This window comes from Bidens hawaiensis, unplaced genomic scaffold (genome assembly GCF_021521415.1).
Source record: "Bidens hawaiensis isolate Kalapana, Puna unplaced genomic scaffold, B.hawaiensis_p1.1 tig00003244_1, whole genome shotgun sequence".
Lineage (NCBI taxonomy): Eukaryota > Viridiplantae > Streptophyta > Magnoliopsida > Asterales > Asteraceae > Bidens > Bidens hawaiensis.
Window position 1 is genome coordinate 161,187 of NW_027491178.1, and position 72,089 is coordinate 233,275.

Consider the following 72,089-nt stretch of genomic DNA (forward strand, 5'->3'; position numbering starts at 1 on the left):
TACTCATCAACAAAATAACGAGAATCATAATCTTTAAAAAAAATTAGTCCATTTCATATAATAAACTTCTTTCATAATATTATAAACGGGTTTTAGAATGTTATAATTGTGTAACGTGTGATTTTTCTTTTTTTTTTTTAATAGAATGGGAACGGGGAAGATGTTTGGCCCATCAAGGGGTTTTGAAATGTTGTTGGTGAATGGTGATGTCGGTGTTGCGTTTGGAAATATGGTATGATAAGCTTGTACGGACTAAACTACATAGACGGCTATACGAAAATACCAATTTTCTTTTAAATGCAACGTCAGCTATGTTCGTTTGAGAGGGGTCTACAACCACAACGATGGAGTATGAATTTCTAGACACATCAACAAACTAACAAGACGGAATGGGCCAATATGAGAGGCATTTGTTCCCTCGACATCCAATCCGAAATCACAATATAGACATTTAAATGTATCATTAGAGTAGCTCTAAATAAAACGAGAAAAATCAAAGAGGACAAACAATTATTGCCAAATTATTGTCACTAACAACCACTAAATATTTCTTTTCTCATTAAATAACTAAAAGTCTTGCTTTACACATCTCAAATAAGTGTACATATTATTTTATATTCAATCTTTTTATTAAATAACAATACACCAACTTTGATTAGACATCATTCAATGAAAATAAATTAACGAACCTTCTTGTACACCGACACATCAACATACTCTTGCTAGTATATATGGTTTTATATGTTTTAAAAAGGATTTTCGAGAGTAAAAAAATCAAATAATAATAGTAGTAATAATAATATGTTACATAAAATTGCCCGTACGATAGCTTATATACTTCTTTTAATATTAACATAACAATAAACTTTAAAAGTTAAATTTTATATAGTAGAGCTTTTTATATAAAAAACGTATACAACAAACTAATTGTTGAAGACGGTATTAGTTTCGCAATACAAAATACAAGTGTTTTTTTTATGTTTCTTGCTTCTAGTCTTATATCATGTTTGAGGGTCGTTTTTCAGCATCATTAGTATGTAATTGTGTCTCGTTCCGACTAATTTCTTACTATATTAGCTTTTTAGTATAATTTTACAGGTTTTATTAAAAATGTTAGAAGTTTCTTACCATTTTTTGCATTCTCCATAAAAGACATTTTTGATATTCACAAACATGTACCCAATTTTGAGCATAAGAGGAAAATGGTTCAATCAATTATATTGACGGCGTGGTGGTATTGGTGGAGTTTTTATAAAAATATAAAAATGTTGAGCTCCTTGTGGATTGGACTAAGTGGAATATGTTAATTGTGTAACATTTGTTTGTTGTATTTAGCCTTTCCTGCTAGCTACTTGTTTGCAAGGAAATGACTTTTGTTTAATGGAAATTAAACGTTTATAAAAAAACAATTATTTACTTCATGATAAAATCTGGTATTAATACAGGACACATGTAGCATGAGTGCATAAAGTCATTACCTTATCTTACATGTGACGGTGTGTTGATTTCCATGTACAAAAAGCCAACTTTCAATTGCCATCACCATCAACAACCACTACCATCTCCACTTTGGTGGGATGGTAAAGGCTTAGGCCTTTGGGTGAGAGGTCCAGGGTTCAATCCCTGGCAATGACGGTTTATTGTAAATAGTAGGAGTTATTGTAAATAGTAGGAGGCAAGCTTAAATATTCAAAAAAAAACAAAAAAAGCTACCATCACTATTACTTTTATTAATCTTTTGCCAAGTAAATTGAAAGCAATCACACTAAAGAAAAGATGGTATATATATTTACTGAAAAACAATAAAAAAATACATAAAAAAATCATTCATATACATAATTACAGTATTTTTTAAAAATATAACAAAAAAGAGCAAACTTTGTTCATCTTTACGGGAAATGTAATCTGCACCGTCCACTTCCCTTCCTAATAAAAACTGCAAAGATAAATAATATTTATTCATTAATCCTTGATTCCAAAATAAATAAACAATAAAAAAACATTTTAACTAGCACGTATTTAAATTTAAATTTAAAAATAAATAAATAAGCACAAACCTCTATGCATATCTGTATTTCCTTTTTTTGAAATAAAAATAAATCAACAACTATGTCCAAATGCTCCAGCGATTGTACACCCCACTTCCATTAATTTCCCTGCAATTATTTAAAAAAATAAATTAATTAGAATTTAGCTCAATAAAGTTGTACAAGTCCTGATGCATAAGATACAATTGAGTGGAGTGTGGGCTAAGTTGAAAAAACAAGTGGTTCCACTCGGTCACAGCTGGGGTTTAGCTGTTTTTGTGGGGTCTAGTTTTATGCTAAATGTATGTACAACTAATTTAGAACAAAGTACAACTCATTATTGCATAAAAGTAAGGTCCAGTTTTGACTTTTGCTAGTCAATTCCAAAAAAGTGTACCTCTTCTTTGCTTTGCCAAAACTTTTGCTGTTGGCGTCGTTGCTGGTGACACTTCTGTTTCCGTCTTAGCTATTATCGGAAACAGAACCCCGTCAATACCCTGCACCGATATCCTCCCGTCGGTATAAATATCCGGGTCAATCAAATAAGCCGATTCCTCCCGTTGACCAAACTTAACCGACCCGTCCGCCTCCTCCGCAACTACCTTATGCGGAAGCCGAAGCGTATCGTACTGAACCTTCCCGAACCGCCTAACCGAATTATACATACTTTCTTCCGTTTGATACTCGGGTATAATATGATAATACATTATCTGCTCGGGCGCGCCCGGGTCACTTAACTGATCGGTGGTCAATTTCGCCATCGCCTCATCGTTCGGGGCCAACACCGTTAAAACATAACCCTCGGATACCAATTTCCCCATCTCGGTCGCTAACGACGTTAAATTAACCAAAATGTCCGCTAATTCATTATACCCGCCATAATGAAGAAGCGTATGGATAAAATCCTTCACCTGGCTCTCACCGTCAAAATGACGGTGAGCGCCACCCGGTCCCGGCGCGGGCGCCGGTGCCAGAGACGGACCCGGCGCCAATGCGTCGTATACCGGGAGTGCCGGAGGAGCTCCAGCAGGTGCGGGACCCACCGGTTTCTTTAACCGGTGGGTCCTCGGGTCCACTACTGGAGCTCCTTCGGGTAAAACCGCGGAAATGGAACCTAAATTCCTTCTACGGTTGAAATCCTCTTGCACCGATTGAGGCACTAACAGCCTCTCAATCCCATGGATCAACCCGTCGGGTCGGATGACGTCATCAGGCCGTACAACCGTAGCAACACCACCGACAATTTTCTGACCCGAATTTTTCGTCAACTGTAAGTAATTATCCGAAAGTGTTTTATAATGATAAACCGGTTCATCATCTTGTACCCGAGGCCAGTCCTTTGACCCGACCCGACCCGGAACAATATGATGGAGCACCAAATTCTGTAACGACTTCAGATTCCGTGGCTCGAGTAAGAACCGTTTGAACTCGGGATCCAGTTGTTGTTGCAGTACTTGGTTATTTGGCGCGAAGATGGTGATATTGTGACGTGTGACTGCTTGCTCTAGTGTTTGTAATAGAAGTGCTTTTTCGACGAGTTCGGATAGCTCGGTGTAGTGTGAGTCGAGTAGAGCTACGAGAACTGAATTGGAGCTGATTTGATTTGAGTTTGATTTAGGGTTTCGTTGCTGCTGCAATGCGTTGGCGTTTATGGATATGAAGAAGATGATGAAGGTTAACAACACACCATAGATTTTGGAATCCATGGCGATTGACTGAGTCAGAATTAAGAGAGAATAAGATGATGTGTGAATGTGTGTTGGGATTTTATACGATTTGCAGTTTGTGTGAGTAGAATTTGGTTTGTGTGTGGGTTTGAGTGGAAAGAAAAGGAGGAGGAGGAGGTGGTATGAGAGAGAAACGGCAAGCGGTGGTGTCGTTTTATGAGTTAGGAACAGGAATAGGAAATAATAATATAAGCACAGGCTGGCATGGTGGGGACCACACGGTTAACTAAAGTCTAAAGGCTAGCTAGCTGGCTTCTTGCGGTTCTTATACGGTTTCCTGGCTTCGGCTCATAAACGGCTTCGATTCTCTTAACTTTTTCCATGTCTCTAAATCACTGATTCAATGCTACTTAATTCATTACTTATTACTTTCTTTTAAAAAAAAATTTCGTTTGGATCACTTACGAGCCATGGGTAACCCAATATATTCTTTTAGTATGAAACTCTGGGGTTTTTTGTAGGGATGTAAGCGAGAGAAGATACACAGAGCTCGAGCTCGGCTCGTTTCAAACTTTATTTTTAAAGCTCGAGATAGTCTCGCAAGTAGAATTTCAAGCTCGAGGCTTGGCTCATTTACTATTTATCAATTATTTTTTATATAATTATTTTTATTTATTTTTTCTATTATAATTTTATGTACAGAAAATATATATTATTTAGTTAATTTTTTTATGTTGTCATACCATCATATATATTAACTAATAATTATTAAATCTATATTTTTAAAAATTATATAAATGACAGGCTTGTTTAGACTCGTGAGCCGGCTTGAGCTTGATAAGTGGAGCTCGAGCTCGATTATTAATGAGCTTACTTTTAGGCTCGAGCTCGGCTCGATCGAGCTTTTTTAATGAGCTAATCTTGAGTAGCTCGCAAACATCTAAGCTAGTTTGCACCCTTAGTTGTTAGGCTAACACGTCCCAGAAAGGAAACTCATAAATCATTGGCCAAAGGTCATCTTTAGGAGGAAGTCCATCACTGATAAGAAAACCCGCTAGCAAAACCTGAAAACCTTGTTTTTTATATTTTTGTGGTTTTTTGGATTTTTTAGCAACAACTATGATTGTGTATATAAGTTTTTTCTTACAACTTTGTCACTCACCACTTTTGTTGTTTACCTAAAGTTAATTTTTTATTTATTATTTTTGTTGTTTTCTATAAATAATATTCTATTTTCAAGTCTTTTCGTGCGTATATAAAAAAACCAAGAAATGTTACCAAATGCGTAGTGGAGGGGCTACAAATTGTGGCGTTTTGCGCCGTGTGACACCCAGTCAGCAAGGGGTGAGAATTTGTTTTTAGGGTGTAATGGTGTTGTAGGCTAATATATATATATACATGTATATATATATATGTCACACACAACTTATTATAATAATAATAAATTCCAAAACAAAACCCTGGACAAGTATTTGTCGCCCACCCCAAACATTTCGCCCCTTTTGTAGCCCAGGGGGCAGTGTTCGCGCCCCTTGTCGCCTAGAATTGTATTTTGGTGATGACTCGTGATGGATTTTATGATGATTCATGTGATACCGTTTGTATTCTTCTAATTCTTTTTTCTTTCATGTTTGTTTATGATTTGATGATGCAATTTATGATTAACTAAAAAATAAGAAAATGTTGCTTAAATAAGACATAACATGTCTAAAGTTTTATTTTATAACATGTCCAAAGTTTTATTTTATAGAACGACACATTATTACATCAGTTTATGTTCACTATAAAAACTATAACCATCATATGAAAGAATATTCACCTTATCAAACACATTGATATTATTACAATACAAACCATTTGATAACACATTAACACGTCTAAATCTTCTACCAGGAAGGCAAGAACAAATATAAAGGAAATCAAATATACACATTTTAAATAATGTTACAAGTAATTATCAATCCTATTTAACACCTAATAATTTATTACCTTAAAAACCCCAATTCGTATGTAAAAATATTGAACAGTTCAAATGATGCCATTCTTCACATCAACTTGATGTATAACAAAAAGTCCCTATCTAAAAAATAATTTTTAATTTATCTAAAAAATAATTATTAATTTATTAGTTTATATTATTTTCTAATTCCTTATTTTAGATTGTCTATAAAAAGCAATAAATACAAGACAAGAAAATACGCATATTTAATGTATACGAAATTTGGCCGATATTGTGGGTATCTTAAATACAAAGTGTACGTCATGTCTTCGCATTAAATTGTTTAGTAGACTTATTTTTATCTTAGGTTGTTATCGAATAAAGTTGCAATTTATCTTTAATTAATGCATGCTGTTTTATTTATCACAAGACCTTCAATAAAAAGCAGTACCTGTCTCGCTTGATATATCGTCCACGAATATATAAGACACATTTTCTTTAAAAAAAATACTATGAAAATATTAGAGCACTTGTTTAGGGTGTACATGATTTAATTTAAATTGTAAAATTTTACAAACCGATCAATACTTTAGTTTTGTTGTCGGCATATTATTTTTCTTATGGGGAAAGTGAATATAAGGCTGTTATACATGTAAGTTAGATACAAAACCACTCAAAACTACGTCGTTTTGATTAAAACTAACTAAAAGTTAATTTTTACAACTATTTTCCTTGATTATCTTATCTTTTTTCCAGCAACCCTAACCACAAAATTGAACGCAACTGAAGTTCTGATATGCCATTTATGTTGTATTTAAGAATTCATTTTAATTTTTGTAGTATTATTTTAAAACAAAATATTGAAATGCCAACTAAAATTCGTCGGCTGTAAATTGAAATGCCAATTGAACTAGTCTGCAATGGTGTACACTTCGTCACTTAATCTAGATTTAAAAAGGCAACAACATAAATATTTTCTCGTTAATCAATAAAATTAATAATTTTAGGATTGTATTTGAAATGGAATTTGAAAGAATTATATTCTTAACCTGGTTTGAAAAAAAAAACGATGAAGATGGATGAAATTGCAGGGCAATGATTTTTGTGTATCAACACATATATGGAAATGATTTTAATTGAATTATGGATTTTTAATCAAAACAACATAGTTTTAAGTGGTTTTGCATCTAACTTACATGTATAGCAGCCTCATATTCACTTTCCTCTTTTTTTATTTGGTCGATGGGTTTAGGAATTTAAAACGTACCAATGGCTTGCTTTACAGTTTATACTTTAAACCAACAAATAAATGAGACCGTTCAATGACGTTTTTGCTATGTACTTTTTTACTTAAGTTTAAGTGCAAACCGGCCAATTTCTTAGTTTTAAACTTGTGTTAACTAGAACCGAAGCTGTTACACATCACTAGGTGACACCCTTACCGCTAACACCTACGAAAGATAAAAAGAAAACTCGCTCACGGCCATCATATACGGGAATATGCCACCAACACCGTTACCACTAGGGGTGGCAACCTTGACCCAAACCATTCCAAATGGGTCAATTTGGGTTGTTTTAAAATTCAAATGGGTTGATTTGGGTCATAGGTTTTAATTAAATTGGTCACTTGAAATTTCACATTCTTATTTTTGGGTCAAAATGGGTTGACAAATTTAACTACATGGTTCGATGTGGGTTAGTGTCTTAAGGAAAAGTGACATGTTCGGGTTGAAACGGGTTTTAGATTGGAACGATACCGGTTTTGGTTTCGGCTCGGATCAGCTTTCGTGCCGACACGAGTTTTAGCACTGGACGGGTTGGGTTTCGGTTTCTTTCGAGTTTTCGCACTAGACGGGTCGATTTTGGTTTTTGATTCGTTTTCGTCAACATTTTGGTTTCGGTTAATTTGTCGGGGTTTTTTTTGATGAACGAGGATAACGGCGAAAATATTTTAGTTTTTTTACTTTTTTCGTTATTCGTTTATATTTTGAGTTATGATTTTTTTATTGTTTTTTTTTGAACTTTTTTTTGAGGAACTTTGATCTTAATAGAAACCATAAAAAAAATTCAAAAAATTTAATAAAAAATCATAACTCAAAAAATAAAACAAAAACAAAAAATGTAAAAAAACTAAAACGTTTCGTCCGTTGTCCTCGTTCAAAAAAAATCAACAAATTAACCGAAACTGAGAATTCGACAAAAACGAAACAAAAACATTTTGAAACAAGCTGTTAAGTGATGAAACGAACTGAAAAATAGCTTAAGCAAGCTGTTAAGTGCTGAAACGAACTGAAAAATCGCTTAAACGAGCTATTAATTGCTAAAACGAACTGAAAAATCGCTTAAACGAGCTATTACGTGCTGAAACGAACTGAAAAAGCGCTTAAACGAGCTGTTACGTGCTGAAACGAACTGAAAAAGCGCTTAAACGAGCTGTTACGTGCTGAAACGAACTGAAAAATCGCTTAAACGAGCTGTTACGTGCTAAAACGAACTGAAAAATCGCTTAAACGAGCTGTTACACGATGAAACGAACTGAAAAATCGCTTAAACGAGCTGTTACGCGCTGAAACGAACTGAAAAATCGCTTAAACGAGCTGTTACGCGATGAAACGAACTGAAAAATCGCCTAAACGAGCTGTTACGCGCTGAAACGAACTGAAAAATCGCCTAAACGAGCTGTTACGCGCTGAAACGAAATGAAAAATCGCCTAAACGAGCTGTTACGTGCTGAAACGAACTGAAAAATCGCTTAAATGAGCTGTTACGTGCTGAAACGAACAGAAAAATCGCTTTAACGAGCTGTTACGCGCTGAAACGAACTCAAAAATCGCTTAAACGAGCTGTTACGTGCTGAAACGAAATGAAAAATCACTCAAACAAGTTTTGACCCAAACCCGTTTTGACACGTTCCAACCCGAACCCGTTGACCCTAACCCGTTCCGACCCGAACCAAAACAACCCTTTTCATAAGTGACCCGTTTCGACCTAACCCGTTTCGACACATGACCCGTTTCGACCCAACCCAACCCAACCCATTTGCCACCTCTAGTTACCACACACGCCTACATGTTTTTAAATACTACATAATATTATCTTTTTTAATTGATATTCTTTGTAAACCAAGGCATGATAGGTGTGAAGAACTCCTTGTGTTGCATTGCTTTTAATGTACGAAATGAATACTTGTTAAAGCTACGGCTCGGCTTGCATTGAGCCACTGAGCCGTACATTATCATGCTGTCGGTTGATGTATTTATATCTTTGAACTTTGAAATGTTTATGTGTTTTTTTTTTTGTTCTACGCCACTTAAAACACAAGTGGTTTCATTTTGGTTTAGAGTTCAAAGTATCCTTTAATATATTAAACATTTATTTAAATCGATGTATCATGTATGGTTGGTTGGTAATTGAAGCAAGCATATTCCAAACATGTTTTATGGTACAGAAGCATATATAGTATTATATACTAAACCATATACTGCATGTTTGTTATATAGAAGTGTCCAGATTTTGTTCGGTGTCTTACACGCAAGCATTTTTTAAAAAAGTTAAACAAAATATTTAAATCATGTAATTAGATTTTGAAAAATAAAACTTGTGTTCTTGGCCGGTTGGTTCCAATGAAGGTAAGTTTCGTGGCGTGGCGTGCCGTGCTAGCTTGGTCAGCTTCCATCTTTTGTTGCTTTGGAATATCCCGGTACACTCAAATCTTTGCCCGATTTGTGGCGATTTAGAGGAGTTGGTGAAGCACATATTTATTCATGTGATTTAGCAAAATTTTCGTGGAGCGTGATTTCATAATGGTGTAAAATGCCCGCGTTCTTCTAGTTTAGTTTTCCGGATTTATTAGAGGTTCACAAGTTCTCGAGGTTCTCTAGAGACAAAATGTTCTTCAAGTAGATTGCTTAATTGCGACGTGGTGCTTGTGAAAGAAGAGGAAGTTGTTGTTCATAATATGGTGTCGATTCAACTATCGGATTTGGTTAAAGAAATTAAAGTCTAGGGCTTTCTTTGGGTAAAAAATATGAAAAAGAAGAGTCTTACTTGGAATGATTTGTTTCGTTTTAAAGTGTAGTCGTGTTTGTGGTTGGCTCTTTTGTTGTTGTTTTGGTGTTTGTAAGTTTTCCTAATGCCTTGTTAGTTTTAATATAATTTATTTATTGGTCGTTCCAAAAAAATAAATAAATAAATAAACAAAACTCACGTAATTTCTTTTATGCTTAAAATATGACGTTTATTTTACCTTTTATTTTGTTAGAATGTAATGTTTTGTTCGAACAAACCTTAATCGAGTTGCAAATTACCAACAATTTTTTCTCAAAATTCGGTCTCTTTGGATCTGACATGAATTCGATTCAAATTCAAGAATAAGAGTCATGTGGCAATCTTGGTTCTCATTACAGCCTACAAAAAGCTTCTGGTTGATCTCTTCTCTCAGAGTTGACCAGTAAGTTTTAAGATCAAAGTTAGCAGCAGAAACCGATGATGCAGTCGAAGAGCATCTGATCGCTTGTCGAGTAACTGAAAGCCTCTTCGGGATATGTAAAGAAGGACATGAAGTTATGGCTGTTGCAAACAATACCATTTTGTTTTCTCTCTGCACTAATTAGATTAACTTTACAAGTTTCATTTTATATTCAAGGATTAAAAAATATGATAAATACCATCTAGAGATAAGTTGCGGACATTATATAATAACATGGTATTATTGTTTGTGATGGTATTCTAGCAGATTAAATGGTTAAGAAAAAGAAAAAGAAGAGTGTTTAATACTTTATAAATATTCTTAAAGATGAATGTAATTCTGACATTTTTTATGGATGCTTAACTGTAGTTTCCCCTGGGTATGCAATTCAGGATACTCGGTGTTGTAGAACTCGCTAGGCGCTAGTCGGGCGGTGGTGTAGAAACTAGCGATTAATCATAATTAATAGACATTAATCGGATTGCAATTTACATGCAAATTTTCAAATATACATATATACACCAAATTTTATACACAAAATTTTCAACATTTGACCAAATTTGACCAAATAGAGATTATTCGTCGACTAGTCAGTCAGGTACCGACTAGCAATATGTAGAATGAATGAGAACAGAGATTAGACCAAGAATGAATGTGAGATTGACACTTCATCCTCATCATTTTCTTTTATTAATATAATTAGATTTTGTTGTCACTTTTGTTCTTGTTTACCATATAAAAAAATATGACATAATTTTAAACACGTAATTCATAACATTGACTATACTTGCAGTCTCACAATAATCTCTTGAAAACTTAAAAAACAATTTTTGGAAAAACAAATCAGTCTCCTGCGATCGTTTGTTCATATGTAAAACTTTTGATTTGTGACCTTAATGTTCTGAGATGAAGAATGCATTCCAATCATGGCTTGTGAACAAGTTCTGCTTCTTTAATGACCAAATTGCCCTTGTTGATAATCGCCTCGAGCTCCCTAATCTTCTTAGACACCTCAACAACATGTGAGTTGCTCGACTGAATCAATCTGTTAGCGGTCTCTAGAGCCGAACACAGCTGTCACCAAAACAAACCTACTTAAATATATGATTACAAATATTATATATTAATTCAACAATAACAATAGAAATTAAATTTGGGCTTACCCATCTTGGCCCGTTTCGTTAACCCATGTGACCAGTGAGAGATAAAACACAACCCATATCAGCATATTCTTTATTAAAATGGGTCAAAACTTGAATTTAGCTAACCTTGTTAAAAAATGCTATTGAACTAATTTTTATAACAGGAGGCATTACATAGCAGATGTAAAGAAAATAAACAATTATTATTATGATAAATTTGAATACAAAAACTCCATTACAACAATAACTTCTTTTTAAACAATTTGAGGTTTATAATACTTTCTAGACAACTTTATGCCTACTTGACTCATTTCTTCTTTATCCATGTGGATAGAGGTACGGTATGCCTACATCCCACCCTCCCCAGACCCTACTTATAGCTATGCTATTGGTGGGACTTTACTGGGTATGATTGATGATTGATGATGATGATTCTCAAAGCGCTTTTAATTATACCCATTTGACCTGTTGAAGATACAATAATACCCGTTTATAATGAAACAGGACGAAAATGGCACCACCTCTAAATCATGGCAAGCAAGATAAAAAAGAGAAATAAAGAAACCAAAGTTGCATGGGCTATGTGTAATGGGCGAAATGGGGCGCGAACACCACCCCCTGGGCGATTTTTGGGGCGAAATGTGGGGGGGCTACAACTATTTGGCGCTTGTTATGTGTTTATGTTTAATATTATTATATATAGGTGTGTGTGAGAGATATATATGTATATATATATGGGGCTACAACAACATTACACCCCAAAAACAAAAACCCACTCTTTGCTGACTGGGCGCCACATGGCGCAAAACGCACCATTTTGTAGCCCCTCCACTACACATGGCCTTATGAAAGTAAATATAAAGTTATCAAGAAATACAATGTTGGTAAACTTGGTAGAATTAGAATATATTGGGTTACCTCAAGTGTATGAGCTGCCCAAGAATGAGATGTACCGGCAAGTGCATCATTCAAGCATTTGTATTTTTCCTAAAATCAATAATACACAATAAGTTTTCATGTAAGTAAACAGTAAGAACGTGCTAGGCAAATTTTTCCCAAATTTGTTGAAAGTCATTACAAGTGTTCAAATCCACAAAACCTCCAAATTGATTATTTTTACAGTAATACAATTTGCGGTTTACAGATTGAGCCAAACAACCATGAAAGACTGACTATAAGGAACTCGGACATGTGACATTACAATTTGTATAAAAAGGCATAATATATTTTCTTTTTGAGTATTGAATATAAGTAATAAGCCTGTAAACGAACACAAACACTTAATCATCAGGCAATTTGAATTGGAAACCCTAGATAGAAGCCAGCCGGGTGTGTGTTGTAATATCTTCAATGAATTGAATTGAATTAGGATGTATAAATAGTTGCAATGGATAGGAAAGGATACCTGGTATAGTTTAGTGAGATCGGATGGATGAACTTGGTGATTGGTTACGTCGTCAGCAGTAGAATCGACGGTGGTGGTGTCTTCTTGTTCTCCTCCGATGTCATGAAGCAGATCTCCGATGCAAAGCAGCGGGCCTCCTAAACCTCCTCCTCCACCTCTCATCCCTTCTTTCAGGTATTATTATTTGCAATCTCTGAATCAGGTCACTTAAATTTTAATTCGTTTTCTAAAATGATTGAGACAACTAATGTACTATTGTAAGAAGTAAAAATGAATGTTGGTTTTAATGACGTTTTAGTTATTTATGAACAAATAACATTAAGTTAAAAATTATAGTATTAGAACATTTATTGAAAGTTGAGTGACCTAATTGTGATAAAATTGAAAGTCGAGTGATCTAATTGTGACACATTGAGAGTTGAGTGACCTAATTGAGACAAAAAGTGAAAGTTAAATGATCTAATTGAGACAAAATAAAGTATAAGTGACTTAACTTGAACAAACTTGAAACTTGATTACTATTCTACAGAGTTGTCTCGCGAAATTATCATGTTGCCCTCAATGATCAAACTTAACAAGAAAAGTTAGTTAAGTTAGCTAAAATGATTAAAGAGTAAAACATACACGTCGGCGCCTTTAAATACATTACTTAAAGGATGAAGCCTGAAATTTAATTAAAACGTAAAGGACGAAAAAATATAATTCACTACTTTTATTTTCACTCCACCTTATGGTTTTATTTTATGTAAAGGGCCATATTACAATTTTTGTTCTTTTGAATATCACAACTTATGGTCTAGGTCCTTTATGAAAATGAAATTACTTTGTATACTTTATTTGAAGATTTTCCAAGGTTATAGCCATTTACCCTAACGACTGTTTAGTTTTTCAGCTATGTCTTGTCACGTGCCAATCACATGATGCCATAAAGTTATTGAGTATAACTTAACAAACTTTTAAACCTTTGTATTACGCGTGATTAGTCAAATAATCAAAACAATTAAGGTTCGTTATTTGAAAGAAATGAACAAAATTAAAGGTAAAAAGAAAATAAAATATATTATACAAACAATAAGAAGTCTAAAATCTCAAATTTATAAATTCGAAAATCTCTCTTTATATATAGCGTTTGTCAAAATTGTTTTGATTATAAATTATGAGATGATAGATTAGAGAATTAGAAAGGGAAATAATAACCCATTTGTCAAAATTATTTGAACCATGACCCATGGATATGTATGATAAATAATATGAGAAATTAAAGAATTAGAAAGAAAATTATAACTCATTTGCCAATATTATTTTGACCGATGACCCATGGATAACTATGATAAATGAAATGTGAGATTAGAGAATTAAAAAGGAAATTATAACCCATTTATTAAAACGGTTTTGCCCCATAATCCATGGATATGTAGGATGAATGAGAATAGAGATTAGACCAAGAATTAGAATGAATGTGACATCATTCTCATAATTTTCTTTTATTAATACAATTAGATAGTTAGAAGTTAGATATGAGCATGATGGACGGGCTTAATTTCTTTCTATTTTTCTAAAGACCAAGACCCAAAGTCCATTAAGCATGATCGGCGAGCTTAGTATATTCGTTTCCGATGCAGATAAGTCAACTCGACTAACCAAACAAGAATCACCCAATACCATAAGCGTCCTAAACTCATAAAACTTATTTAAATCTAATCCATACCCGAATACCAGTGTATTTTGAAGTTCAAGTTTTCGGTTCGGATTATTTTACCATCATCATATACAAACATGCAAACATTAAACCTATACTCTAGTCTCCCCATTATAGCACAAATCTTGACTTAACAAAATTTAACATCAAACTGGTTTGCCTAAATTGTTAACTGAAACCTCTAAAGATACAAAGCAAATTACCAAATTATCCTTCGATTTCAACCGAAGGAAATCGACATAAATATATGATGATGCGAACCACTTATATATGGATCGAATTATGATTATTGTTCAAAGTTACAACATTTAAATAATAAGAATCAAACCTGATCACCAAAGCTAAAACCTCTATCAGCAGCATAATCCACAAAACTATATAACGGCAAAACCTTACCACCATACTTCTTGAACCCTTCTAACGCTTCTTTAGCCTCGGCTCGAAGACCCTCGGCCACTTTAATCGCCTTCTCGATCCCATAAGCACCCACATAACTCTTCCCATTCTTTTCTTCTAAAACCTTCTCACCATCAACTGAAGACGACTTCGCTTTCAAAACATCATCAACCACCTGATACAAAATCCCAACCGCCCTACCGTATCTTCTGAGCTGCTGGATCTCATCATCATTAGCACCTGCTAAAAGCCCCCCGCACACAGCGGAACACTCACCCATCTCACCATACTTCTTTTCGTGTATGAAGTCGATGGCGTTTGAGGGGCCCTCAAGGTCAACGAATTGACCGGCAGCCATGCCTGTGGAGCCCACTGCTCGGGCAATTTCGTTTATCACTAGAAGGAGTTGGGTTTCTGGGACGAGGTTCGTTGGGGTGTGGGAGACGATGTGACGGAATCCTAGCGGGAATAGGGCGTCGCCAGCTAGGATGGCCATGTCCATACCGAAGACTGTGTGGTTGGAGGGTTTACCACGTCGGGATGGGTCATCATCCATGCATGGTAAGTCGTCGTGGATTAACGAGGCCGCGTGCACCTACAAAACATATATTACAGCTTACCATATCATCTATAAAAACAATTTATAATAGCTGGTTGAAAAAAAGGAAATGTTTTTATAACCAGACCGGTCATCTCACCAGCCACCATACTGGAATACCGAGCCACTAGGAATGTGCATAGGTCGGTTTCTGTCGGTTTCTGTTGGTTTTGGGCTAAAACCGAATCAAATACTAGAATTCAGTTTCGATTTTTTGGTTTTTGTTTTTTAAAATATGTTTTGTTTGGATTCAGTTTCTAGGTTTTCATCTAGGCTTGAAAATTCTGGACTGAAAAAAATGAATAAAAATAATGAATCTGGGTGTGGCCAAGGGTGTGCACCAAACCGAAATAACTGAACTGGAATAACCAACATAACCGAACCCAATAAAAAACAAAGGGTTTGGTTTTAATTTTTTAAAAAACTGATTTTTCGGTTCAGTTTCGGTTTTGCTATCAAGTATAAACCCGAAACCGAACAGAACCGTTCAACCGAGTTTTAGTAATTTGTATGAAACTAACAAATGGACTAGCCAGATCAACTTAAAAACCAGATGATGTTATATAAAGCCAAAAAACTAGAACTATAATCACATATAAGTATATAACTAATTACTAAACTCATTTTATCTTTTGGTTTGATTTTGCAATATATGGAGACTAATGTATTAAATGAATCAGTAAACGAAACTTCGAAGAAAAAGCTAAAAATAAATTTTGAAATACAGTCTGACCATCACCCGGTCTGTAATCGGCCAATTCTAATGAGGACAGTTCATATACACTTAACCGGTGCGGTTCTAAAGACAATGAATAAAGGTGAAAGCATTATACCATCTCAAGTGCACAAGCGGTGGGGAAGGCGGCAAGGCGGTTACCGCCAAGGAGCTCACAGGCAGCGACACACATAACCGGAGGTGCTCTTTTGGCTCCTTTTGCAAGAACGGAATAGCGCATGGATTCATAGATCTGAGCAGGGTACTTAACAGGTATAGCTTCATCAAGCTTCTGGTTGATCTCTTCTCTCAGAGTTGACCAGTAGTTTTTAAGATCAAAGTTAGCAGCAGAAACCGATGATGCAGTCGAAGAGCATCTGATCACTTGTCGAGTAACTGAAAGCCTCTTTGGGATGTGTAAAGAAGGACATGAAGTTATGGCTGTTGCAAACACCACCATTTTGTTTTCTCTCTGCACTGATTAACTTTACAAGTTTCATTTGGTATTCAAGGATTAAAAAATATGATAAATACTATCTAGAGACAATTTGCAGACATTATATAATAACAGGTATTCTTGTTGTGATGGTATTTTAACAGATGTAAATGGTTAAGAAAAAGAAGATGAGTCTTTTAATACTTAATAATATTCTTATTGATGAATGTAACTCTGATTAAGAACTAGGAACATCCATTTTTTATGGATGCTTAACCGTAGTTTCCCCTAGGTATGCAGTTTAGAATACTCAGTGTTGTAGAACTCACTAGGCGTTAGTTGGGCGGTAGGGTAGAGACTAACGGTTACTCGGTATTAATAGGCATTAATCGGATTGCAATCAACATGTAATTTTTCAAATACATAGACCAAATTTTATATATAACATTTTCAAACAGGTACCGACTAGCGATTAACTGGTGTCTAATAGGGGTGAGCAATAACCGAATCGTTAACCGAAACCGAACCGAAAACCGACGAAACTGAACCTAAAAATCCGAAAACTGAACCTAGAAATCCGAAAACCTAATTAACCTAAATTAACTGAACCGCACCGAACTCTTAATTTCTTTTCTTCATATTTTCAAGCCTTTTTTCCTCTATTTCATGTATTATATGTATTAACTGTTTAATATTACCATTTTCATGTATTTATATCTCCATTTCATGCACTAATAGCTCAATTTCATATTTTTATACCTTCATTTCATGTATTTAAGCATTCATTTATGTATTTTTAAGCAAAATTTTAGCACAAGTTTGATATTGGTTATTAACCGAAATTAACCGAACCGAACCGATAACCGATAGGTTCGGTTAATGCTAATAACCAGACTAAACCGAACCAAACCGTGCACACCCTAGTGTCTAGGCCGGATCCTACAGGGGTGTGCAAAAGTATTCGAATCTGAAACCGAAAACGAACTATTCGAAATTCCGAACCAGAGATATCCGAAATCCGAATTTTTGTATTTGGACAGGCATTTTAGAAAATTCTGGATATCGAAATATTTTTTCTATTTTAAACTCTTAAATATTTTTTATAAAAATAATTTAATAATAAATATTATAATTCCAGAATCCGGATATTATCTGTTTGAATATCCGAATCCGAAATTGAACACCCTAGACTTTCACCTAAGAAACAGAAATCAATCAGTGAGTGAGTGCAGGATTAATTCAATCAACAGTGAAATTATAATAATAATAATAATAATAATTATTATTAAGCATTAGCTAATTAAGTGATATCGAAGATGAAATCAACCAACAGTTGTGAGTTTACAACACTTTAAGCTTTCAGTCGACTGATTGCACACCCCTAATTTATGGGATTACCATTAAATTAAACACTTGTTACGCCTTTGATATGAACACAATTACAAGATATTGAGAGAGTATTGTTGCATCGTACCTGATGATGATGAGATAATGCTAGTGAGTGTGACGATGCCTGCCGGCGATAAGAGTAATTGTAATTGGATGAATCGAAATAAATAAATCAGTTTGTTGTGTTTGTTTTGTTTGTGTTTTGGTTTGTACTTTTGTATCAAGGATTGGGTGGGTTTTATATTATAAATGGAAAGAAATAATGTAAATGTAAGTTTGTTGGGCTCTTGTTTCTTTCTTTCTTTCTTTCTTTCTTGCTACGGGCCTACCTAGTACCTACCGTTAGTCACTCAGTCTATTGGATCGTCAAACTCGTTAAACACGACTCAAAATATATGTGAAACCAACCCTATAAGTCTATAACCGAAATTTCAAATTCGAATTCTGACTTTTCGGATACCCTAATTCTTGGATGCGGATTAGGATATTGAAAGTCATGAAAATTTCGGATTATCTGAATTTAAACATCACAAGACTTTTACCTGTGTGAATACGACAAGTAATGACCGCAGGATTTCAATCAAAAGTTAATTGTTGAGCAAACGGCGTGTCGGAGTGTTCTGAGCAGAGTTGGATGAATCGAAATGAGGTTGTTGTATTACAAGCATATTTATCTATTTAATTAAAAGTAAATTATTGAATAATTATATTATTTTTCATAAAAATTTTTACTTTTCTCCTTTAAGATCATCAGCTACATATTTCCTCAAGTTTGAGCCTTGTATATAAACAAAAACAACAAAATTAAATCCCCAAATACAAAAGTTTAGAATATCATTTCAAAACAACAATCTATATCAAGTCACATTTTTAGCTTCTTTTGGGCTCCTCTGTTCGTTTTGTACGATTTATTCTTTCTTGGTCTTCAAGGTAGACGTTTGTTATACTTGATTGCTAGGGTCAACATCTCCTGCAAACATTAACGACTATTCTTTCACAAACATGACATTTATCTAAAATTTATTATTGTCACGTGACTTATGTTAAGAAAATTCTAACCTAGACAGCCTGCTCAATTGCTCATTGGTTTTTGAATGTATATCAAATCTTTCAAATTTGAATCCATAAATCCTTTTCAATATTGGATCAACCACTATTGCAACAACTCTTTGATTCAGAGATTCAAAACTCAGCAATTTGGTTCAACAATAAAGTCACATTTTCAACTTCCAACAAGAGTTTAATATATAATAGAAAGTTTATGGTGTATTTGAAGGTGTCAATATACAAAAAAAGATCACTCATCACATTTAGTTAATATAAACATACATCTTTTGCAAATTCATCTGAATCTTTTATAAATCAATTCAAATTTCATAGTTGTAAACACCCATATTCAGAAGCCATAGGGACAATGACATTAAAGAACAATGTGAATAAACCTAAACCAAAACGAAAAACAATGGTTAATGGTTTTGTAGATACAAGAAACATCCAATTGAAGATCCAGACATTATTTCTATCAGTTGACATGTCACATGTCAATAACTAAGTGAAACCAATTATGAATTGTTTACACGAGAACCTTTTAATGGTCCGGTTCGGGTTTGGTTTCGGTTATGTCTGCTTTAGTTCGGTTATGAACCGTTGCGCAACCCTACCAGTTAACACCATCAAGATAGAAACCCATCACTGTGAGAAAACCCTTATCGAGTCAGGTTTCAAACCCGAGACCTCAAAGATCCCAAGTCTTAACCATTACTCAATGACATTGGACCAGAATGTTAATTATGTAATAATCCACCATTGTGGCATGCAACATATCGTAATAACTTTAAAAAATAAATGATATTATTATCAAAAAGGAGCATAGGTTCATAAAAATGATTGTTAAACTTTCAAAACTTTTCACATGCAAGACATTTGAATTCTTTGAGATATCATCAACAATCATGATAGCAATCACAACCATAAACACCGCGGTCACGAAAATATCCACAGTTTGCTCTGCCGTTAGCGTGCCTTTCAAAACATTGTTTTCTACAAGTAAGGATATCACACCCTTCAGTGCTAATATGATCCACACATGTATTGCAATCCACCGTTGAGACTCCAACTGAAAACAAATAAAAACAAACACTTGTATAAGTATTAATTAGTAAAACCACCTTTTTAATCTACATGGAAATTTAATTATGAAAGTAGCAAGAGAACTAATTAACAGACCCCCAAAAACAATTACGAGTAGCACCAAGCAAGCGTATGTAGGCTTAGACATATTGTTTATACTCAAACACAAAAAAAATCGATTAACCGTGGAGTTTTGAAATGATTTTTGCTTTAAGGATTGATCATGTTAGTTTCATTTAAATAGGCAAATTTTGTATTTTATTTTCTTTATTTTTTTATATTTTGTGTATAAGAAGCATAATGATTTAGTGTTATGCGTTATTATTTAATGCGGAGATAACATATAATTCTTATAATAATTAGTAGTTTTCTATAAGTAAATCAATATTAAAAAATGAGTGGTGTATTTAATAAAAGAGATGAGACATAAATATTGGTGATAAATAATATGAAGACAACACATATAATTAACTATTATTTATTACATACTACATTATTTACATAATATTATATTATCTAATTAAGGGGTGAGTCATTATACAATAATCAGTTACCGTACACTAGGTACGCGAGTTTTATAAACGTCAATTTAATTTTTACGCGATGGCATAATTGTAAATAACCTAAAAATAAATTATAAGATTTAATTTATTAATTGATTCATCGAGCGTCCATCCATATCAATATAATTCAACCATCGATCAATATCAAACTAATCTACAGATTGACAGCAAACTAAATTAAATTATCTAAACCTAAAAATGCCCGTTAACTGCAATAAACTTCAAACACAATCGGCCAATATTTTTTACAATTAAACAAACAATTGCTGTTGGTTATTCAATTTTATGCCTAATCATACAAATTTGAGCCTTCAATTTTACAGTTACAACTTATTTTGGATATTAAACAAAACTGAAGACACTGTACATTTAAACGTTCTTACCAAAAAGGAACACCTTTAAACGTTCAAGTTTAGAAGTTCAGTACAAAAACTTTAGAAGTTCTAACAAAAAACTTTAAAAGTTCAGTATCAAAACTTTAGAAGTTCTAATAAAAAGTTTAGAATTTCAAGTTAAATTCTTACCCTTAAACGTTCAAGGTAAAACCTTTAAACGTTCAGGCAAAATAACTTAAAAGTTCAGGCAAAAAACTTTAAACGTTCAAGCCAAATTCTCATCCTTAAACGTTCAGCCTTAAACATTTAAATGTTCGGGCTTAAAACTTTAAACTTCGGTTAAAACCCATCACTAAAAACTAAAAATTGATCAATTAAAACTTCAAATTGATGATTAATGAAATATTTTTCAAAATAGGAAAATCTTTAAGTGTTAAATATTTTATTTTTTAAATAATGTAATTTCGAAAAATAATTAAAAGTAACTTTATATTCTAATATAAAAAAATATTTCTTAATATTAAATATTTTATTTTTTAAATAATGTTATTTCGAAAAATAATAAATAATAAACTATAAATGCATATTCTAATATATAAAAAATATTTTTTAATATTAAACTTTTTATTTTTTATTCAAGAAAATAATATATAATAAAAAGAAAAGGTAGCGGTGTTGTCAAATCAGTCAGTCAAGTACACTATTCACATATGTCATTTGAAATGAAAGATGTTAAGATGGCATCTTCAATTTCAAATGACGAATGTATGAAAAAAATACATTGTGACATATAGGGGTATCCTACGTTGGGAGTTGTGACCTACCTGCCAGTCAAACTGGCGGCTCACATGAATTGACATCCGCCATTTCAAATGGCGGAACACGAATATAATATTCCAGATTCGTCATTTAAAATGGCGGAACACCTGATAGTCGTCCAACTCAACAGACAAAATCTAACAAGGTTTACGTTTTGCTTGGCATCCGCCATTTCAAATGGCGGATCTCCTAGTTAGCATTAACATATTTTCTCTCTCCTAAAAACCATTTAACACTTAAAGATTTTCCTATTTTGAAAATTTTTTCATGATTAATTGGATCAATTTTAGGATTTAATTGATCATTTAGTTCAGCAACTTCAATTTCAATTGGTCAATTTAATCAGCTGACCCATGAATAAGTCGTGACGGAGGAAGATGGTGTATGGTGAATGGAATCGTTGGATAGTGGACGGTAGAGACATAATCATTGGATGGTGACGGATTGCTGAACGGTCATGGTGAAGGTGGACGAAATCGAAGAGAGCAACGGTGGACGAAGACCGGCTCGTCGTCGTTGTTGCTCGCTATTCTGATAGGAGAACCCTAGATCGCTAATTGTAATCGAACGTTTCATAGCCTCGCGTACGTAATGTACGATAAAGAATTATTGTATTGGATCTTTTATCTATCATTTAATATTATATCATATCATATTTATATAATATTTCTTACTAAGATTAAATTGTTAAAAGATACCAAAGAACAAGAGAAAATTTCATGAAATAAACTCAATCCATCATTTACTTACTCTGGTATTTCATAAGCTACTCGTAAAAATTTTGAACTGAATGAAACTTAAACAAGCACGACTACCAAATAAGACTCATTTAACAAAGGAGTTTTGAGTTAAACTTCATACACTGGTGATTGGTCATGACTTATGAGTGCTCTCATAAGCCTGATATAACTACGTGTTAAATACTATGCAGATTAAAATTTAATATATAATTGAAACTTTAATTAATTGGTTGATAATATTTCATAAATGAAATTTGAGATTGACACTAACAACTTTTGCTTCTGTTATTAAATACAATCTCACCCTAATAAAGAAGTAGTATTGTTTGCCCCTAACGAGCAATTGGTCAGTTTTATTTCAATCAGAATATTGTAAATTATTTTAAACTGAAATAAATGAAAGTTATGTTTGAAGAAAGCTACTTCTCCACTAGATTGAGAATGCCCGTGGCCAAACAAAGTAAAAATAAGGAACTTTTGGTTTTTGTTAGTAATTGTACGCGAATATAAAGGGCGGAAGTGACTAACAAAGTTGTTGAGGGGCATGCGAGTTTCATATTTGTAAAAGTAATTTCTTTTTCTTTATTAATACTTTGTTCAAAACCATTTATCCTCGCCCTTTTTTTCATTCTGCCCCCCTTCAATTGTACATTCTCAACACCATCACCGTCACCACTGCAAACGCGGGTTTGGCATTGGCATTGGCATTGGCATTGGCATTGGGAGTATCTGTACACTTAATAAATGACTATGGAGATTAAAAATCGAGCCGAAGGCATTGTGGGTATGGGTGTTATCTATTACATTCACAAGAGTAGGAGAGTCTGGAAAAATTTTCTTAAAGGCTTCGATTAGTGGGGTGTGGAATAACATTAATAAGACCGAAAATGAGTTTGCAGCCTTGAACATTGACCTATATAGGATGCTAAAATGCTTGATCAGAGACGGGGATAGGACCTCATTTTGGTTAGATAAAAACGATTTGGCTAGCTCAAAGAATGCTTTCCTCGATTTTTAGCTTGAGAGCCAAGAAAAAATGCTCGGTTAATAGAAGAGTGGAGGAGGGTAATGATGTATATAAGAGCTTCAAATGAAATTGGACTATCTCAGAATCTAGGATCTTAACTCCAAACAACAGTCAGACCTTGCGGAATGTACTGATATGCTTTAGAATACTATTATGTCTAACAAACAAGATAAGTGTACCGGGCAGTTGAAGTTGACGTGATTAAGTGTAAGGCCCCGTTCCCGGTAGCCCTACTTTAACGTCGGATTTACTCATAAACACAGTTCTACAAATCAGAGTTAATCAAAACTTTCGCGGAATATAAAACTTTAACCATTTATTACAAAACATTAAATCTTATCTTTGATACCATAACACAAAACATCTTTTCTTCTTTCTCAGATGCCAGCCGTTCAATCCATGCCATGTGTCATCCTCTTGTAACTCTACAATCAGCTCACCTGCGTGCATACTAAAAGTCAGCTACGCTGAGTGAGTTCTAGTTAATCAAGCAACTTATCATACAACCACTACATGCATCATATACGTATCCGTAGGCACGTAGCCCACTATCTGACCTGCTCACCTTACCACTTAACCTCTTACTTACCCCTACCACTTAGCCACTTTAATAACGAATGACGTTATGCCACTTTGCCACTTTAATAACGTATAACGTTATGCCACTTTGCCATTTTAATAACGAAGTCACGTATAGACTTACCCTACCACGTACTATCGTCATGCCACTAACACTCTTACTAGACTCTTGCCACTTCTAACACACTCTACCTCTACTTGTCTACAACACACTTCATATCATTTACATAGTAAGCAAGTCACATCAGCATTCATACACACTAACAACCACTTGGCAATCACTATCCTTGGCGATACGTGCAATAGCTACCTCGTATAACATCTATAGCATACACTTACCACTTAAGGTAAGTGTATTCACACTTCACATCGAGTATGCACACAGCCCCGAAAACATAACAAGGAAAATGGGGCTAGAAACTCACCTGAATGCTGCTTCTTTCCGTTAATGGTTACTCCTTTCCTTGGCTGTGCACGGCTAGCTGTATAACAATTATGCGTTTCAATTAACTATCGCTACCCATAGCGTGTTCCTGGTCTAATTCTAACCCTCAACGAACGGGGGTTCGGGGGCAGCGCCCCTGACAGCGGGGTTCTAGGAGTGGTAGCCCCTAGCAAGGTCCAAGGGGCAGAGCCCCTGGCTGGGGTCGAGCTGCCAGGTTAGCTTGGAAAAATTTTATTTCCATTAGCTGTCTTAACACATTTTCTATTAACATTTTAAATTGTTTCTTAAGTTGGGCTTATTTGTTGAGGTGGGTTATGGGCTTTGGTCAGGCCCAACTGTCCATTAAAGCACTTAGGCCCAACTAGATTCAGCCCAAAACACCACAGAAGACTTGGCCGAGAACTCATAATTTGACCGAGATCTTGGGTTGACCGAGAATCCCTGGGTCACCGAGAACCCATGGCCGAGAACCGGCATGGCCGAGAACCTTGGTTTGACTGAGATCTCGGGTTTGGTCGAGAACTCGGGTTTGGCCGAGAACCCACTTTGGCCGAAAACCCATTGCAACCGAAATCCCTTGGTCTGATGCTTCCAGTTCATATTTTCTATCTTTAATTCCATTTTAGGTTCCATAACAGTTAATCAGTCCATAACCACAACTTTAACCACCTTTACTCAATCCTCTTAACCGTTTTACACCCATTAACATAACATTATCAAGATCTAACCTGTGCTAGGTATAAAGTTTAGACCTTTACCCATTTTCAACCCGTTTTAACTTAGATCTTTAACTATGAGTTGATTGAGTCCATTTTTTAACATCAAGTTTCCAACTTTATGATTTGTCTAGACCCGATCTACTCTAGGTTTGAGTTTCATGACAAACCGTTCACAAAAACGTAACCTTTAATCGTAAAGAACATACATTTGGACGTTTGTAAGGTCGTGTCTAGGTTAGTTATGAACTCGTAGCTTGTATATAGCTTGCACACCAAAGATCTATCAATAAAAGGCTTGATTTGATCTCGGATCTTCTTTTCTATCTTGCGGCCGCCACTAGTAGAAGGTGTGTGTGTCTTTAAGGTGTGGAGGGAATAAGAAGGGAAATATGGATGGAAATGGAAATGATTAGGGTTTAAGGGGTATTTATACTCCCTTAAGCCCATGGACCTTAGACCCATCTTTTCTTTTTGGTCCATAGCTAATCCCATCTAATTATCCTACTTACTCTTTCATATTTTATTATTATTACCGCTCCGCTAACTCATTTAGTTCACCCAACGCAAATAATATATATCAAGTATTATTTTAGAAATTTCGGAATATTACATTAAGGGGGATAAAGCTAAAAAAAATGTCGAATGTGATTTCTTTGGTGACTGTTAGTTTTAATCGTTATGTTCACAGGTTATGAAACGGTCAGCTGCAACCCTTGGTATTTTACTGCTGTTAAAGCTTTTAAACCCAGGGTAATTTTGTAATAGGTAAGGTAAAAAACTTGTGTGTCAAGTTGTTATATTAGATAAGTTAAAATAGTGAAGGTTAGCATATCTAGAAAGATAAGGTTGTAACTTGCAACTACTTATGCAAGTTGTTTTAGATTATGTAGATTTTATGTTGTATGTTTTAGTATAAATAGGTGACTAAAGTGTCTTGTAAAAGTGTGGTGGTTTAATCCCTTTAATACAAAAACAATTTTATGACTTTGATTGCCAACAATTGGTATCAGAGCTGCAAGATCAAAGGGCTGTTCAAGAAAAAAAGAAAAGAAAGCTGACTACCACCCAACCCAGAACTTGTGACTGGTTCAAGGGCTGTTGAAGAACTGATCTGTGATAGATCGTTTGTGAAGAAGACTGTTATCAGCATACCTTGTTGTGTCGATTAAGGCTGCTGAAATCGATCTGTGATAGATCGAACTGTGAAAGCTGCTGGAAAAATCGGAGGGGCTGTGAACAGCTTCCAGAAGGTGTGCGTGAGACAGTTTAGTCGTGTGAAACGACTGAGTTGGGCTGGTTGTGTGGAACAACTGGCGAAGGCGAAGGCCTGAGTGATTCGGGTTGTAGTTTATGTTTAGAGAGTGATCAGAATCTGAGTGAGGTTGTAGTTGAGAGAAAGTAGACGACAACCAACAATCTGCGTGGAGCGTATTTGTAACTAGCGGGTGATCAGGTAGTTTGGTTTGGAGATGGCAGAAGGTGATGTGAAGATCGCAGAAGGTGCAAGTTCTGTTGTACCAACCCGTGAGCCGAGCAACGTGAGTTTGCAATGCCCAAAACTGACCACAACAAACTATACTACATGGTCAATTATGATGGAGACAATCTTGGCAGCGCACGGTTTGGGAGAGGCCATACATCCTGTGACGGGAGGTGCGGTAGAAGAGAGAAGGAAGTTCATGGCAAAGGCCATGATATATCAGTCGATACCTGAAGATGTTCTTCTTCAAGTATCAAAGCACAATGATCCGAATGATGTGTGGGAAGCACTACAAGTCAGATATCTGGGAGCCGAGAAGGTTCAAAAGGCTCGCTTGCAAACACTTAGAAGTGAGTTGGAAGCAATGAAGATGACTGAGACAGAGACGATTGATGAGTTCGCGTGAAAGTTAAGCGGGGTGCAGTCAAATTTCAAAAGTCTCGGGTCTTCACTTGATGAAGAGCTTGTAGTGAGAAAGATTTTGAATTCCATGCCAAAGAAATACTTGCCAATAGTTGCCTCGATTGAGCAATACTCAGACAATGAGAATATGGCGTTTGAAGAGGTGGTGGGACGTTTGAAGGCTTATGAGGAGCGTGTTAAAATTGAAGAGTCAACTGAAAGTTTTCGTGAAAAAATGTTACTCACTCGTTATAGAGAACGGATTAAAGGAAAATGTGGCAATTGTGAATGTTGTCATGGAAGAAGCCGGAATCGCGAAGTGGAAATAGGCCGTGAAAGCTTGTATGGTTCGAGAGGTGAAGGACGAGAGCCAAAAGGAAGACGTGACAAGTCGCGGGTCATATGTTATGGATGTGTGGAATTTGGTCACTACGCGTATGAGTGCCCAAAGGCAAGGCCAAATAGGGAAGAGGCCAATCTAGTCCAAGAAGATGATGACGCTACGCTACTGTGAACATTAAACGATTAGGGGGGTGATTGTTAGTTTTAATCGTTATGTTCACAGGTTATGAAACGGGTCAGCTGCAACCCTTAGTATTTTACTGCTGTTAAAGCTTTTAAACCTAGGGTAATTTTATAATAGGTAAGGTAAACAACTTGTGTGTCAAGTTCTTATATTAGATAAGTTAAAATAATGAAGGTTAGCATATCTAGAAAGATAAGGTTGTAACTTGCAACTAGTTATGCAAGTTGTTTTAGATTATGTAGATTTTATGTTGTATGTTTTAGTATAAATAGGTGACTAAAGTGTCTTGTAAAAGTATGGTGGCTTAATCCCTTTAATACAAAAACAGTTTTGTGACTTTGATTGCCAACAGTGACTGTGTGGTGTATATGGAAAGCGAGGAACTGATGGAACTTCAATAAAAGTAGTTTTGAGTCCGGATAAAATTGTGGAAGCTCAAACCGTAAAAGCGAATGCATTTCTATGGATCCGTAATAGGATGGGTTTGTTCTAATTGGATTGGTTTATCTATCAAATTTTAAACGTTGTGACTAATTGTGTTTCTCTATGGCACCTTGCTAGGGAGTAATTTTGATTTATATATGAAAAAATAGTTGTAAGTTAAAAAAATAAAGAAGAAAAACCTTAATTGTATCGGCATTAAATCAAGACCAATAATCGTTGCAACCTCTCATCTCACTTCCTCTTGGTCTTCCTGCTTTAAAATAAGTAATCAATAATCAATAGTTAAATGATTTATAAAGGTAAATAACAAAACCACCAATCATGTACTACTCAAAACAAAGCCTGTCATCTTTTCATTGGTAAGTCACTTTTAAGGAAACTTATAATGAAATCCCTTATATATTTGTTAGATCATCGAATATGATTGAAGTGAAGTTATATGTTTTTAGTTTTAAGTTCATGTTATAATGAAATGATTTGCTGATTTTGCTCTTATAGATGGAACAGAAGATGTCTTCTTGTGTAGTATGTGACCGATTGCTTCCCCTTGTTACAAAATATCCATGGCTGCAGCTTGCTCAATCTGAAGAAGACGGAGACCAGATTCCCTTTAACATGAACGACTCGTTGTCTTATTATCCATGTCAAAACCCTGTCTTGATGGGGAGACGTATCCGAGGGTGTTTCCATGGTTGGGTGATTCTTTCAAGTCATCGGGATAACGTAATGTGGTTTCTTTGGAACCCAGTGACTCTAAAGACCATACATCTCCCCCCTTTGTTTTTAGAAGATGGAGATTCCGAATCCATTAGACATTGTTGTTTGCCTTCCCCTCCTTATAATAATATCGGTTCAGTCCTCCTGTTAACTAGGGTCGACCTACAAACCTTTGTTTTTTGTCGGCTAGATCGCGAAAGGAAGAGGATGAGATGGACGGAAATGGCGTACGCTAAACAGCTCAAGAGTATTACCGGTGAAAATGCTTTCTTAAATTCTCTAACCTGTTGTAATGGCTTAGTATATGCATTAAGTAGCGGTCCTTCATACGATGGTGTCATACACGTTCACATTGTGGTTAAGGAATTAGAAGTTGTAATAACTCTAATGCCATTTGTGGATGTCCCTTCTAGTGCGTCTCGCAATGGTAATTTCATCATAGAGCCTATTCTAAAGGGATGTACAGAACTTTTCTACGTTGAAATAGTTGTTCTTACCGAAGCGATGAGAACATTTACCGATGTGCATCTGTTTAAACTAGACATGACTAGCATGACTTGGGAAGAATCGAAAGACCTCAATAACACTATATATTTTGTCGATCTTGCTCATCGTTGCTGGTTATATTACAGACCTACAATTTCCTCAGAGTCAGGCGGTTATATTCACATTCTTGGCAAATTAACGGACAAAAAAATATCCTTGTACAACTTCAAAGATAAAACCGTCTCCCTATCTTCTATGCCATGTTTGGTGCCAAAAAACCATGTGCCATTTTGGGAATACAGGTATGTGATTATTTATTGTACATGTGTTATTAGATATTACTAGCTGGCACTAGATAAATATGGTCTTAATAATCATATGTTGTGTTACTTGTGTAGTGCCTTAGAAGAATAATTATTTATTCTATGCCATGTTTCTCAGCACCACCAACTTCGCCAGATTGTAAGTTTGCTGCTTATGTCCACTTTGTAAACCGGAAACCGGTAATTTGGGTTGTCGTGCATGCGATTCTTGATGAAAATGTTCCACGTTCCATCTCTTTTCCAACATTATGTGATGACGGAGACGTGTATGCCTTAGAAGCAGAGGGAAGACTTGATGTTTACAGGAGTACGGACGAAGCAGGACGTTGGTTTTGGGAAGTTGTAGCGGAAGCCCCAAGAGGCTGTTCTCCAGAAGCACAATGTTTCCTAGTGAAATGCGAAGAAAATCGTCTTTTACTTGTCCAGGTGCACGAATATGGAGAATCAGTTGAGGTATACAAGCTGAATCAGTCCTCACAAGATTGGGAGAAAATAGACGGTTTAGGAAGGTGCATGATTTATATTTGTGGTGCTACGTGTATTTGTAAGGAAGCTAAAGCACCTGAAATGGAGAACAAGATCTACTTTCCACGATTACACTCAAAGAACGGGAAGATAGTGTTCTATTCTCTTGAAACATGCAAGTTTCACACGTTCAATGGTAGAAAGTTCGAAGAAGAAAGCTTTGAGGGTTTCCTGGGAACAAAATATATTCTCAACCCTCATGTGTGGATTGAACCAAGTTGGTCACGTTAAGTTCGATTACATGCTTTTTATAATCTTATTTACGAATCCTGCATTACTCGCCTTTTTTATACTAACCATAACTAGCTTAGTGTTTTGCTTAATATCTCGTATTAAACTCTGTATATAGACCATGGTTCGTTATCTCTCTGTTTTTGTTATATATATTTATATTTTGAATGGAAAATAATGATAGATTACTTTCCAGTGCAAATAGCTACACTTATGAAATCATAACAATGTAGTTTTGCAATCCTATTAGTAATGATCATGGTAAATTACTTGATCAAAGCCGGATGAATTGAGACATTTGCTAAAGGAGAATCGAAAGTTTAATACTGTGTCACCCCTTGAAGGTTCAGTTTAATAACTTTCTCTTGATTACTTATTTTCTTGTTTCACTAGCCAGCCCAAGTCACTGCCTATTTACGAGTCGGCAGTTTGTCTCAAACCTGCCATGGAATAAATGAATAATCAAGGAACAAAAAGCACTGGGAGAAACATATCTGTTACTCTTTCCGTATTCAACACGTTCTCGTGGGAATGTGAAAAACTGAAAATTGCTTTGGAAACTGGAAAAAAAGCCCAAAGTACTGCAATGAAGAACAACAATCCTGCCTGCAAATGCGAATATGCATTGTAATCTGTGATTTTGTATTTTGATTTTTTTAAATTCTTGTTTATCAATTTTATTTTGAGAATATCCTCGATCTATATTTCTATATACTTGCTTGCGCTCTCCGTCAAATCAAACGGGTCAATAAGTCAAGACCGAGAATAATGGACATAATACCAATCATGGGTATTATTGTGATGAAAGAATTAGTCTAGCAACCTTTACAGGTGTTAGAAATTTGATTAAGGATGGAATTTATTAAATTGACCAAAATGTTAAGTTCTTATGCTCAAGTCTGCATAACTGGAACGAATATAGTTGACTTCAAAAGTCAACATGTTGAAGAAGAACATCCACGAACTGAAGAGTCCTACGGGCAAAGGTGAGTCTAGACGTTCATAAGTAGAAAAGAATATCTTTGAACTCTATGTAATGTCATTGCATTTGATTAAAAGCGGGTGTAAGGTACAAACGATATTTCTCAAACAATCAAACACATCATACTTTTCTTTTTGTTTCATTTATTTAACAATGGGGGATTTTCCAATTAAAACTATGTGGCATTGACATGATGGGAAGTTTTTCACATTTTAGTGAAACCTTACAGATGCTCTTAATGGACTCGTATTCGGCATTAATGTTTCAAAGGATTTAGTTTTAAATAAAAAGAATTAATATAGCATCATAATGTAAAATACACAATATTAATTAAACATGATTTGGTTTTAAAATATTATACACAATATTTAAAAGTTTTAACAAGAAATTAAAAGTTAATTAACAAAGTACACAATCTATTTTAAAATAATTTCTTAAAGGAAAAACTGAATTTTTAAATATTGGAAATTTAAAATAAACCAGGTTTCAGTTTCTTATAAAAATCGCACCCGAACCAAACCTATTAAAAGCGGTTCCACTTCTACCCGTTAAAACCCGACCATACCAGGAACCGGGTTCTACCTGGTTTGGCCACCTCTAAATTCTTTTGACCGGGCGGCCCATCACCAATTTACCACCATATTAGGGTCTTAACCCTAATCAATCATCGGAAGGAAAATATAATATTACATTAATAATAATACAATGTCGTCGTCAGTGGGTGATCTGAGTGAAGGTGGCTGTGGAAAAGAAGCGGAGCAGCCGGCATGGGCATATATATAAAAAGAGGTTTGAAGGCAGGATTGATTTTTCCTATCACAATGCGTTTTGGCTGGGCTCTTTTAAGTCACCTGAGGAAGCCGCTTACTCTTACGATCAAGTTGCTTTTAGGTTTTTCGGCTCTAAGGCTAAACTTAATTTCCCGCATCTGTTCACGCCAAAGCCAATGAGTACTGGTGAGTGAATAAAAATGAATGAAGCTATAGGTGAATAATTAATTATTACTCCGTACTAATTAATATTATTGATAACCAAACATTGCTGATGATACTGAGAACTTTTGCTGAGGTTGTCATGTCAGCCTAAACAAGCATGCTTATGAAAATGCATACTACCCTGTTTCTAGCTAGTTTATCCCCTTGACTCCGACACAAAGCGAAAGGGGAGGATGAATATCATGACCTATTTTTCTCACAACTGTTGCTCTTTTCATCGATTCATGATCCTAGCTCACGACCGATGAATAAAAACGTTTTGAGATAAACAAGAATAATAAAAGTTTTGTAAACACATAAATATATCCAAAAGTTTCTTTGTAGATAGGACAGTTTCTCAATTGCTTGGGCCACATGACACATACATTACAATAGTCTTTTGGTCTGTGTTCCAAATTGGATGGAAGTATTATACAAATCAGATTTTGACTCATTACAACTAAAGTTTCGTGTTGGATAGAAGCACGACCAATGATGAAAAAGTCTGCAAATAGGTGTTCTCACAAGTCTCCGTGCAAGTCGGTCTGTACAAGCGTTCCTGAATAAGTAGTTTTTTGCTGCTATAATAAGATATCCAGTAAGCAGTGATGTTCGGGGTTATAGATCACCGGTGGAATCTTATAGGAGTTTCAAGTCTGAGGCAACACTTAATTTCCTGCATTTCCATAAGCCAATGACGGTGACCAAACATTGCTACGTAAATAATCAAGCTTGATTTATTTTGAACGACAAACAAAATGCTTTATTAGATTTCATGCACTAGCGAGATGCTAGCAACACAAGATACACCAACACCCAAAGTTTACACATCGATTTTAAACATCCGATACACCATTACAACAATTCAAAATCCAAATCGCAGTGCCTCTCCCATGCTAAGCTTGTGTTTTTTTGACCTATTTTGTATCCATAAGAAGCCTAACTCCTTGATAAAATCACCTATTAACTTGTTTAGCAACACCGGTTTACGTTCAAACACCACCACATTCCTTGTCTTCCGCAAGCACCGAATAGTATTGAGACAAATAGCATGTAGTACCTTAGCTTTCCATCTAGGCAATGAAGAAAACTTATGCAAATCCAACAAGTCTCGAGTTGAGAATGCGAAAACCTTTGGGATCTTGCACCAAACCGCAATACTATTCCACAATGACTGAGCAAACCTGCATGACACAACCAAATGCTCTGCTGTGTCCTCCTCATCATTACCTACCCGACATAAAACTGAGCCAACCGGAATATTAGTCTTGCCATCGAACATAGGGCCGGAATTCATTCCATCTTCACCCCCTCCAAGCTAGAATCCTCACCTTTATTGGCATGACATTATTCCATTCAAATATATAGTTTCCGGCCCACAGTCTCATCAAAACAGCCCTTTAAACTCTTATCAGAGAAATTGCCTTCTTCATCGATCCAACCCCCACACCTAACAATATTCACTCGTGTTTAGCTTGACATGATCAAAATATAACTTCACCACACCATGTCACCATCTATCAATCCAAAAGAATGTGCTTCGTCCATTATACCAGCTACCTCCCACCAAGATAACTTACACAGGTCGAACGGATAACCTCAAATTCTTGTGAAATATTTACTATTTTCTTCCACGAGACTAGTAACGAAGTCTTGGCCGAGATTGACGACCACGACCTTGCGTTAATTTACTGCATGAAGTTTATATGTTTGTTTTTTTTCGTTGATAGTATCTAATTATCTATTACTCTATAAAGGTGAAACATATCTAGATAAGTATTAATTCTTTTAAAAAACATAATCATGCTTGTGAATAATTGAGATCTCGATCACGCTTTGAAAGTTTCACATTCGGATTCGGCTTCTGTAATTTCTACCAACAATGTTGCCACTGTCACTATAAGAAAATAAGATCATGCTATAGCTACAAGAATTGCAAACGAGCCGCGACCAAGCATAAAATAAAACTCATTTAGCTATTGAGACTGAGCTCGAACATTGTATTGAAAACTCATTTGGGCCTGTCAGGTTTTAACGGCCCTTGTGTTAATTAAACTTGGACTTTATCTATCAACTTTACACTACGTACACAATTAAGCTCGAGCTCGAGCTCGAGCTAATTTGGCTTGTTTAAGAACTTGAGTTGAGCTTACACTCATTTAAATTTTTTCTCAAAATTTATAAAAATAATTAAAACTATATAAAATAATTAATTAATAATGAACAAGCCAAGCCCAGTTACTTCTATTCGGACAGTCATTGTGACCATAGGGGGGTAAATTTTTATTTTTATTAGCAAGAACTATTGTGTGTCCAATATTAGGACCAGAAGGTTAAACTTGAATTTTTTTTTTATCAAAACGACTATTCAACCTCTATTTGAACGGTCGTTTAAAACTGTTTAGTTTTAGACGTCAGACCAATGTGTTGATGATTTTCGAATAGGAAAAGTGTGGTTCGAAGAATATTTCCATTAATAATAGTTGTCTTCAAGTTTTTTCACTTTTTCACCACAGTGGTATTAGCATTTTAATTTTTTTTAAAGAGGAACCATCACACCATTTGGTTAAAAAAAATAAAGAATTAAATAAATAGAAAAGTAAATGGAGAGAAAGAACCATATTTCCCATGAGAGAGAATAAAGGTGGTCCAACTGTCCAAGCAATATTTCCATTCTAGTTAAATAAGTCACCATCGTAGATTTAAAACAAAACTCATATACACCGATAATTTTACGCTCAAGTAAATAAATAAAAAGATTTAAACACTTTAACAAAGAAAGCGAAGGAAATTTCTTGGAAAAAACACATTTTATTATGGACAAAAATCACGTGGCCAAGACAGGAATCGAAGCCCAGTTAAACATGTAAATTGTTAATAACCTATGTCTTATCTACAACATCACATTTTTAATTGTGTTAGGAGTTCACCTCATATTGGATGTTACACCATAACATGAAACTTGATAGGGATTTTAGTGAACCCTCTCCGGATAATGTAGGTTTGCCCCTTTTGCAGTTGAGATAAACCCAAAATCTTTTACATGAAATTGAACATGTCACAAATTAGTAGATATCGTCACATATATGAACTCAACCATGAAATGTCACATGTGTATTTCTGAGTTAGCATGAACACGACCTGGCCTTAAGTCCTCGACCTGTATGAACTGTATGAACCTCGAGGGTGTTTTTTAGGTTTTTTACTTATAAATATTTAATGCTCTACGAACTGGCCTTGAGTTCATGGAACCAACATAATATATTAAACTTAATCCATAGATAGTGTCACATATATGAACTCGATCACGACATGTCGCATGTGTATTTATGGGTCGGATGCCCGCGATGGTGTAGTTATTTATTATTAATTTTTTTACTTTTAGTTAAATATAATCTATTTTAGAAAAGATAGTTGTCAAATGCTACAATTTTAGTAGCTATAAAGGAACACAAACTCTATATTATATGCATAAACGATAACATTTGAAGTAACAAATTATTTAAATATTATAGTTTTTCTTTTACAAAAACGAATCTTTCATATGCATATTCTGTATATTTCTAATTTTATTTGAATTATGTATTTTTTATTAATGGATGTGTTTTTGTAGTTTGATTTATTTAACTTTTTATTTTTAATGAAATTTTGTTTTAATTTGTGTTTTTAAATATGTACTTTAATTTGTATGCAAAAACAAATGGTCTATGATAGTTGAAAGATGAGTGCCGTTATTAAGGATGTGATTCTCTAGTAGTTAAGCTAGTAGATGGGTAAAAATAAGATGAAAATATAGGATTGACAACGTTTTAGGGTACTCTAGAGAAGCACCCCTAACCCTTATTATTATTTCACAAAATACTTATAATTTGTAGACAAATACTGATTAAATTATACAGTATAGTGATATTGGTTAAATACTTATAGTATGTGTAGTTAAAAACAAATAATGAATTAGATAGGACAAGATCAATGTGGTTGGTGATCTATGGCGTTTGGGATATCTTGAGTTCAAGTCTCTCCAATAACAAATTCAATGTTAAAGAAAAATTAGATAGAAAAAGTCATAGGAGAGGAAAACACGGTTTCTTATCATAGATGCATGTATATGTATCTCGAATACAATAGCTATTTACTTGACTAAAAAATAATTAATTATAAACTCAAATTACGGTGAATGCAAAACTTATGAAACGTAATTTTATATACACATGTGAAGGAAAAACTTATGAATAATCATATATATGAATCAAAAGCTTATTAATTATCATATAATGCATACACATAATTGGCCGGTTTTTAATTCCGATGACATGGATTGCTGGTTGAGATTTGAGATTTTTATAGTTTCAAAATTTGAAACCTGACTAATACGAGTTTTCTTACCGTGGTGAGTTTCGTTTTGATGGTGAGTTTCGTTTTGATGGTGATCGATGTGTGTGTTAGAGAGAAGAGAGAGAGAAAAGGTGGCCTTAATTCTCTGTTTAAACACAATCATTTCAATACACTCCTAAACATAAACTCATTCACACCATGTCTTCCTCTAATTCATCTCACAGTTTTGATTCAGCAGACCATGTTCACCCCTTTGATGAAGATCACCCTGATAAAGTACCGAAGAAATCCTCCCGCGATCCTGATTTATAGCCCAACTACGAACTCGAGCCCGAGCCTGATTCTGATTCCGATGGGTTTTTTCAGAGCTAATTCTAGTTGAGAAACCCTTTTCACTATTAAGGTTAGAGTTGGAAAGTTTTTGAAAATAATGCAATTTCCATTAGTAACGGCAACTTGAAGGAACCACGTAGGGTTGGCCGAGGTTTGTAAGGGAACATAAGACTCAAATGATTGAGAATGTACAAGGACGTTAGGGCGTTAGTAATGGCGAGTTCTGCCATGTCTTTGTCAAGTTGCCATTAGTAATGAAAATTTCTGCCAAGTTACCACTGGCAATGGAAATTTCGAACAATTTGTAGTTAGCCATGGAAATTTATGACAAGTTTGTATTAGTAATGGCGGTTCGTGCCAAGTTAAAGTTAATAATGACAATTTCCGAGTGAATCAGATAAATAAGTGTTGAAAAATATAAATGCATGCATTAAGTTGTTTAAAGAAAAATAAATGAGTGGGTTGTTAAAAATAAATGCACGCATTATTATATAATACAAAGAGGAAGTTTGGTGCCGCAAGTGTCCTACTGGGCCACTTGGCGGCACCAAACTGATCAACAACATTTGTTTTTTTTGTTTTTTTTGTTTAGTCATCGTAACGGTAACCGACCGAACGTCAATTTTTTTGTCGTTCTATTTTTTTTCTTAGTTTCGGGATTGACAACGGTTGTAATGAACGTAACGTAACCAACCGAACATCAAATTTTTTTGTCGTTTTTTTTGTTTTAGTTTCGGGATCAACAACCGTTAGGTTTTACCAACGCTCGATTTTTACCAACCGACACCACCCCGTCAGTTCACCTCAAGTTTTATAATTTGTTGTTTTATATTTGGTTTTAATACAGTCATTAACGCACGTCACCGAAATCGACCGAATTCGCGTCGTTTTACCAACTCAACGTTTGGGACCTGCAACGTTTAGGCTTACCACTGTCCGATTTTACCAACCTGAAATCTAGTTAAGTTTAAAGAAAAACAAATGAAAGCATTCACAACAAATAAATGACAAACAAGAAACATCTAGGTAGTGTTTGGTATGATGGAATAATAGGTGGAATGAAATGAATCATTTCAAGGGAATAAATTAAAGCATGTTTGGTTGCCATGTGTTAATGAAATGGGTTATTTTTTAAGGAATAAAACTCCTTCCATTTATAGGATTTTCATTCCTTTAAGAGGGGGTGTTTTTTTTTTCATTCCTTCAAGGAATGGAATGAACCAATAATAATAGTTTGGTGAGATCTTGAAATACTGTCCCCACCAACCCACAATATAAGCATGCCGGGGGTGGGGGGACCAGTACTTCAAAAAGTCACCATCCAACTAGTATTTCATAACTTTCATCAGTTAGATGGTTTCTCGTGAATCATTTATTTGTTGTGAATGCCTTTACTTGTTTTTCTTTAAACAATTTATTGCATGCAATTATATGGCGTTTATGTTTCTTTTCCTACTCATTTAACTCATTTGTTCAACTTCCCTAGCCGTTAGTTAAAAATAAATAATTGATGTGATAATTGTTTTTTCGGAAATTGCCATTACTAACGGCAATTTGGCAAAAACTGGCACAACGAATGGTAACTTGTCATAAATTTTTTTTGCTAACGATAACTTGTAAGAAATTTCCATTGTCGATGGAAACTTGGCAGAAATTTACATTACTAATGGCAACTTGACAAAAACACGACAGAAGTCGTCGTTAATCTTACATTCCCTTGCATACCATGGCCAACCCTATGAGGTTCATTCAAATTGCCGTTAATAATGGATATTGGATTATTTTTGAAAACTTTGAATCCTAAGCCTTAGTTGTGAAAAGGGTTTCTTAACTAGCATTAGTTCTACAAAAAACTTGATTCCGATTCCGATCCCCCAATGAGGTTGAATCTGCACCGCTAGACTCAGACTCACGTCGATAGAAGTGGGCACCTCCAGCTTCTTCCAATCATTTTGATTTTCTTTCTGACGATGATCACCACCCTAAAGTTTCCAAACCTCGGATGAAGTTTGCGTCGCTGGATCCCTGATACCAGCTTTTAAACAAGTTTCAGCAGTACATGGAGTCAACAAAGACCAGCCTGCTCAAGGATAAAAAGTCTTTGCTTAAGCTCTACTCAAAAAATAATTATGACAAACGTTATTCGTCGACGGATAAACTACTCTAGGAAATACTCGAAATCATTGCATAAACTAAGTCACGCCATGAAGACAACACCGATGATCAATGTAAAATGAGGCGTGTATGCAACAAAATCGACAAGTTTGTTGATGGTGAAGCTGGTGAAGGTGGTAGTCATGGTGGTGGTAGCAGAACGTGATGGTGGTCGATGGCGATGGTATGTACGTTTAAGTTATCATATACGGTGAAGGTGGTTAATTAACTATTTCTAAAAGTATTGGTCGTTTTACATTTAGGGTTCATCGTTGATCGTATAGTCGGTTATGGTTATTGTGCTTTAGTTTTCTATTTTAGCACGTTGAAGAATGTTGATTACAATCTTAATTATGAATATGCATTTCATATATAGTCTTTCAAATGTTTTGAGTTTCTTATATGACACTTAATTATGGATATGAATATAATTTCCTACTCTTTGAATGTTTTGACCCCTTTATCTATCATACATACGTAATCATATATTTCGTTGATTGTTATGAGAATGTTTAGCCACGTGGTATAACCGTTTAAATATGGGCCTGCTAGAGACACTCAAAAAATTAGGAGACACTCAACTTATCCACCGAAATAGGTGGGGGTGTCTCTTCAAAAGTCATTTTGTTTCGTGTGTTTTTCTTGTTTTTTTTTAATTGTTTTTGTTCTTGTCTTTTTGTTGTCTTTTGTTTTATTTTATTTTTCTATCTTGTTTGTTTTTTTATTAGTATTTTTTTTAAAAATACTTTTTTTAAATTATTTGTTTTCAAGATTCGGTAGTACTTAATCGGCTTGATTTTAAAATCGCAACGAAACAACATAAGTAAAATGATATTTATATACACATATTAAATCCATTACAACGAGTTCGTATAAGAAAACAAAATGTAAAAATCAATCTAAACTGCAGCACCAATCGCATCGTCGTCTGGTCCGCGTGTGGTCATCCTATCCCCAGCATTATCGTCGTCTTCGTCGTCCTTTCGTGGGTGCCTAACGTGCTCGCCTCGTGGTCAAAATGTGGCGGCAGTAGTTTATACACCTCACCAAAGCAGTGACCGGCTTATCATGCCCATCAATATTTTGGACGATGTGCATGCTTTGTGCTCGGAGAAGGTCCGGCTCGCGCGAGGCAATCAACGGCTTAATGGGTAGCTCAAGCAGCTAATCGTGCTATTTTTGGTTCGAATCTCGTGATATAAGCTACAAGCAAATCCCCTTGGCCCTCAAACATGTCCATATTCGTGCTATCAAAAACGAATTTGGTATTTTATTTCATTAGATTTCATCATTAAACATTTATGCTATTGCCTAATCGAGTTATTTGACTAAAATTAACGTTTTAGACTTTTACTGTATAAACTAAACTATCAAAACCCTAAAATTCTTCTGAAAAACTCAGCCTCCACTTCTAAAAATTTCATGCATGATATTCTCTTGGTGCTAGCTTGGTTTCTTCGTCAAGACCTTATTCCCGGTTTGACTTTGTTTTTTCAAAAGCCTTTAATTCAATTTTTCTTATCATTCTAACCATCATTCGGGTAAGTTGTCTTATGTGATTTTATGTGTTTTTGTTCATTAAACAAAAGCCCTCAATAAATTTCAGTGGTTGTTTCGTTGGTCAATTTAATCTCTACATGTTTGGGGTTATAAAAGTCAATTCTTGTGTTTAATCAATTACTATTGCTTATGTTTAAAATTAGCTTTTGAGCTAGAAGACTTTTGTGTTTGTCCTGACATTTTGAGTGTACTGACCAGAACCCGACTCCAGATTCAAAGTTTGGATTCTGAATAGTACCAACTCGCTTAAACATTAAATATTTTATATCTTGAGTTTATGCATCCATTCGACATGATTCTAGCGGTCATGTTCTCGTTTTCAATTTTATTTTATTGTCTCAAGGTTTCAGGTCTGTTCGTGTCGAATCGGTCAGCACGTTAAAAGCTCAGGACTCGTTTAGTTTTCTTATTTTGTTATTTATCTCGCCAATTCATTAAGGTGAGTTAATCACCCTCCCCATTTTCACTTTTGGGGGCTTTATGCGTACCAACTTAAATGTTTATTCATATCAAATCTCAAATCACGAATCATTACATTCATATTATGTTGTCTGCAATTTGATGTTATGTGCAATATGTTTTATATGTTTATTTTATCGCATTCGGGGAGGTCATAATAATTTATCTCATTAAGTATGATCATACGACGTCTTAGCAACCATAGATTGTGTTCGATGGATCATGGCCAAATGACATCTCTATTTGCTATGTATGTCATCTTAATAGCCATTGATTGTGTTTGATGAATCATGGCCAAACGACATTTATATGTTATATCAATTGTATTTATTACTCACATGATTTGTTTGCTTTAGTATTATTATATATCAAATTAGTGGTTTTCTCACTCAACATATTTGTTGACAAGTGACAACCTCTATTATTTTACTCATATTTCAGGTGCTATTATTGTTAGTGGATGAAGAAACATAGATGTTGGACTTTAGGATACTAAATAAATTAACAATTTTGTCTTATTTTATTTTATCGGGTATTTGTTTTGTTTGGTTGTTTGAACTGATGTATTCGATTGAATGAAATAAATTAAATGGTTAATGACATTATTATTAGTTTGTGTCTTTCAGCTATGAACATTTTGTTTGCGCCCTGACATATCCGTCTTAGGTTGGAGTGTGACAACAGACGAGACAACGTCGTGGATGGTGCTACAGTTTAGATTGATTTTTACATTATGATTTTTGTACGAACTCATTATAATGGATTTAATAAAAAAACAAATAAAACAAAATGACAACAAAAGGACAAAAAAAAATTAAAAACAACAAAAAAACAAAAAAAAACACGACTTTTAAGGAGACACCCACCTATCCCGTAGATAGATTTATCTCCGACGGATAGGTTGGGTGTTTCATAAACCTTGGGTGTCTCAACCCAAACATAATTACAACCAAAATCATAAAAATATGAATGCTTTTTTTTTTACCAAATGCCTGTCACAAATCCAAAACCAAATCATTGAACCAATTTTAATCTATTAATAGCCCAAAATATATAAAGACTAACATCAGGGCTGGCTCGACCGTGTTAGATACCTAAAGCTAATTTTTTATTAGAGGCCTAAAGTTTAGGGGTGTTCTTCGGGTTTCGGGTCGGGTTCTTCGGGTTTCAAAGTTTTAAATCTTGACCCGAAACCCAACCCGAATCTCTAACGGATTTTCGGGTTCGGGTAATTCGGGTTCGGGTTTTTCCGGTAGGGTTAATCGGGTTTCGAGTATCCTAGAAAACAAAACAAAAAACAAAAAAAAAATTAAAAACTACAATGCTAAAACTAAAATAACATATTATTCTTTGCTCGTAAGCAAATAAGCAGATAATAAATCAACATAACTTGATAATACAATCCAAAAGAAGAGTAAAACTAACTCGAACCATAATCGCTTTCAATCGGGCGTGATTTAGTTGTTCGATTACGGATGCTATTAGTAATAAACGGAAAACATAAATTAACAACAAACAATCGATCTATAATAGTTGTAATGACAACAATCAATTATGACTAGATTTTGATAACTTTAGTGGCTAAGACTCAGCATATTTTACCTAAATAAATATTTAATTTCAAAACTAAAGGTTTGTTCGGGTTATTCGGGTTGACCCGAAACTTATAAATCAAACCCGAGAACCAACCCGAATTACTTCGGTTCGGGTTCGGGTTAATCTTTTCTCGGGTTCGGGTTTTTCGGGTCGGGTTCAGGTACGTGTTTTCTCGGGTTAGGTTTCGGGTTTCGGGTAAAAGTGACAGCCCTACTAAAGTTATTTAAAAAATTAAAGTAACCAACTTTGAAAAGTTGTTCCAATCAGGTCACTGATAAAAACTTTTGTTCCAATCAGGTCATTGAACTTTTATTTTTGTTCCAATCCTGTATATTTTACCTGTATAGCATGTAATCTAGGTTTTTTTTAATTTTTCAATGTTTTTACTTTGCATAATAACTTTTAAAGATTGCGAAAATTAGTAAAAATGCGAAATATAATTTTAAAATTTCGAAAATTTGCAAAAAAAAAGTTCGGGAAATTGAAAAAATTGAAAAAAAAAATAAAAATATGTTCAAAACGGGTCGGAACGGGTTAGGGTCAACAGGTTCGGGTTAGAACGAGTCAAGGTCGGAACGGGTTTCGGGCCAGTTTTTTTTTGAACCAACGAATCAACGCATTTTCAACACGTTACAGCTCGTTTTAACAGCAAAAGCTCATTTAAGCGATTTTTTCAGTTCGTTTCAACACTTAACAACTCGTTTAAGCGATTTTTCAGTTCGTTTCAACACTTTACAACTCATTTAAGCGATTTTTGAGTTCGTTTCAGCACCTAACAGCTCGTTTAAGCAATTTTTGAGTTCGTTTCAGCACCTAACAGCTCGTTTAAGCGATTTTTGAGTTCGTTTCAGCACCTAACAGCTCATTTAAGCGATTTTTGAATTCGTTTTAGCACCTAACAGCTCGTTTAAGCGATTTTGAGTTCGTTTCAGCACCTAACAGCTCGTTTTAGCGATTTTTCAGTTCGTTTTAGCACCTAACAGCTCGTTTCGCGCTAAAACGTGCTATTAGGTGCTGAAACGAGATGAAAAATCGCTTAAACGAGCTGAGAAATCGCCTAACCGAGCTGTTAGGTGCTGAAACGAGCTGAGAAATCGCCTAAACGAGCTGTTAGGTGCTGAAACGAGCTATTTTTGAATTCGTTTCAGCACCTAACAGCTCGTTTAAGCGATTTTGAGTTCGTTTCAGCACCTAACAGCTCGTTTTAGCGATTTTTCATCTCGTTTTAGCACCTAACAGCTCGTTTCGCGCTAAAACGTGCTATTAGGTGCTGAAACGAGATGAAAAATCGCTTAAACGAGCTGAGAAATCGCCTAAACGAGCTGTTATGTGCTGAAACGAGCTGAGAAATCGCCTAAACGAGCTGTTAGGTGCTGAAACGAGCTGAGAAATCGCCTAAACGAGCTGTTAGGTGCTGAAACGAGCTGAGAAATCGCCTAAACGAGCTGTTAGGTGCTGAAACGAGCTGAGAAATCGCTTAAACGAGCTGTTAGGTGCTGAAATGAGCTGAGAAATTGCTTTAATGAGCTGTTAGGTGCTAAAACGTACTGAAAAATAGCTTAAACGAGCTGTTAGGTGCTTAAACGAACTCAAAAATCGCTTAAACGAGCTGTTAGGTGCTGACACGAACTCAAAAATCGCTTAAACGAGCTGTTAGGTGCTGAAATGAACTCAAAAATCGCTTAAACGAGCTCTTAGATGCTTAAACAAACTGAAAAATCGCTTAAACGAGCTGTTAAGTGTTGAAACGAACTGAAAAAATCGCTTAAACGAGCTTTTGCTGTTAAAACGAGCTGTAACATGTTGAAAATGCGCTGATTCGTTGGTCCAAAAAAAAACTGACCCGAAACCCATTTTGACCCGTTCCGACCTTGACTCTTTATAACCCTAACCCGTTTTGAATATTTTTTTTTCAATTTTTGCAATTTTCCGAACTTTGTTTGAAAATTTTCGGAATTTTAAACTTATATTTCGTATCTTAATATTTGCAACCTTTAAAAGTTATTATGTAAAGTAATAACATTAAAAAATAAAAAAAAAACCTAGATTATCTACTATTCAGGTAAAATATCTAGGATTGAAACAAAAATGAAAGTTTAATGACCTGATTGAAACAAAAATTTTTATTAGTGACCTAATTAAAACAACTTTCAAAGTTGGTTACTATTCTATAGAGTAAAAAAGTCATTTTATGAAGACTCTTATATTTAAAACCAATCAACTTACATTAGTCGGCTAACTTACTATTACGTTATCATATAGGCAAAATCAAATCGATAATTGTTACAAACTATTTATATTTAACACAAATCACATGTTATTGTAAAGTAGCAAAAGCTTCCAAAAAAAATTATTTATGAAAAAGAAATCAATTATTAATTATTCCATTAAAGCTCCACTATTATTATAAGTCCAGCCCAATTTAGTAAATTTCCAAAGATATATGCAGATTATTTTACAAATATATAAACCAAAATGAGTATTAGATTTACTGATTTAGAGGCTCTGAATGGGTGGAGGCCTAAAGCATATGCCTGACTATACTTACCCACCAGCCGGCTGTGACTAACATGACACGTACTAGGAAAAACCATACGTAATTACATCACAAGAAAAATATTTTTTATACACTCGGACTAATTAATTGTAACTTTAACTCCTCTATTAGTTACCCACCAAAAAGAGCAATTGATAATAGAATTAACAATTCCGAAATCAACTGATCACCCGCCCAGCTTTGTTTTCGAATCAGACTGACTGAGAAAGAATCGTCAACGTCGAAAACCCAAATCCACCTATATATGTTATTATTGATAACCACTTTCGATAAATCGTCTGAGATAAGATTTTATTGTTTCGGTTCATCTCCTCCGCTAATTATTCGTCTCCACCATGACCAGTTCCAACCGTCAACACCTCATTTGGTAGCAATATGGAAATATTTTTATCAAGTAATACAAAGATGTTATGTGTATTTTGGATTTTGTTTTCATAACGCAATAGAAAATATGCGTGACAGGCTTCAAGTGCAAGCCTTTTAAGTTATAAGTACCCTAAAAGTATGCATGCTTTTGTTTTACTAAATAGCTAGTTGGATTATTTTTATTAAGTTATAATCAAACTGTTTTAACAGTAAATAAGAGCTCATTTGGGTTTTGGGTAAGTCAGAAATCCAAAACCAACAGTTGAATCTATTGTTTCTTTAGTTTCACCTTAGCTAATAACTAAATTATTACTAACATTATATAACTTAACTAATATACACATGATCAATAGCTCCATAGTAAATAAATATGATATGAACCGTCCTTGATACTAATTGTAAAGACTCCGACAACAATAAGTGATACGTGCAACATAATGTGGTTCGGACTTCGGGCTACATCATACTGCACTACGGGAGTACGGGACTTAGACATTTAAGAAGGCTTGGCCCACTATCTATGAGCCCAATACATAATTGCCTATATATAAGCCACTAGCCCATGTATCTCCATATATAAAGGGAATAGAGGGTTCTTTCATATAATCACAACGAGGATAATTTCTCCATACCAATATCAATATGCTCTTCTCTCATCCTATTTTATCTTTACATACATGTCGATTATGATGAATGATATAATGATTATAGTGATGTTGAGCGTAGAAGGGTGGTTCATAGGTGGTTCAGACAGACTTGACCCCTTCTAACGGGTTCTTGTTTATGTGTGTAGGTCAAGAAGAGATCGAATAATACTAGGTGTACTCGATCCACCTCCAATTATATCTCTATGAAAGCTAATCTGGTATAGTATCCGACCTGGTGCTAACTTTTGCGGCTTCACCAACTGAAAAATTCTTTTTAGCGATTTCACCATGCACTCTTAAGTCATCTTGATCATCTTTAAACTTGTAACTTTAAAATCATGCACGCTTAAGTCATATTTATATTAAAAAAGAGTCATAAAACATATTTGACACCAACTCCATAGGCATGTCATTTTACTTTACTTTCTAGATCAATTAGCCTAGAAAACATGTCCTTTATTGGTAATCTTTCAATCCAAAATATATCACCTCAACTTATATTCTAAAACTACTAAATAATACATTGAAAAAGATTTTATAGTTTAGCAATGTATCTAATAGAGTTTAGAACACTTCCAGCTTCTTTTTTACCACTAGTTTTCAATTACTCCGTACATACCATTTATGTAGATTACTAAAAGTTAAAATAAAACAAAACATCTTAACCCCTGTTCCCAACATTCACCTAAAGCACATGAGCTCATCCCTTTTATATAAATAATAATAAAAAACCTGAGAAAAGGAAACAAAACAAGGTTAAGTCTGAATTAAACTCTCTTTAACTTGAATAAGTCAGCTTTCTTCACCTCAAGATTACATTTCAATTCTCGTATTACATATAACAAAGTTGATGTATGTGGCATTCTAATCGACAATCTAACCAAGTCTGCCTAGCGAAATAGCCGTCTATCGAACGTGTTAAGTACTTAATTGCTAAAATATCGGTTTCACCTTCGCGACCAAACTGCACAACAAAAAATGCTTAATATATTATCCTAAACATATATTCTGCTAGGCCATTCTAGCTTTGATTCAATCATGACCAGGTTGTGGACTCGGGGTGGTGTTCGAGCAGTTTATTGGCCCTGATACCAATTGGAGCCCCTTCGATCTTGTTTCACATTTATAAGATATAACTCACCTTGCATATTTTCAACTAATAATAAAAAACCAAGAGTTAAAACAAACTCAACAACCTTTTTAAACAATTCTTAAATCCATACCGGATCATTAAGCCCGTCTCAAACCCATCGAGTATTTGTTGGGTAATTACCCGTCAGGGTATCGGTATACCAGCTGGTTTATTAAAATACTTGTCTAGTATACCCAGCTAAAAACCCGTCGAGTAGCTATTGGGTTTGAGATAATCTAACTAATCAAATAATTTAAACATTTCATGGATCTAAAGATGATCAAGTATTCACCAAAAATAATCGAGCCATCTTTTCATGCTAACTGCAAGGTGCAAGGGCAACTCTCTTATCGTTACCATCTTTCACTAGTCCTAAAAGGCTAAAATACAAAAACAATAAAGATCAACCATAAAAACAAATAATAAATAACAAAAGATTATTATTCAAACGAACAAACAATAACGAGCTCTTATCACTTGTATCTCTATGCATAAAAAGACCGGGCTCAACAGGTAGCTTTGAAGTATCTTATAACAGATAAAAGTACACCAAACGGTTTTAATTCCCCTTTATAAGTTGGTACTATTTGATTCTGGCAAGTTTCATTCCAAAAAATATAATAAAACACACAAAGAATACGACCATTTAAGGTCTTAAATTAAATATATACAATGCTGAATTAGTAGAAATTAAGCAGATCATAACACCTAAGTTTGCTTAATGCAAGATTCTTGAATAAAAATTTTATATAAAAAAAAAGTAAGAAGCAACTTAAAATTAGCACCAACTTGGTTCAATCCATGCATGAGGGCTGAGTATATATTTTGTTCCTAGGAAATCCCCAAAACTGTCTTCTTCGGCCTTTCTACCATCGAACGTGTGGTACCTACATGTTTCAAGAGAATAGAACACTATCTTCCCGTTCTTGGAGTGTAATCGTGGAAAGTAAATCTTGTTCTCCAGTTCTGGTGTTTCCGCTTCCACGCACAAACACGTAACACCACAAATATATATCATACGCCTTCCTAAACCATATATTCTCTCCCATTCTTGTGATGTCTGACTCAGCTTGAACACCTCAACCGATTCTCCATACTCATCCACTCTGACTAGTAAAAGGCGATGCTCATCACATTTCACTAGAAAACATTGTGCTTCTGAAGGACAACCACTCGGGGCTTCGGCTACAACTTCCCAAAACCTATCCCCTTCCTCCCTTATCCTGTAAACATCAAGTCTTCCCTCCGCTTCTAAGACATATAACACATAGCTGTCAACAAATAATATTGGAAAAGAAACGGAACGTGGAACGGCTTCATCAAAATCCATATATGTCCCGGCCCAGTCTGGTCCCCAGTTTACAAAGTGGACGAAAGCACCTAGCGTACGTGTTGCTATGAGTCCAACAACCATACAGTACGAGGAAGTTGGTGGCTCTGAGAAACAAATGCTTGTTATGTACCCATGTTGTGGAAACATATGGATATTATTTGTAAAGGGGTTAAACAACATCACAGTGTGCGGAATGTGCGAGAGATTATAAACCAGCAACCAACCATATAAGGAACAACGTATTCGCACATCGCCGATCAGTTCTTGAGGTGTTTTCATAAAGTATTTGTCACCAGACATCGGATCTGTAAAAGTGATGACGCTTTGCAGTGTGTCAAACATTATCAGCCATGGTGAAGGTAGTGAGTATGCGTGCAATCTTCTTAGTGATGTAATGTTACTCCACCGAATCACAGGTGCTGCTAATCAACAGCGTCTGCATGTAGCTCGGAAGTTAAGATATTCGACACCAACACAGAGCTCCATAATCATCTTCAGAACATCGAATGGGATATTGAAAAGGGGTGAACTCCTTGTGATGTTAATATCAACCAGCTCGTCAATCCTAGACACGATCTCATCTTCCTTGTCTTCTTCTTTTTTAGCTCTGCGCAATAAAGACTGTTAAGACCTTAACTATTCTCATGCTAGCTAGAACACATACAATAAATAAGCACATACAATGGCAGATAGTTTTTTGGCACTAAACATGGCATAGAAGATAGGAATACAGTGTTATCTTTGAAGTTGTAGGAAGATATTACTTTGTCCACTTTGCCAAAAATGTGAATATGACCGCCTAACTCTGAAGAAAGTGTAGGTCGGTAAAATAACCAACCACTATGAGCAAGATCAATGAAAAATATTGTGTTATTAAGGTCTCCTGGTCTTCCCCAAGTCATACTACTCATGTCTAATTTAAACAAATGCACGTCAGTAAGCGTTCTCATTGCTTTTGAACGAACATCTGCTATAACGAAGAAAAGCTCTGTACCTCCCTTCAGAAAAGGCCCTACGTAGAAACAAGTGTTGCAGGACATAATACTATCAGAAGGGGTTTCTACAAATGGCAATAGAGTTATCACAACTTCTTTATCGTTAACCACAATGTCAACCTGAATAAGAGAACCGTAAAGGAGACTGTTGTTCAAGGCATCTACCTTGCCATCGCAACAAGTTAAGGATTTTAAGAAACCATCTCTGTCGGTTATACTCTTGAGCTGTCTAGCATATGTCATTTCTGTCCATCGTAAATTCTTTCTTTTACGGTCTAGCCGACAAAAAACAAAGGTACGTTGTTTGGTTCTATTTAACAAAAGGATCGAACCGGTATCCTCTGGAGGGTACGGCAAACAACAATCTCCACCGATCGATTCATAGTCTCCGTCTTTCAAAACCAAAGGGGGAAGATATATGGTCTTTAAGGTCACCGGGTTCCAAAGATACCACATGACATTGTCTGGATGGCTAGAGAGAATCACCCAATTGTGAAAATATCCTCGGACACGTCTCCCCATCAACGCAGGGATTCGGCATGGATAATAACAAAGTGGGTCGGTGCCAACCTGGTATCCGTCTTCTTGCAGCCATGGATATTTTGCGGCTAACGGAAGCAATCGGTCACATACTACAAAAGATGAAATCTGAAGCTTCTGTTCCATCTAAAAGATTTACAATCATCATCCCTTGTAAAAGTCAGATTCCAAGGCCTTGGAATCGGCGATTGCAAGGTCCTCGGACATCAACCTTGCTGCATTTTCCCAACTCGGCCACTATTACTCGCCAAGGTCCAACTCGGACTAAAGTCGGAGTACTCGAGATTACTCAGCCTCCAAGGTCAACTTGGCCATAATTTTTAAATTTTTTTTATTTTTTTGTTACTTTTTTTTAAGTAAAAAATTAAAAATAACAAAACATGAATTTTTTGAATTATGTTTTTTTATATGAATTATGCTTATTTTGACGTGAATTATGCTAATATATATATATATATATAATATCCAATAATTAATTTATGTTATATTTATCATATCCGAGTGCAAACCGAGTACTCCCTACAAGGGGGTCGGCCGCCTAGGACCGCCAAGCGAGTTTTACAACATTCCAACTAATGAAATTGACTGACAATTTTATTATAATGTGAAGAAAGAATCAATTTTTATCATAAACAAGACGCGTAGATACTACCAGTAATCCTAATTGACTAGAGCAAATCCCACCATTAATTTTTTTTTTAATCAAATCTTATATCTTTCATTATATAGAAACATAGATATTACATCAACATAGCAGGTATGTGGGCAACAAGCTGCGCTGCCACCCCTTTCTGAAAGATGCGTAGATACTACCATTAATTTAAACTTAAAATAGAATTCATACCTGAAACTTTATTTCAAATCCTTCGGCACAATCAAAACTTGAGAGATTTCATTCTTAGGGTTTATGCCATAGTCTTTTTTTCAGGGATAGAAAGAGTTTTAGAACATATTTTGTTTTGTCGTTTTATTTATTCTTTTATTGGTGTTTTATTTATATAAAAAAGAAAAGTTTACCGAGCCACGTCAGCTTAGAAAACGTGATGCGGTGGGCCTTTTTGAAACATTTTGGGATCACTCGTGGGGGGGAAATGACGTGGGTGGTAGGTCAACTTTTTTTTTTCTTGTAAAACTATTACACGTTTCAGTAAGAGTATCCGAAGAGATACACATCTCAGCTTGTTGCTTGTTTATCACTTTATCTGTCACTTTATTTTAATCGTTTTAAGTTTAGTGCGAAATATTTTATTATCTTACAAAAATAAAACCTATGTGACAGTAAAATGATGAGAGATCTTTCACTTTTTAATAAAACCATTGCATTCGCCTATTCGACATTAATGTTATATATGATTTAGTTTTAAATGCGTATCAATATTGGTATAACGTTGTAATGTAAAATAGTGATTACACGGATTTGGTCTTAAATAATGAAACAAAATATTAAAAAGTTTGAAATAAGAATTTAATTTATTAAATTTACTTATGTAACAAAATTGTAAAATTTGAAAATAATTTTGAAGTGGATAAATTTACTTATGTAATTGTTTTTTACTAAATTTTGAGTAATGATTTTCTTTTTTTTTTAAATTTTTTTGATTTTTACTATAGAAATTTTTTTCATTCCTTATTTTTGTTCCCCTATTCTTGTAACAACCAAACTAGGGTAATTGAATAGACGACGGAATGGAATGGACGTGGTAATGAAATAGACAAAGGAATGGAATGGGTTATTTAAATGTTTTGTTATCACATGGGAATGAAATGAATCATTACTTTGTATTGTTGGTATGTAAGAAAAATAAAATAAAATTAAAATGGTAGTGAGTGGTGGTGGTGGGAGCGGTTGCGGTAATTGTGGAGGTGGAGGTGGCGGTAACGGAGGAGGTGGCGGTGGGCAGCGGTGATGGTGGGCGATGATTGTTGGATGCTGCGGGCGGCTGGAGGTGGTGGGTGGCTGGCACTGATAGCGATGGTTTGTGGAGGTGGGTGGTGGCGACGGTGGACGCCGATGGTGATGATTGGTGGCAGTGGCCAAGGTGGTGGGCAGCGGTGACGGTGGGCGGCATGTGTGATGGTGGGGCGATGATTGATATATACGGCGGGCGGCTGGCGGTGCTGGGTGGCTAGCACCGATGGCAATGGTTGGTGGAGGTGGGTGGTGGCGTCGGTGGACGGCGATGGTGGTGGCTGGTTGCAGTGGCGGCGGCTGTTGGTGGTGTTGGTGGGTGTTGATTTTGGGTGGTGGAAATGATGTAGGGTGAGGCAGGGAATGGAATTAAAAAAACATGGGGTATGAGTGGAATGAAATTGGATATTTTAGAGAGAATGAAATGGACTAGGGGTGCGCACAATTAGTTCCGGACCGAAAAAACCCGAAGAACCGGCCCGAAAAAACCCGATCCCGAACCGACCCTAATTTTAGACACAAAAAATCGGTCTTTAAAATATACCCAAAACGGGTTCGGGTCGGGTTCGGTCCTTTACCCGTGAAAACCTAAAAAACCCGATGGACCAATTTAATATTCCTAAAAAATAGCTACGTGGGGCATAACCCTACTGAAATTGAACGCATAAAATCCAGTTTAACTTTTGTATCAAACTGGTATTGCAATCTGTTCAATCAATTGATTTTGGCTAACATTCTATCAAAATCAAATACCATTCTATCAAAATCAAGCTGCTATTACACACTATTATTGATATCTTTGCTTCACCAGGTTTGTATTAAACCCTTACAATCAATCACTTGATTACCTGCTGAAGACCATGTTAATGGATTGAAACTTACAGTTGAAACCTCTCGAAAGATCCTTAGCCTTAATTCATACATAACCGATTGAAAATATTGAAGGTATTTTGTCGGTTTCGGTCATATGTGCAAAGCACCGACAGACCGATGTTGAAGACCGATACCCGATCATGCCCATCGGTTCTGGCTTCGGTCTTGTATTTTCAGATGGATCGGTCCTCTGGTCGGGTCGGGCTTCAGTCGGGTCGGGTCAGGTTATACACTTTGCACAGCCCTAGAATGGACTAGGGGTTACGTCAACCAAACACACTATTTTCCATTCTCTCACAATGAGTCATTCCATTCCGAGTATATGGCAAGTGGCAAACTGAAAGGGCCATTAGGAGGGGTTGAATAAAGAGAAAGTTTAAGATTGGTCAAAACCTTATTAACTCAAATAACGGCTGTTCAAATGAATCTTCATCGTATACGATGATTGGAACAAACGAACTCAAGGGTTGTTTATTGTGGCATGTCATGTTCGTCAAAACATATAGATAATCTTTTACAACTCTTGGATGATTTAGTCTAATGGAATAAGCATTTGTGGGTTCCCGTCAAGTACACACTCTTCAGTCTTCAAGCTACATAATCTTGAGTTTTTAAGTATTTATTATTTGGTAGCGTTTCTACTTTTACTCGTTTAACCTAAAAAGGAAATTTGGGAATCTATGATCATGTATCACATAATATTATTAATGGGAAAAGGCCACACATAGCAAAAATTAGTGATTTGTTTCTTACGTGTATAACGGACTAAATAAATTGGTTATTTTCATGATTTTATTTTAAATTTCAAACTAGTATTTTGACCCCCCCCCACCCCCCACGGCGTTACGAGGAGTTGTGAAACCATAGCCGAAACTCAAGATTTTTGTGATCGAGAGTCAATTAATTTTCACGATTTTGATTATCATGACTCTGAAAATGACAACGTAATTCAAGATTTTTGTAACTCTTCAACTAATAGAGTATAATGCAAGATATTGTTGAAAAGAAAACAATTTTATTATTCAACCATAATGCATACATATATACAGAAAGTTGAAATAATCAAATAGGAAATAAGTTTCAAGAACCCTTAATCAAGTGATCCATTTTCTTAAGCTAGAAGCTTCATCTTTGCAAATGCCTTAGTGAACTACTTCATGCTTTTTAAATACATTTGTACAATACAATGCATAAGCCGCCATACGGTAGGATCAATCCAGCCCAAACTGACTTATTATAACGTACATGTGCCAAAAAAATGTTCTTTGAAACGGCCCATATTCACCTGTTGCTGATCAATCAGCATACCTTAAGAGGGGCTCCAGCAAAAAACGCAAGTATGACTTCTTTTATTATGAGAACATCTGTATAACTAATGGCATTTTTTTTCCTAGTATTCTTCTTGTAAAGCATAATCTAACCGCAAGAAACTGTAATTGGTTAATCCAACTTCTTTTAATTTATCGGTGATTATTTGGTTTGAAACCAAGTTGATCTCATTATCATTATTTAGTAGTTATGCTTATATTTGTTTTTATTCCGATTATTTGTTACTACTCTATTAGTTGGAAGCTTTGATAGTTAATGAACTAGTTGTTTACTTCCTATTTGTTTGACCTTATTACTATAGTATTTATGGTTGGGTTAAGTCTAGGTCCGTGTATAAAGAGATTGTTTAGTCGTCAAAATCAACCCCTGCCCCTTTTTTTAAACGCTATGAAGTCCGGGTTATATTATCCTAGTTATTGTTTAAAAAAGATTCATAAAAATAACTATGTATGGTTATTGGTCTTAATGGATCATTGAGTTGCAGCTGAACCTAATAGAGTAATAGGTCAAACATATGTCATTAATTAATACTCATTCCGTCTCATTATAAGTATTCATGCTTGAAAAACACAAGGTTTTAGGTGAATTGAATGATTACTTTTTTTTCTTGTCAAATGACAATAATGCCCTTGAAAAGTGGGTAAATCAATATTGTTTATTAATTTTAGTTGTGTGTGTTTAAAAGTAAACTTGGAAATTGGCTTATTAATTTTGAAAGAGGACACTTGTAATGGGACAAATAAAAAATTAAATGTGAACACTTATAATGGTAAAAAGTTAAATGTGAACACTTATAATGGGATGGATGGAGTAGCTATAATGATTAAATATTGTAACTTGATGAAGCCCAATATTATATATTTATGTAAGTATTTTTCTTAAATAGGTACGCATGTTCATAAACGTTAGAACAACTTTAAAAACACCAAATACGAAACAACTTTAAAATAGGTACCTATTTTTCTTAAATAGGTACACATTAGACACCTAATAAGGCCCAATAGCGATAAATCATGAGAAGAAATTTCTTACAGCATTTACGATATGAAATCCTCATCCTAATTAAATACATATTTATACTTATCTATATAATATGTTACCTTTAAAAAACCTCTCACATCCTGTTCTCATCATAGTATTCATAATCAACTAAATAATACATTTTCTATTCACAGCATTAGAGTTCACATAATTAGTTTTTGATATAATTCAGGTTGATGTGGACTCCAATATAGGAATGAAAATGAGCAAAATCACGTATTTTCATATAATTTGTGTATGGAGAAGGGGATGAACTCCATTGCTAGTGCTCTTAACGCGTATTTGGTGTTTTTAAAGTTGTTCTAACGTTTATGAACATGCGTACCTATTTAAGAAAAATACTTACATAAATGTATAATGATTATTGAAATTTTATTATTTTGATAAATTTAAGAAAAGTACTTACGTAAATGTATAATGAATTGAAATTTGATTATTTAGATGATCAAAAGTGAAAAATTAATATATAATGATTAATGCTGTTTTTGTGGCTCTTATAGAAATTATACTATACATTAAGTAACAACTGCATGCTATAGGGGAAAATTGATGTTGTGCTTTTGGATATTGCTTTTTGGATAGTTTAGGATAGCACATTTTGGTTTGTTTTGAACTTTTGCTCATCAGCATTGCATATTAACTCTTAATAATCTTTGTTTGTCACCACTATAAATTTTTTGTTAACAACTTTCCGGCCTACTGCCCAATGCTCTACGAATACAAACGAACAACCACCCGAGTAGTTACGCCGTGTAAAATATGTAGTTTTATAAATAAAAAAAAAAAAAAAACTTGAACATAAGTTTTTATCATACATGACTGTTCTTTAGAAGGATTGGAGTGATTTTCCTTCGGTCCATAAACGCAAGAATCGCGAGACGGCAGACATCGGCCCGGATGAGAAGGATAAATCAATCGTCAATGCTGATACAAAAGGAAACCCGTAACCGTGCTTTCACTTCAAAACTGAAGGGAATGAGCCGAGGTCAGGAACTGAACTACCTGCTTTCGGGTCAACTAAAGCAAGGGCAAAGGCTTCCCCGATTGTTAGAACTCCTTGGACCATGTTTAGGCTTATCGGATTAGGCTGCTGGAAAGGCTGAGACGATAGGCCTTGATTCATCAGTTTTAGAGAGGGTTATAGGCCACTTTCTCTCACTCAATAGATCTATCTGGTCAGTAACCCCCTGAAATCCTTACTTCGAGTGAGGGCTGTACTGTAAGAGACGAGCTAGACCTCGATAGCCTCAATGGATGGCCCCCGTGATGTCAAATCCAATTCTGAGAGCGGATCCAGAGAAGAGAGGTGCCGGGTGAACCCCCGAGAAAGAATTCTATGTTGGGCCTCATTCACTCCTTCTTTGTCTTCTAGGCGTCGGAGGGGAATGAAATTCCTAATGGTTCTCCGCCTTTTAACCCTTGCCAGGGGAGAAGGTACGAACTTCGCGTCTCTAATGGAACGAACGAAGTGAAACGAAGTTCCGCAAGGCACTTAAAAAAAAGGTATTACTTAAGGCAAGGAAAGCGCCAAATTGGACTGCCTTTTTGTAGACTTCTTCTGTCCTAACCTGCTCTGAGCTTCCTGGAAATGGGTATTAAACAAAGGACATAGTCGGATAGGTAAAACCTCAGTCTCCTACAAGCGCCTAATTGAGACGAATTCTCGGTAAGGCTGTCTCTGATCTGGTTTTTCGCTGCTGTCCAGTCCAAGCCTTCCATTTCCATTATGTCTGCTTGTGATTCGCCCTAGTCCGTAAAGAAAGTAGGAAATGATGGAAAAAAGTCTTCCAATCTCTTAGTCTAGTGTTGCAATCCCGCTAAGGCCTAAGACTGATGAGTTGAGCATTCTTCTGCAGTTGATGTTACGGATCAGCCTCACGCTTCAAGCAGCTTTGCTCAGCATCTTCTGCCGATTGTCAGCCTGTTCAGCTGACCTCAGAGGATTCCAGTCACCCGGCACAGCATGTTTATTCTTGGCAGCGATGACAGTCTCTTTCCCAGGGTCAGACTACTCCATAAGATCATCAGTCTAGCCCAGTTGCTCCCCTTTTAGGCGCGCTTCCTTCATAAGAATAGGCTAGGATTAGTCCGGATCTAGCCTTAGTGTAGTAAATACCATCAACAGGATGAACTATATTTGAAGGAAGGCATCTATTCAAGTCTTTACTGAATTCGATATGCGTAGATTCGATTCGGATAAGAGATTCTTTCTTGTAAGAACATGGTAAGCTAAGTGAAGTCATTCAGAACTGGCAAGCACCCGGAAGCACTAGACCAATAAGCTAGATCTCCCTACGGGGCATTGCACGTTTAGCCAGACCGCTCCGCTCGTGCTTCTCCTTGCGTCCTGCACTAGAACAGGGAAACTGCGGCAGTTAAGAAATTGCAGCCTTCCAAATAGGAACTGGCTAATCCATGGGTATACCATGAAGTTACAAAGGTTGTACCCGTGAACCAACCCCCTACGGCGAAATAGGCACAAGGAAAGAGCAATAGGCCGAAAGCCCTTAAAATGAGTCAAGTCTATGATAGGTACCAATAGTCTTTATGGCGCGCTTACCCCTTATGCAAAGCACCAATGACTTCGGTCTTCTGAAAGGGGCTTAGGGCATATCATCAAAGAAAGAATCCCGAGGAAGGGGGTGAAGCTGAGGTTAGAAAAGGTTTCTCCCGCTGTTGCTAGTTCTTCCGTTGTTGGTAGTTCCTCAGGTCGGGTTGTTTCTTTTTCAGAGCTTTTTCAATTCTTTCAGAACCTTTCGTATGCGCCTATTGGAAGATTGGGGCTACTTCCTCTATTTCCGATCTCATTCAGATAATAAGCCAGTCCGTACTATTCGATATCATCTAGCAAAGAAGTCAGCTATGGGCAAGAGGCCACCAAAGCGGGTTTAACCAGTTAGAGCTCAGCCGACCCCTTCTTGATTCCGTTTTTTCCCTATTTGAGATAGATGAATCAATGGAACTTTGATCCCCGGTTCCTGCTTGGTCTAATGTCTGGGTGCGTATGGCGGTACACTGAGAGCACCTTTCAAGTCGGCTGAAAAAGAAAGAAAAAATGTTCCTGATGGAAGTGGCCATGGGTAGCTAAAGTGTCTGCACTTTGATTCCCTTCCTTGTAGATATGAGAGATGGACATGGAAGGAAGTAAGAAAGTTTTGAAAGATCTGATCATATAAGGGACTGCACCTCCACAGATGCTATCAAAAATGATGCTAGAATGACTCTTTGAACTGAACGACGTAATAAATAAAGAAACTAACTGCCATCAAGACTGAACGAGATGAGGATTAAATAAAATCGAACTGTGATAACCTTGGTTTTTACCATAAAAGCAGAAAGCGCCCAAAAGAAGTGAGTGACTCAAGAAAGGCCATCGCTCTTCTCTCTTGACCTGAGACTTGGGGGAGTTCTGTGAGCGAGGAGCGAAGCCTTTCGGTAGCTGTTCAAAAGAATCAATCAATTCAATCAGCTCCAGAGCTAGGAGTTCTATGTCTAGGTATAGGGCTAAACTGTGCTTGATTAGTACCGGCTTTCGTTGAACTGAACAAGCGAAATGAGAATGTCAGTCTAGTGCTAAAAAGGGCGAATAGCAATCGGGCTAAATGCATGGCTTCGACTCCTAATTCTAGGTCCAGGGGACAAATCAAAAGGAAATGCTATTTGCTTCGTAAGAATAAGAATTCACTTCTATGAAAGACTTTCACGGGAATTGTCTTGATCGTCGGATATCTTTGTTAAAATAAAAAAAAGGAAGAAGTGTTATCGCCTGCAATTCTTCCCAGTATGGAATGAGTAAAGAATCAAGCTACAAGTTTCGATCTATACGAAAAGCACGGGTTTTTTTCTTTCTTTCGGTTTCATTGATAGCAGAATATCCGACAAGGTACTCAGTTGTGGAAGGGCACTGCCTCACATTAGTCTTTGTTACTCAGAAGTTGCGTCACTACTTCATGTCCTTCACAGTTCATATTGTGACAAGATGTGACCCAATCAAACACTTAATGTCTCGAGCTATACTATACTCATAGGGAGAGCTGCTCGGCGGTTCCTCACTCTAGCAAGTTATGACATGAAATGTGTAACTCCCAACGCAATGAAAAGTAAAGCCTTAGTTGATTTGCTTGCCTAGCAAAGTTGCTGAGTAAAGGTCTCGTGTGCTTGCTACATATACGAGTCACGAGTAAGAGGAAGTGGTAACGGTCGATGGATGTTCATATTTGAGTATTTGCTGACGGAATGCCTCACATCAAGGTGACAGGATTCGAACCTATGGCCCTCTGTACCCAAAACAGATGCGCTGACCAGACTGCGCTACACCTCGTCTCACCACCCCGGAGCATATAGATCCACCCGATCGATGAACACTCAAACCGAACTCACCCTTCCTTTTGGGCACAGGGACGCGAGAACCTATGAAGTTGACCCAATCCCTTTCTTTCCGTTGGTCAACAACCAACAAAACAAAATCGTTTAGTTCTTCACTACTCGTACAGGAAGGCCTCTCTTTCTGTATGGGGGGAATCCTTTATTCTCAATCAAGATGCCTCAACTGGATAAATTCACTTATTTCACACAATTCCTCTGGTCATGCCTTTTCCTCTTTACTTTCTATATTGCCATATGCAATGATTGAGATGGACTACTTGGGATCAGCAGAACCTCAACAAAAGAATGAAGGTGATAGAGTCTTACAGGAGACGCTAGGCTTCGGAATTGAATAGAATGATTCCTCTCCCTTGGTTGCCTTCACTGCCCGTGAATCCCTTCTCTTTTTCTATTCCAGTAGTCTTATGCGGTCTGGTCTGTCCATTAGCTGCTTAACTCATAGTAGTTAGGAGGTTGTTGTCTTAATGAGTGTAGCGGAGTGCTCCCTATCCTATTACTCATCTATAGGACTATCACCCTAGCTTTCCCTGTCTCTGCCTTTCTTTCCTAGTCCTGAGTTTTTCTTCTTGACTATTGCTTGGGATTGGGTTTGACACTATTCAATACTAAATATCTACTCGTGGAGGGAGGGGAGGCAATAGATTCATCTTAGGCGGTAAACGAAGGAACTGTAGGGCTTAGGGTTCTGTTTTATCTGCCCTTCCGAGTCAGCCCGTACTCCAAAAAAGCAGAGGTGAGGTCCGGAGAGTGGGACGGATCTACCTGGCCAAGGTGCCAATGTCAAGTGGTTATCCGAAGTGTTGGAATATGCTCTACCTACGGTACCTAACTAGTCTTTCTTTTCGGTAAGTAAGAATACATTGACCGATGGAGGAGAACCCCCTAAGTAAACATAAAGAAGGGGTTTTCTTGTAATAAGTTCGGCAGATTCCCACGCGTTACTGAAGTGAACAGCTTAGCTTACTAAAAAGCATCAGTTAACTGGATTAGCTGGCATAATGAAATGACCAAAGAACAGAAAGCCTAAGATCTGCCTGTGCGTGGAGAGGAAGAATAAACTTTGGGAATCTCTAGAAGATTCCATGACCTGCCGTTGCTTCAGTAAAATAGGTTGGTTAAGTAAAGGTTGTTTATCTAATGTACCTCATAGTTGGGCTGTACCTTCCTTATGCTCTTTCTGCTTGATCGTTCTCTTATCGTTAGGGCCAAGAATAGAGTTCCTTTCACACATTCTGAGAATCCAAAGAGAGAATCCACCACGCCAATTCGTAGAATTCAAACGAAGGGATTCGCTAACCTGGCAGGTGATCAGATGAGAAACATGCACTCAAAAAGATTTTAGTGAGCCTACGACAACCCTTGCAGTTAACGAAGGTACGCATAAGCAGGAATTTTTCAATCCTTTGTTTCGAAGGTAATCCGCCAGTCTCTAGACTGGAAAAGATTCAATCCACTTGTTGGCCTGCTTCTATGTCCTGTAGCTTCTAAGGCATTAGCTTCAAAGGGGCTTGTTGGCCCCCTTCTTAGCTCCTGAGGTCTGCTTTAATTTAAGCTTCATCGAAAAAGGCCCGTAGCTTACAACATCTTATGAGAAGGGCCTGTAGCTCGATACAATTTAAGGCCAGTTGCGTACTTGCTAGAGACGGATTCCGCCATTCCCTGAAACATCAGGGCCCAGCTTGAAAAAGATTTGGATGCGGATGATAGAGAGCATATTTTTTATATATCCCCAAAATGAGAGCAGATCATAAGTCTGACGAGTTGACCATTCCTCCACCCTGCTGAATCCTTTCCAAAAAGTACTTCTTCGATCTGAAGGTGTGTTAAGCATATAGTCATTGTGGTTACAGACGGGTTCTGTTTCTGATTAGACTAAGAACCTTCAGTCTAAGAAACCTGCTTAGCTTCTCCCCCCCTGCCATGTATTGGCTCTCTTTCCGCTGATAGAGCAGTTTGCTAGTTTACATTCCTCTATCTGAATCTCTAACACTAACAGGCTACAATCACCAACTTCATCACTGCCTTCTTGTTACACTTAGATTTTGTTCCCACCCCAGCTCTAAGTTCACTATTTCAGAGCTCTATCCCTTTCTTTCTCCGGGTCTATCCTCTCACCCGGAAGGTGGCTAACTCCTTGGTCTTACGAGCTCTCTTGCTACCGGTTCCTTAGACTATAGGCAGAAAGGCCGAGGCAGAGCCAGCAATTCTCTAAAAGCAAGGACGATTAGCTACGTTCCAATGAAGCACATTCCAACAATTACCTAGCCCGGTAGGTGGAGGAAAAAGGCGGAGAACATTCTTTAATCAAAGGCGCCAATACCCATATCAGGATTAGACCCATTTCGATCGAGCGGCAACCGCTGCTGCGGTATGGTCCAGAGTTGAAACTGGCTAACATAGGGCAAGGGTCCTGATGGGCAAGTATAAATAGAAGAAACAGCTCCTCTCACTGCCCCGTATAGGGTTCTGGGCCTCGTATTTCAAAAAAGTACTATTACTAAGGGAAAGCAACCCCCGGACATTGACCCCCAAGGCATGGATCTGGTTCGAGAAAGGGTGGACGAAGACTTGGTTGAGCCTGAACCCGGTCCTTTGAGGGATCCCTAAATCCTTAAGTTAAGTCCCAGGATACGGGCCCCTCTCCCCTTGAGGATTGGATTGACTTGGTTATTGCGGAACCAGCGTTCTCACTTTGCCAACTTTGAAAAGAGAGATCTATGATCCCCATAAAGGAAAGATAAGAAATAGATAATGTCTATGAGCCCTATGACCTTTCGTTTCTGATAGTCCATTAGTAGTCCCTACTGAGCAATCTAGCTGCAATCGAGCTAGCATTGAAATGGAAAGAGTAGAGTGAAAGTATGACGAGGTCTGCCCTTACACTTCATGTTAGTAGGAGTGGATTAGTTAGAGTCGGTCCGTTCTCTTGTTTCAGAAGCTAGGGACAAGCCTAGTCTCCTATCCCACCTAGGTCTATGAATTTCTCTATCAATTCCATTACCTTATCCTTAGCCATGAGGTTCCAACATTTTTTCCTGAATTTTCGTAGGAGTTGTTCCCGGGCATACTAAAAAAAAGGTTATTATACACCCCAACCCCGTCCCTTGGAAAGAAAAAGGTAGCACCAAAGAAAGGAAAGAGCGAGATGGTGGTTTTTGTTGTTCCCGCGAAGCGAGGATGATTCGACCAGCGAATGAAGTGGGTCAACTTTTTGTCTTCGGCCAAAAACTTTTTATCGCAGGTCGAGCTTTCGACAAAAAAAGCGAAACGTATTCTCTTATCTAAGCTTCTTCCCTGTGCATGAGCTCCCCCCATGGTAGATGGTTCAACCACGCCCGGTTCCACGAAATGATTGAGAACTACGACGGGGTCGAAATGCATTTGGTTCTTTGTCTTCAATAAGTATTGCATGACCGAATAATTCATGAGTCTGAAAAGAAGGATCAGATGTGTACGAACAGAATGAACCCCAGATAGAGAAAGCGGACCAAGGGGAGATTCCCCTTTCGATTGGAGTTCTACGGTGGGAAAGAAAGTAAGGAGTTAGAGCTCGGAAGTGAGAACTAGCTTATAGGAGCGAAGCCACTCGACCAGAAGGAGAGGAATGAGTACTCTCTCTCCTCATTCAAAGAAGATAGAGGAATTCCCCAGTACTGCTATAACTATAGGGGGAGAAGTGATAACTAGCTAGACCATATTGATTTTTAGATAGGCTCGACCGGAGTAAAAACTGACTTATAGGGGTTGCCAATCATAGCTATAGGAAGAGGGAATCCAACTATCGCAATTCAATCATAGGGCTAAACTGTGCTTGATTAGTACCGGCTTTCGTTGAACTGAACAAGCGAAATGAGAATGTCAGTCTAGTGCTAAAAAGGGCGAATAGCAACCTCTGAGCTCAAAGATGGAAAGCAGATTCCTTTTTTCAGGTTTTGCATAGCTTCCCAAGCGCCCGGGCAGGCATAACTAGTAACTTTACTCTTTCTAAACCCCACCCCCGACCCCTTAGATGAGGCAAAGGCCGGAGCTGCTACAATAGCAAGGGAGCTGGAGGAAATAAGACTGCGACCCTCATCCGGTTCGGAGGGCGGGGATATCCCGACCCTACTATCATTATGCCTTTGCAATGTTACTTGGTTCAACTCTATTTGTGACCTTTTCTCGTATATGGGACTCTCTATCTTCTTGGGTAGATAATCGATCGTCTTTCATTTGGATAGTGAGTTGTTTTTATAATAAGTCAAGTCAAGAATCATAATCGAACTGGGGGAGCTTGCCAGGATGGCTTGGTAAGCAAGCAAGCAGTTATGCAGGCGCCAACTCCCAGTTCTTTCTATTCTTTCTTTTTTCTCATCAAAAGAAGATTGCTGGAAGAAAAGAGATCCGGTCTTTCGTTCGCAACAAGGTAGCCATAGGGAGAACCTGTGGCTGGATTGAATCCTATGCCCTTAAGTTCTTCAAGTCCGGATTCATGGATAAGCCTTCAGCTAAGAGAAGGAGAAATGCTATAAGTCAAAGTCAACTTCGTTCACCACTACGTTCTTTCAGAACCGCTCCGTGGGCTTCCCTGAAATAAGATGTGGAATAGTGCTAGCTAACAAGTAAACGAGTGAATCTTGCGTAAGTGAACGGAATGCTGTTGGCATGTTCGAGCTAAGCAAGTAAACTACTTCTCTTCGTTGCGTAGGCGAAGTGAGTTGGCTGTTTCGAGCTAGGGCTAAGCGAGCCAGAAGTGATCCAAGCTGGAAGTGAGCCGGAGTTCGTAGGCTAAGTGAACGGGGAGCAACGGCTGATCGAAAAGCGAAGATAGGCGCAGTGATCTACAAGAGTGGTAGAGGTTAGCAAGAGAGCTCTAATAAGTGGGGGCGACCTCGTAGTTTTATAATGATTCTTTCACTCCTATCCCCTCATAGGAGGAGGATGCCAAGAGTTTCGCTCAACGGCCTAAGGACTACCTGACCTGCTGACCTTCCTGCAATTCAATTCCCTAATGAAATCAACTACCTGTCTAAGTTCACTAGCTGACTTCTCTATTGCATAACGCTTCTCACCTGACTTCATAATCACAGCTAAGCTGCCTACTGTGAGGATCTAGCCGTTGCTTCATGCTCACCTTCCTTCATAAGAATAGGCTAGGATTAGTCCGGATCTAGCCTTAGTTTAGTAAATACCATCAACAGGATGAACTATATTTGAAGGAAGGCATCTATTCAAGTCTTTACTGAATTCGATATGCGTAGATTCGATTCGGAGAAGAGATTCTTTCTTGTAAGAACATGGCAAGCTAACTGAAGTCATTCAGAACTGGCAAGCACCCGGAAGCAAAGATTCCCTACAGAGGAGATTCCATAGCTGATTCCTTACTGTAAGAGGCCTCCGACAGGTTCTTTTACTAGGGAGGCCCAGTAAAGAGGAAACGAATGGTTTAGCAGGAGCAGCATAAGTCTCGGATAAAGGCTTCACCGGTCAGGTATTCACCAGCTTTTCTTTCTTTAGTTGCAGTATCGGAATATCCTCTTAATTCAACTGAAAAGGTAGTTTTATCAGTAACAGAAAATAGTAGCATAATCCACTCCTGATGAGTTATAAAAGACCCTCTCCTACCAGCTGGAATCATTAACTCCAGATTCTTCAGCTGTTCCCGGATGCTTTAGCTATTGAGGCTAAGAAGGCAACTAGCTGAGGGCGAGGTATACAAAGGCAAGGAGTCAGAAGCTGGTATCAGAGTGAAATCGAGCAGCGGAACCATGGCAATTAGGATCTCAAGACGCAGCAACACCTATGATGCAAGGAATAATAGACTTACATCACGATATCTTTTTTCTTCCTCATTCTTATTTTGGTTTTCGTCTCACGGATCTTGGTTAGCGCTTTATGGCATTTCCAAAAAGAAAAAAATCCAATCCCGCAAAGGATTGTTCATGGAACTACTATCGAGATTCTTCGGACCAGAGTTCGGCCAGTCACGCTTTGGCCTATCTGTTGGGTTTCTTTGGAATTTATAAATTTAGTTAACCATTTAACTAATCACAATTAAGGCGGAAGCGTGATATTTACAAACTAAACATATGTATCCATATGTTTATATATATATCTATATATTACAAGTCTATATAATATATGTTCATGAACAACCTAGTTTATTCATGATATAAGATTACCAATAATCTATATATTAGAAACCCGAGGCAAGGATCAAGTAATGCGGGAAAACTAAACTATCAAAGCCATAAACACTTACATCCTTAACCTTTTAAGAGTGTAGTTAATGTTGAAGAAGATGATGATGTTGATGCTAGACCTTCAAAGGGAAAATCCTCAAACGGAATGTACCCCGAGCCTCCAACACACACCGAGCTATGTTAGGAAGCTTGAACACGAATAACCGAGACCCGAATCTTTCTTTTTCTCCTTGGCCGTAAACAAGAAGAAAGAAGAGAAAGGTTGTGTGGTTCTATTTTGGTTTCTTGAAAGTGTATATTCTTAAAGTGTCTTGATCATAATCCTTTTATCATCATTCAAAATCAATGCCATGGTGTTAGGTAATTTCCAAGTAATCAATACTTAACCTATACCAAATATATGACAAGATTTGACCAAGACATTGGGGTGTGGGGCCCACCCTAAAACCGGCCCCAATTATTATATTTTTATTTATTTTATATTTTATATTTTATAAAATATATAAACACCCCATCTTTTATAAACCATTTTATAAAAGAATACATAGTTAAATAATTATTCCAATAATAATTATTTGAATAAATAAATTAACCAATTTATTTATTTAACACTTTCAAGTAAATATTCAGAAACCCGAATTTCTGAATGTGTCGTGTTCTGTATTTGTCTTATAGATCTTATCTTAACAAATACATAATTGGTGTGTGTCTAACTCGTTATTGGGTATGACCCGACTTGGATCAAACACGGCTAGTCACATTAACCTAATTATGTGTCTCGGGCATACGGTATTCCAACAATCTCCCACTTGCACGTGACTCATAAGAAGTTAATGCTAATGGTGAATACCGCCTAACAACAGGTCACCACCCCTAGTGTGTTTGACTAAGTGCCATTCAATAACATCATCCCCTTCAAGTCCATACTTGATATGATATAGGTAAGTCTTATCATTACATCCCTTTGTTACTAGATGTCCTGTTAAATCGAAAAGACACAGAGTGATCATTCTCTCAATGATTTAACTTAACAGGCCTTAGACATCTAAACTCTCAACACATAAGAGGAACAAATCCCATCTTGACTGCATACATCCTTGTTGACATCTCGTATGATATCTGAGCTCTTTCTTTTACGTCATCGTGTTACCGAAAAACAAAGAAGAGAGTCAAGTTATCAGACTTGATGAAAAACCAGATCCAATATGCATCTCAGGTCAAAGGACACAATGATACTCGCCTTTACTCAAGGATTACTTATGATCAGTTGCACTAACTCCATGCAGTGATTCTTGAGAGCGGATCATGTCCAATATTTGTATCCCACAAATATCTATGAACCTTGGTGGCAAACCTATGCCCTATATTCATCACATGAATATCAACCAATCCGGGTTCATAATAGTCTTACCTTCATACTTGTTCCCACAAGCATAATCGACTACGGACGTTTAGAACAACATAAGTCATTCATGGATTAAACATGCAAATATAGAACATAAATCATTGAATAATTAAAACATAATTAATTTTCATGAGATACCCATTACATTCGTTCTTATATAAACACTAAACACAGATTAAATCCACTCACTAGAATACCGAAGTCCTAATGCACAAACATGACCCTCATGCTTTGGCCTATCGAGGAGCTTCGTGAGTGGGTCCGCAATATTTTGATCGGTATGAACTTTATGAATACATATCTTTCTCTTTTCAACTTCATCCCTTATGTAGTTGAATCTGCGCTCAATGTGCCTCGTTTTCTGATGAGCACGAGGCTCCTTGATCTGTGCAATAGCACCCTCATTGTCACAGAATATCTCTAGGGGCTCCTGAATGGAAGAGATAATCCCTAGATCCATGATGAACTTTTTCATCCATGCAGCCTCTTGGGCTGCCATTGAAGCGGCGATGTACTCAGATTCTGTAGTGGATAACGCGACAACATCCTGCTTCGAACTCTTCCAAGAGACAGCGCCTCCATTCAAAATGAAGACATATCCCGACTGTGACCGAGAATCATCTCGGTCAGTTTGGAAACTCGCATCCACGTAACCCTTTACGACGAGTTCCTCCTCACCAGACCCATATATTAAAAACATATCCTTAGACCTTCTAAGATATTTTAATATATTCTTGACAGCCATCCAATGACTGTCACCTGGGTTGTGCTGGTATCTACTCGTTATGCTTAAAGCATACGAGACGTCCGGTCTGGTATACATAATAGATCCTATTGCCGAAGCATAAGGAACATGCTTCATCCTATCCTGCTCTTCCTTAGAGCTAGGACTTTGGGATGAGCTTAACACGGTTCCTCTAGGAATAGGTACCAAACCTTTCTTAGAGTTTTCCATCCTGAACCTTTTCAGGATTTTATCAATGTACGCACTTTGATTGAGTCCGATCAATTTCCTTTGTCTATCCCTATAGACCTTTATTCCCAAGATATATGTCGCTTCTCCAAGATCCTTAATTGAGAAACGACTACTTAACCACGCTTTAACGTTTTCCATACTTGGTATATCATTTCCAAATAAAAGTATATCATCGACATACAAAATAAGGAACATGATTATACTCCCACTAGCCCATTTATACACACATGCCTCATCACCGTTTTGGACGAAACCAAACGCTTTGATTTCTTCATTAAAACGATGATTCCACATCCGTGATGCTTGTTTCAACCCGTAGATTGATTTCCTTAACTTACAAACTTTATCAGGATTAGATGGATCGACAAAACCTTCAGGCTGAACCATATGGACATCTTCCTCAAGATATCCATTAAGAAAAGCGGTCTTGACATCCATTTGCCATATCTCATAATCAAAATGAGCTGCAATGGCAAATAATATCCTGATCGACTTAAGCATCGCGACCGGCGAGAAGGTTTCATCATAATCAATCCCTTGAGTTTGCGTGAAACCTTTTGCTACAAGTCGTGCTTTGTAAGTATCTAAATTTCCATGCATATCGGTCTTCCTTTTGAAGACCCACTTACATCCAACCAGTTTGGAGTTAAGTGGACGATCAACCAATTCCCAAACTTGGTTATCGTGCATGGATTGCATCTCGGCGCTCATGGCTTCAAGCCACTTGTCACAATCAGGTTGTGACATAGCATCTTTGTAGGAGATCGGTTCATCCGAATCGACCAAGTAACAATCATCAACAAGAAATCCATATTTCTTGGGAGGTCGACTAATCCTATTAGATCTGCGAGCAACGTGTGTATGATCAACCATTTGATCATCTTCAACATCCTCGTGTCGAAAGCTAGTATCGACCAACTGTGTATCATCCAGTGATTCTTGAACCTCTTCAAGTTCCACTCTCCTTTCACTAGGTCCTTCCATAAGGAACCTAGTTTCTAAGAAGTATCCTTTGCGTGAAACAAACACCTTTTGTTCACTAGGATCATAGAATATATATCCTATATCATCCTTTGGGTATCCTATGAAGATACACCTGATGGATCGAGCCTCAAGCTTATTTGGGGTGTCACGTTTAACATAAACTATGCATCCCCATACCCTTAAATATGAAAAGGATGGAACCTTTCCATGCCACACTTCATAGGGTATTCGATCCACCTTTTTGGTCGGGGCCATATTCAAAATACGAGCCGCTGTAAGTAGCGCATATCCCCAAAATGATGGCGGTAGTGAGCTTCGTGCCATCATTGATCGAACCATGTCCAACAGTGTTCGATTCCTCCTCTCGGATACTCCGTTATGTTGAGGAGTTCCAGGAGGAGTGAGCTGTGAAATAATTCCACAATCTCTAAGATGACTTTGAAAAGCATCACTTAGGTATTCGCCTCCTCTATCGGAGCGGAGTACCTTGATTGTTCGGTCGAGCTGATTTTGTACTTCATTTTGAAATTCTTTGAACATTTCAAAGGCTTCATGTTTGTGTTTCATTAGATAAACATACCCATATCGACTAAAATCGTCGGTAAAGGTAATGAAGTACCTTTCACTATTCCTACTAGTTGGCTTGAAAGGTCCGCATACATCCGTATGTATTATACCTAACAAATCCTTAGCCCTTTCATTTGTACCTTTGAAAGGCTCTTTGGTCATCTTGCCTTGAATACAAGATTCACACTCATCAAACGAACCTAACTCGTTTGTTTTCAAAAGACCTTTCTTTTGGAGAGTATTTATACGATTCTTGTTTATGTGTCCAAGGCGACAATGCCAAATGTAGGAATCACTCAAATCCTTTTTGAGTCTTTTAGTAGAAGTTTGATATAATGAGCTATTTAAGGTATTATCATGAACCAATTCATAAATACCGTTGTTTGGTACAGCTTTAAAATAAAAGATACCATTAGATGATACATGCATTTCTGATCTTACAAATTTAAAGTCAAAATTACATTGTCTAAGAAGGTGCACAGAAATAATGTTCCTAGTCAAACTAGGAGCATACAAAACATTTCTCAAAACAACTTCCAAACCACTTGGAAGCGATAAAGTGAAGTCTCCTCTAGCGACCACGTGCACCCTTGCACCGTTGCCCATGAAAAGATTCACTTCGCCCTTCTTTAAGTCTTCATTCTTTTTGAACCCCTGCAACCAATTGCAAATATGAGTTCCACATCCGGTATCCAATACCCATGTGTTAGAAGAAATAAGATTTAGCTCAACATTAATCATAAAGACATTACCCGAGGTATGCGCCGCATTCCTCTTGTCTTTTAGCTCTTTTAGGTAGACCGGGCAATTGCGTTTCCAGTGTCCGGTCTCCCCACAACCAAAACAAGGATCATCCTTATGACCCCTCGGTTCCATAACCTTTTGTTTCTTTGCCATAACCGGTGATTTGCCCTTACCCTTAAGATGCATAGGAGGACCCTTTCTTTTGGCTACCTTAGCCTTAAGATTGGGTTGAGATCGATTCTTGGATCTACCTTCATTGATCGCAAACATGGGTAAAACCCTTTTGCCCATGCTCGCCTCGGCTGTTTTAAGCATTGAGTGAAGTTCTCCAATGGTTTTGTCCCACCCGTTCATGTTATAATTTAATACGAAAGTGTCGAACCTTTTCGACAAAGAGTTAAGGATCAAATCCGTTGCTAACTCTTTTGAGATGGGACAATTGAGCTTGGCGAGGCGATCAATGTAACTTTTCATCTTAAGTACATAAGTTGAAACTGGTTGATTATCATCCATTCTACATGCATGCAAGGCTCGAACCGTTTCGAACCTTTCAACCCTCGATTGCTTAAGGAACATTTCCTTAAGTTGAGTAATCATGTCGTACGCATTATGGTTTTCGAAATCCTTTTGGATTTCGGGAACCATAGTCGCCAACATGAGGCATGACACTTGAATGGAATCTTCCGTGAGTTTGACCCAATTCATATATTCGACCTCACTACCCTCTTCCGGTTCTTCGGGGATAGGTGTTTCCAAAACATGATATAATTTTTCTTGTTTTAGAACTATCCTTAAATTTCGGAACCAATCCGAAAAGTTATTGTGGTTAAGACGGTCTTTAGCGAGAATAGATCGGAGAGAGACATTTTGGACGTTAGGGATTATGTTGTCGTCGACGTGTGCGGCCATCTGCAGAATTTTAATTAAGTTCATTTTAGTGTTTTACCTTTTTAATTATTAATACCCTTTTATATATATACCAAATATAATTAATAATTAAAATCTAGAATCCAACGATAAACCCGACTCCGGTTAGGTGACCTTTTTCCCATTGTCGGTTTATCAAGGTAGTTATTCATAACAATTGCAAACCCTTTTGCAACTTCTAGAGTTTATGGGACCGGTTCGAAATCATATTTCGTGTCGGCATGTTTATCCCATCAACACCTATTAGACCCCATGCTTGGGTGACCCTCTTCACATGGTTCTAATTTAAGTCGTCCTACTTGTATCAACTTGTAATATTAACATACAAACGGTTAGGTGACCTTTTTCCCATTTATATGCCAATATTACCTCAACATATTAATTTACTCTACGCGGTTAGGTGACCTTTTTCCCACTAAGAGCTTACTAAT

General features: G+C 36.6%; 6 protein-coding genes and 1 non-coding gene across 7 annotated transcripts; 1 reads left to right on the top strand and 6 right to left on the bottom strand.

The window, feature by feature from the left end:
* Nucleotides 1-2,072: 2,072 nt before the first annotated feature.
* LOC143622932 (fasciclin-like arabinogalactan protein 17) lies at nt 2,073-3,994 on the bottom strand. The gene is made up of 2 exons (XM_077093943.1): nt 2,425-3,994; nt 2,073-2,156 (listed from the first exon to the last, which is right to left on the bottom strand). The coding sequence occupies exons 1-2, from the start codon at nt 3,731-3,733 to the stop codon at nt 2,101-2,103; spliced, it is 1,365 nt and encodes a 454-aa protein (XP_076950058.1). The 5' UTR covers nt 3,734-3,994; the 3' UTR covers nt 2,073-2,100.
* Nucleotides 3,995-10,852: 6,858 nt separating this feature from the next.
* LOC143622934 (uncharacterized) lies at nt 10,853-12,814 on the bottom strand. Its single transcript, XM_077093945.1, has 3 exons — nt 12,649-12,814; nt 12,162-12,230; nt 10,853-11,175 (listed from the first exon to the last, which is right to left on the bottom strand). Exons 1-3 carry the CDS (start codon nt 12,808-12,810, stop codon nt 11,026-11,028), a joined length of 381 nt encoding a protein of 126 aa, XP_076950060.1. The 5' UTR covers nt 12,811-12,814; the 3' UTR covers nt 10,853-11,025.
* Nucleotides 12,815-14,546: 1,732 nt separating this feature from the next.
* LOC143622933 (heterodimeric geranylgeranyl pyrophosphate synthase small subunit, chloroplastic-like) lies at nt 14,547-18,071 on the bottom strand. The gene is made up of 3 exons (XM_077093944.1): nt 17,967-18,071; nt 16,175-16,528; nt 14,547-15,338 (listed from the first exon to the last, which is right to left on the bottom strand). Exons 2-3 carry the CDS (start codon nt 16,514-16,516, stop codon nt 14,670-14,672), a joined length of 1,011 nt encoding a protein of 336 aa, XP_076950059.1. The 5' UTR covers nt 16,517-16,528; nt 17,967-18,071; the 3' UTR covers nt 14,547-14,669.
* An 11,647-nt stretch (nt 18,072-29,718) lies between these two features.
* LOC143622862 (uncharacterized) lies at nt 29,719-30,372 on the top strand. The gene has a single exon (XM_077093889.1). It carries the CDS (start codon nt 29,719-29,721, stop codon nt 30,370-30,372), a length of 654 nt encoding a protein of 217 aa, XP_076950004.1.
* A 17,576-nt stretch (nt 30,373-47,948) lies between these two features.
* Nucleotides 47,949-51,234, bottom strand: LOC143622770 (uncharacterized). The gene is made up of 2 exons (XM_077093829.1): nt 51,180-51,234; nt 47,949-50,461 (listed from the first exon to the last, which is right to left on the bottom strand). The coding sequence occupies exon 2, from the start codon at nt 50,459-50,461 to the stop codon at nt 49,448-49,450; it is 1,014 nt and encodes a 337-aa protein (XP_076949944.1). The 5' UTR covers nt 51,180-51,234; the 3' UTR covers nt 47,949-49,447.
* LOC143622864 (uncharacterized) lies at nt 48,246-48,881 on the bottom strand. The gene has a single exon (XM_077093890.1). It carries the CDS (start codon nt 48,879-48,881, stop codon nt 48,246-48,248), a length of 636 nt encoding a protein of 211 aa, XP_076950005.1.
* Nucleotides 51,235-59,733: 8,499 nt separating the features above from the next.
* On the bottom strand, nt 59,734-59,808 carry TRNAP-UGG (transfer RNA proline (anticodon UGG)). Its single transcript has one exon. It is a non-coding gene; the product is annotated as a tRNA-Pro (tRNA).
* Nucleotides 59,809-72,089: the final 12,281 nt, after the last annotated feature.

Excerpts from the sequence above, each read along its gene's own strand:
- LOC143622862 (XM_077093889.1), top strand. The coding sequence starts at position 29,719 with ATGCCATGTTTCTCAGCACCACCAACTTCGCCAGATTGTAAGTTTGCT.
- LOC143622933 (XM_077093944.1), bottom strand. The coding sequence starts at position 16,516 with ATGGTGGTGTTTGCAACAGCCATAACTTCATGTCCTTCTTTACACATC. Across the intron at positions 15,339-16,174 it reads CCGCTTGTGCACTTGAGATG|GTGCACGCGGCCTCGTTAAT; the intron begins GTATAATGCTTT and ends TATGTTTTGTAG.
- LOC143622864 (XM_077093890.1), bottom strand. The coding sequence starts at position 48,881 with ATGGTTGTTGGACTCATAGCAACACGTACGCTAGGTGCTTTCGTCCAC.
- LOC143622934 (XM_077093945.1), bottom strand. The coding sequence starts at position 12,810 with ATGAGAGGTGGAGGAGGAGGTTTAGGAGGCCCGCTGCTTTGCATCGGA. Across the intron at positions 12,231-12,648 it reads ATCTCACTAAACTATACCAG|GAAAAATACAAATGCTTGAA; the intron begins GTATCCTTTCCT and ends TATTGATTTTAG. Across the intron at positions 11,176-12,161 it reads GGGCAGCTCATACACTTGAG|CTGTGTTCGGCTCTAGAGAC; the intron begins GTAACCCAATAT and ends TTTTGGTGACAG.
- LOC143622932 (XM_077093943.1), bottom strand. The coding sequence starts at position 3,733 with ATGGATTCCAAAATCTATGGTGTGTTGTTAACCTTCATCATCTTCTTC. Across the intron at positions 2,157-2,424 it reads TTTGGCAAAGCAAAGAAGAG|GGAAATTAATGGAAGTGGGG; the intron begins GTACACTTTTTT and ends AAATAATTGCAG.
- LOC143622770 (XM_077093829.1), bottom strand. The coding sequence starts at position 50,461 with ATGGAACAGAAGCTTCAGATTTCATCTTTTGTAGTATGTGACCGATTG.